Source organism: Sceloporus occidentalis, unplaced genomic scaffold (assembly GCF_023333645.1).
Source record: "Sceloporus occidentalis isolate IW3139 unplaced genomic scaffold, rSceOcc1.0.p SCAF_2, whole genome shotgun sequence".
In the NCBI taxonomy this organism is placed as follows: Eukaryota; Metazoa; Chordata; class Lepidosauria; order Squamata; family Phrynosomatidae; genus Sceloporus; species Sceloporus occidentalis.
Window position 1 is genome coordinate 155,739,220 of NW_028316982.1, and position 72,089 is coordinate 155,811,308.

Consider the following 72,089-nt stretch of genomic DNA (forward strand, 5'->3'; position numbering starts at 1 on the left):
GGTCTCCACTTGCTTCCATCAAATTATATGGGGCCTAAATGTTCTGAAGGCACCAGATCCTGTCTGGTGCCTTCAGAGCTGGTTAGTACTTAGATGGGAGACTGCCAATACCAGGTGCTGTAGGCTTTATTTCAGAAGAAGGAACTGGATAAACCACCTCTGAGCATTCCTTGCCTAAGAAAACCCTGTGAAATTTATGGAGAAGCTATAAATCAACAGGTGACTTGAAGGCATGTGCACACACACAGAGTCCCCAATAGAAGCTAGGGCACCTCACAGCTTTAGCATTTATTTTAGTTGTTTCTGTGTGGATTCAAGTCATCTCCAATTTACAGTGATCCTAAGGCATCTTATCTTGGGGTTTTCTTGGCAAGATTTGTCCAGAAGAAGTTTGTCTTTGCCTTTCTCTGAGGCTGAGAGAGTGTTCACATGTCTTTGAAGCAATGCTCAGTGTAGAATGGAAAGCTGAGCATGTTCTGGATTCTGATGCATGAATTCCAATGGCTTCTAATGGATTATTTCAATAGAAACCACCTCTGTTCATTTTTTCTTGTGCAAATGGTGTTCTGCTACTTTGCTATACTGAGGGCAGTGTACTTCTGGCACAGCAACATTATTTCACAAAGACTATCCATACCAATGTATCATTTTGCTTTACGGGCTCAGTAGGATTTAGTAGTGACCCTACCACCATCTTGCAGTAATAACTAGAAGGTAGAATTCCTCTGTTACTGTTTCCCATTTAATTGTTATTGGGGGGAAATTGTATTAATGAGAGAAATTTAAACAAGTGACATTCAATTAATTAAAAGGAACAAATCAGCAGATAATAAACTGGAAACACACCAATGAAAAACTATTTATCAACTTCTAAAAAAGATTAACAAATGCTAAAATACACGTCCATACAAACTGAGCACCTAAATGCTATACGTTCAAGAATTGAAAGGGTTATGAGGTCTTCCAGTTGTTGAGAAATAGAAGGCAAGTGTTTGTCTTTCCAACTCTACTACACTGGTGCCTCGGGATACGAAATGATCGGGTTACGAAATTTCCGGGATACGAAAAAGTTGGATTGGCAAAAACTGTTTCGGGTTACGAAATATTTTTCGGGTTACGAAATTCATTTCGGCGCGAAATTCAAATGCTGCAAAGTGCAGCTATAGGCTTTCCAGTGCTAACGGATTATTTTTCGGGTTACGAAATTTTCGGGTTACGAAAGGAATGGCGGAACGAATTAATTTCGTAACCCGAGGCACCAGTGTACTTGCATTTTAGACAGTGGATGCAAGGGATTCATTTGTATTAATTAATTTTTATCAATTTTCAAAATATGAGCAAACAACTCAAAAGCTTATATGAGACTGCAGAATTCCAAATTTCAGTAAAACAAAACTGGTTTGACTGATAACCTTTCCTCAAAAGAAAATGACCACTGGAAATAATTGCCTAAATTTCTAGAGTAGATCCAGTCAGAAGGTTTTAGCTATGTGTTCTCTCACCAGTCAATAATTAAATGGGTCTACTTGACTTGGGACTAACCAATAGGTTGCCAGCTAATATGCTTGAATGAATGGATGAATGAAATATTTATTTATATCCTGCCTCTTCCATTTTGGGGATCCAGACGCCGGGTAACAACATGATTTATACACAGTAATAAAAACAGCAAGAAAACCACGAGACCCCAATCCTAACCCTCCCTCCCAACTATAAAAAATTTAAAATAATAAAAACATAATTAAAATAGATGACAATACATCAAAAATTATTACGCAATCAACGAATAAGGAGGGGATGTGGTGAGATGGGCGGATTTGGTCAGTTCTGGGCATAATCAATTAGGGAAGGCTTGCCGGAAGAGGATCGTTTTTATCGCCTTTTTGAAAACCTCCAGAGAGGGTAATTGGCGAATCTCTTCCGGCAGAACATTCCAAATTTTTGGAGCAGTGGCAGAAAAAGCCCTCCGGGAAGTCGGCACCAATCTGGTCTTCCTTGGTTGTAGAAAATTCTTCCTGGAGGAACGGAGTGTATGGGAAGGATTATATGAGAGGAGGCATTCCTTCAGGTAGACTGGACCCAGGCCACTTAAAACGTATATGAGAAAAAATATAGTACCAACAGCTAGTAAACACATTCAAATCTTTCCTAAATAAGCATTGTAAGCACAAAGCAAGTTTTTGCCATTTTGTCAGATTTTTAAATTCATGGATATAGCAGGTGTGGAAGCCAGAGGTGTGATCCCACTGACTGGCCAAACCACTCTTACTAAGGGGTTGTACAGACTGCCTGCAGCCCCTCTAAGGGGGTTGGACTGGATGACCCTAGTGGTCTCTTCCAACTCTATGATTCTATGCACCGGATCAGGGCCACGGCAACTGCATGCTGTGGCCCTGATTTTGTCTTTCTGCAGTGAAAAAAGGAGCCACAAAAATCAGCTACTTTTTGTAACCTGGAAGGGATGCCATTGCCACCAGCAGACAGCTTTTCCATGCTCCTTTGGCACTGTGTCATGTAGATTCTGCACCAGAGGTGTGCCATGACACCATGTGCTGTTGTGCGTGGCATCATGCCAGCATGGGGGCAGAGTCAGGGCATACATCATGTGGTTGCGCCACCCCAACTCTGCCCCCAGGCCAGCCTTAATTGCCAGCCTGTACAATCCCTTAGTTTAATCATTCATATTCTACTTTCCTAAATTGTTGTGTAAAGCAAGTTCCATAAAATAGTACAGAAACATTATGAGCTAGTGGTGTCAGTGTCAACTTTGAATTTAAAAAACAATACACTGAACAATACACTGGTGGCAGCAAGTATAGTGGTTGGATTGGGCCTCTGAGAGACCAGTATCTGAATCCCTTCCATGTCCTTCTAACCCCCTGGGCCACCCTAGGCAAATCACAACTTTTAAGTCTAAGAGGAAGGTGATAGCAGTCCACCGCCAAATAAATCTTGCCAAGAAAACCCTAGGATAGGGTTGCCATAAGGTGGAATTGACATCAGGGCACATAGCAACAACAACACTGAAGACCAATTGCAGACGTTCTTGAAAAATCTGTTGCAGTCTGATCCTTTGGTTACATTGATTAACCAGACAGGTAAGTATTTTTTTTTCTAACTTCAAAGACCAAAACAAAGGAAATCTATAATATTTATATAAACAGACTATGGGGCTAAACAGACAGGCAAAAAGAGGTGCTTTCAGGCTTACTTGAAGGTGTGACATTTAGAAGCCAAGAGGAAAGTGCCTTCTAGGCGCCTTATGCAGAGAAAAGCCGTTTCAAAATGAAGCAACTTTTTCCTGCTTCTCTCTGGCTTGAAGCCATATCATATAGTCATGACATGAGCACTCCAGCTGCCTTGGGAGCCAGTGGTGCAGTTGGTAGGGTTTCAATGTAGCTTCAGAAAAGGCAGCTTCAAGCCACTTTTTCCTGCCCATCTGTTTCGCCCCTAAATTTTGTGAGTTGGATCATCTTTAATTAGAATAGATCCACTGAAATCAATAGGATTTGAGAAACTTAAGGTCCATTGTCTTAAATCAAAGTGGAGTTTGCATAGTCCTCCAGGTGTTGTTGAACTGCAGCTCACATCAGCCCTAGCCAGCATAGCTAGTGGTGAGGAATGCTAAAAGGTGCATTTTGACAACATCTAGGAATCTACATAATCCTTTCCCGTCTAAATCCAGTTACGAATATCAAGTACAGTCGAAAGGGACTCAAGCATACGCGGAATTTCTTTTACGAGGGGGGGATCTGGAACGGATCCCCCAAGTAAAAGAAGGGACCACTATACAGCAGACCATTGAATCATGTTTGATTCAATAGGTCTACTGATTACAAAAAATATACTCCCGTTACATTCAATGCACGCTTTATAAACACAGCAATGAATAATATTTATAATATTTATAAAAACTCAATGGGGTGTGTGGAATAAGTTAGACCTAATTGCCCTTGTGCCTGCTTTCATTACTGTACAGAAGTGGGTGATATATTTTCAGCCACATTTCATAGTCTAAGATTTGGGGTTTGGGTTTGAAAAGGGGATTGTTTGCATACAATGTAAGTATGCCATTGGATAATAATGTTTAAAGTGTTTTCTTTACAACTGACACCTTTAAATCACTTTATGAATCTGTCCAGTCGGTAAGATGTGGCTTATTAATAAGGCAAAATGTATCTCCTGTTACATCCCTCACACATTTCAGTGAAAAGGCATATATTAGATGTGAATAATGAAAACAGATTTCTAATCTAGTCACAACCTTGGTCTCGTTCCTTTTCCTGGTGTGAATGCAGTGTCTTTCAATAACATCAACCTTGGTTTAGACAGTGAGATAAAAATCAAACCCACAAAAAATATAATTATAAATATGTCATAATACAAAAACAACACAGTTAATGTTGCTAGTTCTGGTAATGCAAAAGGCACATGCACATACATACACAGAAACAAAACAAAACAACAACTGTACCGCCACCAGCTTGCCTCTGAAGGATCAGCTTGCGTGCCTTTTATTTTATTTTTTTATCAATTAGCTCTATCTTTGATTTGAATTCGACACCCACCCGCCAACTCCTGGCATCAAGAGAATGCCTTTTCTTTCTTTAAACAAAGGATGATTCTTCCTCAAAGGGGTTTGTCTCGTTCTTTTATGGTTTTATGTCACACAGGGGAAAAATGCTTTTGAGGCATTACCTCTGAATTTAGCAGGGACGAGAGTTTACTGCTATATAATCATTAGTCAATGCACTAGCTGAAACCTTAAACAAAAGAAAACAAACTACAAACAGGAAAGCATCCCCTAAAGGCACATCAGTACAACAGAAAGGGGAGGCATGGATTTCAAACGCGCCTGTCCTACCATGTGCTTAAATATTGCTCCTCCTGACTTTAAACAGTACTCCAAGGAATACAGTATCACCACCTCCTCTTTGAAATGATATTGGAGAGCTAGGGGAGGGGTGGGGGAACGTAGAGAATAGAAAGGGGTTTTAGCAAACACACTCCTTTTCTAGTCCTCTCTAGTTTGTGGGACTTCATGAACATTATACGCTTTAGCTTAATCAAATCCTTCAGCACAAAGGAGACCTGCCAGAAAAGTATTGCTTAAACCTTTAGTGTCTTCTTTCAAGACTCACAGTAAAGGCCTGAAGAGCATTTTCCATTGATTGCAGTTGCTCCCCAGGAGAGAAAATGGAAAAGGAATCACAGCAAGACCTGGCAGGGCGACCAACAAACAAAATTGCATGTCAGTGGAGTGGCACTTTTCTTGTCTCTTGTGTGGCCCTGTGGCCTCTTTTGAGAGGTCAGTCCTCTATGAGGACAATCCTCTTTTTGTAGGTGCCCTCTCTTTGAAGGGCCTTCCGGTCTGATTTGAAAATAAAGGATGTCATTAAGGCAGGAGAACAGGAATCTTGCAGTCTGACCATCTATTCTGAGCACTCATCAGCCATACAAGTCTCTACTTGGGAGAAATCAATTATAATGCTATTCATATATAAATAAAAATACTGTTGTTGTTCTGTGCCCTCAAGTCACTTCCAACTTATGGTGACCCTAAGACAAACCTATCATGGGGTTTTCTTTGCAAGATTTGTTCAGAGGAGGTTTGTCATTCCCTTCCCAGAGGCTGAGAGTGTGTGACTTGCCCAAGGTCATCCAATGAGTTTCATGGCAAAGCAAGGAATCGAACCCTGGTCTGCAGAGTGGTAGTCCATTACTCAAACCACTACAACACATTGGCTCATATATTTAAAAAATACGACTTTTAGTTTTGCATCTGTATCTATAAATTTGCATGTGTTGTTTTCTGCTAGTTGCTCCCCTCTTTTGCTCTCTCTCTCTCTCTCTCTCTCTCATTTTTTTGGGGGGGAGGGGGAAGTGTAAATAGAAACCTCATATCTTTCAACATTTCACAGTTAAAAACCTAGACTCTTGTGCCCAAGTGATAGCAAAGCTTGGTCAGGATGGTAAAAGTTATTAATTAGAAAACTAGAAAAGACTACAGCAACTTGCTTTTGCCTGAGCCTACTGGGAAGGGCAAATTCTGCCCCCTCTTTCTCTTCTTTACCCTGCAGAATTAATTGACCACTTTGACATTTTGCACTCAATTTGGACCAGCTGAAGCAAGCAGAGGGCAAAAAAAGGGGGGGAGAAGAAGAGAGAAACGGGGATGTTTTAAAAGCCACTGAAAAAGTGGAATGTCAGATTAATTAGGATTGTCCCTGCCAAATTGGGTCAGTTCAAGATATGCCATCCTACATGACCCCCTGGTTTGAATAGCTAGCCTTGTTTACAATGATCTAATAAGGATAATGTGTGGCACATTTGAACAGCGCCAGTCCTACCATTAGGCAGGAAAAAAACAAAAAACAAAAAACCTGGATTTAGGAATCTTAAAAAAACAAACACTTTTTTGTTCACTTTTTAAAAAATATTTGCATTTTTAATTGCAAGGAGAAGGAGAGTGGGCTGTGGGATTTTTATTTATTCAGAGATAATGGGGCTCTGCAGACCTCCCCAAAGGGGCAGGCTGGAGACACCCAGTTTTTCTCCAGAGGGACACTGCAGCCACTAAACTGCATGGCATCCCTCCGGACCAAGAAGCCAAAACCCCCGGATTCTTCTTGGTGTGCGCGGATGTCGTCATCAGTGCACCACTGGCGCACTGAGACGCGTCCATGACAGAAGCACGCTGCCAGGAAGTGCGGACACAGTGCTGTGCTTGCATTATGCACACGTGCCCCATATGGACGGCGCCACATAAAGATGGCACTGTCCATACGTGCTAGGGTTCCGGAGCGTGCGGATGCTGCGCACTCCAGAACCCTAGAGTTGGCCCCAGGCCAACGCAAACCAGCGGTCTGTACTGGGCCAATATCTCCTGACTTGGGTGAAGTTCTGTGATCTAAACTGAATTTGTAGTCTCAACTAGAGTAGACCCATTAAATCAAAGGTGAGGAAATGGTGGATCACCAGCCACATGAGGACTTGCAAGGCCATTATTTCTTTTTAGGTCCTCAGGGAGGCCCAAGTACTTTAATTTGTAGAGGCAAAGGGCATAGAACAACAGAATCATAGAACTGGAAGAAATCTCAAGGGCCATCAAATTCAACCCCCTGCCAAGCAGGAATACACAATCAAAGCACTCCTGATGGATGGCCATTTAGCCTCTGTTTAAAAACTTCCAAAGAAGGAGACACCACCACACTCTTGAGTCAGCGTATTCTTCTGTTAAATAGCTCTTACTATCAGGAAGTTCTTCCTCGTGTTGAGGTTTTCCTGTAGTTTCAATCCGTTACTCCAGGTCTGCTCCCTGGAACTGCAGAAAACAAACACGTCCCATCTTCAGTATGACATCTTTTTAAAGTAAATATCTTGGGCTGTCATACTCCCTCTTAACCTACTCTTCTCCAGACTGAACATACCCAGCTCCCTAAGCCTCTCCTCATAGGGCATGGTTTCCAGACCTTTCACTATTGTAGTCGCACATCTGGAGTGGACATGCTTCAGCTTGTCAAAATCCCTTTGAATTGTGGTGCCTCTTGCAGCTAAGATATATGTGTAGCTACACATATAGGCGGCAATCCAGCATCTCCTGAGTATAGCATTAATACCCCTCTGTGGAGATGTGCTACGCCAGTGCTATGCAACTCCCATGCAGAATAGCAACACTGCAGAACACATGTCAATGGCTGGTATGCACAATTCTATTTTCAACACTGTCAGCAGAATGTGTCCATGGTGAATAATTCAGCCTACATGTGTACTATTACTTACACATGCAAATGTTACTAACAGGGTGCCAGCCATTATGGCATCTTATACACCAAGAAATTCACCATGGCATGAATTGCAATCTGTTCCGGCTCCTAGCCTTAGAGGGCATGCAGAGACACACTTGATACAAACTTACAGAATAACTGTGAAGGGAAAATGCAAGACTTCTACTGGTGAACACTGGCGCTGGTCATCACTTTTGCTATTAAAGAGAGACTTTAGTTGACATCCAGGACCAGGCCCAATCACTATTTTATCAATGCAAATGCAGCCAACCCAGGTTCAGGGTAGTCAATGTAAACAAAGACTAAAAGTCACAGAAAAGTCTCACAAAAACTATTTGAACATCCAGAGATCTCTTACACCAAGTTGCAATGGGCTCTGTGTATATCATAAATGTTTTTCAGTGCATGTATACAAATGTGCCATATTTTTTTATTTCCATCTATAGAGTCTTGCTTATAGAGTCTGTGAGCACCTCCATCCTCCAATACAGAGTGATGTTGTCAGAGAGACAAAATGCATGGGTCTGAATTGGATCTAAAAACAAACTTGGTGCAGTAAAAACTAGTGTGTCAAAAGGAAGGTGAGATGTACATTGTAATATGTGCAAGGAATATTTATTTGAGATATGAAACAACATTCAAAAAATTTGAACTGCCCCCATTTGATTCTTCCATGCACATTCATAAGGTGTTGCTGATAACAGACATTGACAATGTCTGCATGGTGTTTAATCATGCAAGCAGACAGATCTTAGTGCATTGTTTTTTCAATACAGAACTCTGTTTTATTTTGGAGGTTTTTTGCAGGATAAAGTCCCTTATTCTAGATATCAAGATGGATAGAGCATCCCTTATTTTTTGTACTACCACAGTATCTAAGTAGAGAAAAATGCTTCCAGACTGTTTTTTGTTGACCAGTACCCATGCTGACTGGAAAATCAAGCACTCAGTTAAGTACTGGGGGATTCTGGGTATATTGGTCCCAAACAGTACATTTTCCGGTTCTGTTTAGACGTATTTCGGCTACCGATTCAGCAAATATCAGGTGGCAGAAGGGGAAAATTTTGTCCAATAAAGCTACCAACCTTGGCTTTTTTTTCCATATGTGGAGATTCTTGTTTATCGCATGTTGTGCTCCAGATTCCCTGCCATGCTGCCAGATACTAAATAAAATTACCTGAAAAAAGGAGGAACAAAACTCCCTACTCAGCTGGGCCAAAGCAGAAAAAAAATGAATGAGTTTTTTATTGTCTGATCATATTGAGAGAGAAATATTTCACCTTTCATAAGTTACTTGACAGTGATGAATTTAATTCCTACTGAATTGTACATTTATATTCAAAATGTGATTTAAAAATTCATAAAAGATTAAAGAGCCCATCATTTTAATTATAATATGACTAAAGCTAGGGTAGAACTTATTTGCAAAGAATAATGTACCAGTCAATAAATTTGGTCACTACTCATGGCAATGGTATAAATAATTTTTTCTTTTTAAACAGAGCTACCTGTGGATGACAACTGAGCTGTATGCTCCCTTGAATACTTATGATCAACAATGAATGAAGCTTTAATATAATCAAAATGTCATCTGTGTCTTCTTTCTATGGACCCATATTATTTATAGAAAAATTGCAGTTGCCTTCTACGTGATTAGTCCTCAAGCTTTAACTTCTAGCACAGAGGTAGAACATATTTCTGAAATGTTAAAAAAGAAGATACTATTCCTCTTAAGGTGAAATACATATTTGATATCTGTGAAATTTAAAGCATCTAATAATTCCATAGAAGAGCTAATAAGGAAAGGAAGAATTCCCAGTATTCGATTTATACACTGGGATGAAAATATCTGTCAGCTGCTCTTTCTTCCACATTCAATGTGTTTAAATCTCATGTCCCTTGCATCACAGACATGATTTTTTTTTACAAATGTTAGTAAATTATTATCAAAACTGAATATAAAAGAAGGATTCACCTATCTCCGTTGGCCAGTTTCAGCAGATACAGCTATTCCCAGCAAGGAGAGGGCTACATTGTGCCTACATAATGACCAAAAGGTAAGGAACCTTTCACCAAAAAAGGTGGTGATAACCATAATTGAGCACCAATGTATCAAACAATAGGGAGTTCAAAGTCCTACTTTCAAGAATTAAGTACTCAAACCTATGGGCCTGAATGAGCAAATATGTCAGCTTTGGTTTCTCCTACATTTTATTTTTTTTTTAAAATGTCAGGCCTTTCCAAACAGAAGATATTTGTGACTTCTGGTAAATCCTCATGGGAAAAAATTAAATTCTCACTCATCCCACTCATAAATTCCAAATTTTATATGCTCAGATGCTGGTAGAATATGGATAAGAAAGCAATGTTTGGAAGCTATCCAGATAGATCAGTTATTCTCAGCTGAAGCCACCAACAATGTGATCATATGTCTGAATTGGTTTGCAGAGAGTCCACCCATGTTACACTCATTGTGCCAAACATGTGAACTGGTACCAAACATGTGAAAATCAATCTACACATGCCTGGAAGTCTTGGTCAGAGAGTGGCTAATGCATACACATCAGGGGCAATCTCCAGTCCAAAACGCACTGCAGTTTTGTGAGACATTTAGCCTTCTCTGTCAACTTCAGGTTCAAAGTCTAAGACCAAAGGAGTAGCCCTTGTGATGTCAAAAGGGCACTCCCTTGAATTGTCATAAAGGCAGGGTTTTATTTTGGCCCAGAGGTGGGGCAAGCAAGGCTTGGCAGGTGGGCCAGAATTGCATCTGGACCAAATGATGATGGAAATGAGCATGAAGGCAACCTGAGTAAATGGGTCCAGATTTTCAATAAAACCCATTTAACCCAGCAATATGGCAAAAGGAGGGAGGGCATTTTTTAGTGGCAGGCAACTAATGCATTCAGTATCTTCAGCGGTAGGTGCTGTTCCCACTATGGGTCACATCCTGTGTGACTTTACCTATAGCATGCATGATTATGGAGTTTTTCCAGACACAACAGTTCTATTGAGGTTTAGGGAAGGCTCACTGCCAGTATTTGGGGAGTTTCCCCTCTCCATGCCCTGCACCACTACTGTAAGGCTTTTAAAAAGGGATACAACAAGTCATGATGCTAGTGCTTCACTCCCTTCTTTGCTTCAAACGGTACAATATGTCCAAGTATATGTATCCACCAACTCTCACCCCACCCGCTTCTCCTTGCTTCATCATTTTTGATGCACCAACATTGCACAAATGCAACACGTGTAGAAATGCCTTTTCACTTGAGAGAGCAAGCACTCCTCCTCAAGTGCTTCTTGCTTTGAGATTTGTCTCTACACCTGGAGACTCAGGCTGCATCCACACTAAAGAAACAATGCAGTTTACCAGTGCTTTCATTGCCATGGCTCCAGGCAGTTGAGAATAAGAAGACCTCAAGATGAGCAAAGCCTTGGCCTGTGGGCCTGCCTCACTACTAGTCAGAGGAGTCAGGTGTGCAGCATGTTAAGGTTTGGCTAACATTATTGTGTTTTGAAACTGATACTTCAGGTTTTGTGCCTGGAGGACCAGTTGTCTTCCCTCTTTAAAATAAAACCTTGTTCTTCAGTACTCTGCCTCTTCTTAATTCCTTTTAATGACCTTAGCTCAGCTAATGTCTGTCTGATTGTAAGTTACCAGAAGAAGGCCCCAGCAATGTCCCAATGTATCACTGGGGTGTGACAGGTTAATCATTGGGTGGTAGCAGCAAATTGTTGTTGAGATAAGGGTGGTCACTCATAAGGTCTTAATTATATGGACAGACAGACCTCTTGTATATGGGGCAAAATGTCATCACAGGGGTAACTTACCATACTATTTTACTTTGAGGCACATGTTGCTTTACTTATCCACCTATTAAGGTAGCCAGTTACAGCTTCAGAAAACACCCTAGCTATAAATGCTTTCTCTGACAACTTTTCCTTTCTTAAATGGGGATGGTTTCAGAAAAATGAAAAAAAGAAAAAGAAAAAGATGTACTGCCTTTAGAAGTGAAACAAATATATTTTGCTGCAGTAAAGTGGCCTGTGTATACCACTCTACCAGGTGAAGGAAATCCTGGACAGGTTGAACTTTCAAGGTACTAGATCTCAATGAGGAGGGTTTTACTTCTTTGTCCATCTACCTTATACAGTAGTGTTGATAATAGTCCTGTACTTCCAAGCTGGCACCACCAGAGGGATTCTGAGGATCTACTCACTGAATGCCTCAACCAAAACATTCCTAATACTACTTTCTTCAGTACCCCAATATACATCATGCAGACAGTACTTATCCTCCAATTGTACTGTAGGGAAACAAAAGGATAGAAAAAAATAACAACTTCCTTTATTGTCATTCATTCATATTCTCATTGCTTTTCTCACATAGCCATAAAACCCAAGCAATCATAAGATGAGGAATAACCACATATCAAGCAGATTTTGATTCCTTAAGGAGAGTAAAATTTACTTACTCAAAAGTAACATTAAAACTCAGATTTCTAAGTGTTCAGCAGTCAGCAGATCATGAGCAAAGACCAAAAAAAAAGGTAATACAACTGCTTTTCTCTCCCAAACCTCTAAATTATTTTCTGTGATGATAAACAGAGTGTCAAAATTACCTGGATCTACACGGTTCTCTTCTCTTTTATATTACATTCATGAATTTTGTGGTTGGGGGACTTCCTTCCTTCCAGACTAATCTCCCTGCAAGCTAGAATCTATCTTCCCCAGTAGTTTCATATATTTAATCATAGTGAAACTGAAAACCCTACACTTTTTTCTGAGCTCATTCACTGCACATGTGACCATTTCTGGCAGGTATATCCACCGGAATAACACAAAGTTAGAGACATGTATATGCATACCCTCCAACGGTGGGGACAGCCCCAATGAATAATAATAATAATAATAATAATAATAATAATTTGTTTTATTTATATACCGCTATTCCAAAGATCATAGCAGTGAACAGCAAGTAAGCTAATTAGCCCCCAACAGTCTGGGTACTCATTTTAGCGACCTCGGAAGGATGCAAGCCTGAGTCGAGCTTGGGCCCTTTTGCTGGTCTTGAACTTGCAACCTTGTGGTTTCGAGTGAATGGCTGCAGTACAGGCATCCTCTGTCGACTCACTTTTCAGCTGCTTTTAAAATGTTCCAGTTTCTCTGTTTCTTCCTCTCACTTTCCCTCAGTTGCTGCAAACTGAATTCAAAGTGCAAAATTGCTTTGCTCTCCATTAACTAAGCAGATGGAAGAGGAGAGGAGTGGTTGAGGTCTTGTCCTTCCTGACAGGCTCAAGTAAAAGCAAACTGCTGCAGGCTATCCCAGAGTGTGTTCTTACTCATTGGCCGGTTACAAACCGGCACTTGGGACGTCCGCAGGACGTCCCATTTTAAAAAAGGGGCGTCTCTTCTAGACGCCCCTGGGTCTAATACGGACTCTGTCCGTACAATATGGCGCCGGCCGTTCCACACGGCCGGCGCCATCTTTACGTATCAGACGCTGTGCGTCCGAACGTGTCGCGGCGCCTGTGATGTCGTGAATGCGCCCCTGGCGCCTCGCGACGTCACAGAGGCGCCGCAGAAAGAAGCTCCATTTTGGAGCTTCTTTTTTGCTCCGTAAGGGAGCCGCGCGGTGTGGCTGCGACGGCTCCCTTACGGAGCAAATGCCGGCGGCAGCAGACCGCCTCAAAGCGGCGGTCTATAACCCGCCATTAATAACTTTTGGCATCCTGTTCCCATTCTGATGCTGCTTGGCCACACATGTCCCAGTGTTCATCTTGGAAATGCTGGACAGTATATATCTAATGACTTCCTTTCTGGTCTCTGTGGATGATATCACCTAAATAAACCCAACATAGGTTTCACACCATTTTAACTGATATGGGTTCCTCCCATGTCATAGGATCGGTAGTCCAATGAGAATTCCCTTCTAGAAGGCTCTTGTCCACTCACAATAATTCTAGAGTACTTAAATGAAGAATTCTAAGGACCTCACCAAACTATAAATCCCGGGATTCCACTGGATGGTGCCATGGCATTTAAAGTAGAAGCAAAACTCCTTTCACTGTGTGGTATAGATACATTCACAGCCCCAGAACAACACACACGTCCCACCCTAGGTTTTGAAGGGACATGATTCAGACAAACAGTCTTTTGCAATTCACTGAAGTAAAAACAGAGCTGCTGTTGTAATTTGTTCCCGCTTAAAGCCTCCGCCGATGTGTTTTCAGCAGTATATTGCGGGTTGGGGGTAATGGCAGTCTATTTTGGCTGAATTCCTTCAAGCTGGGTACTCATGTGCTTGAAGCCTACCAAAAGCCTTATAAACTGTATGAGCCCTATCACCTTTTTATTATTATTTTTTAAAAATGAGAAAGGGATGCCCAGTGGAAACAATGACAGACCATTAACTACAGGCCTGCTGCTGGGTGCCAGTCTAATGAATGGAAACTTTCGATCTCTCTGGGTTAATAAGACACCTGCCTCGAAACTAACAGCCCTCTTGGTTTTCTGAAGGCTGCCACAATGCTTAAACTCTTGATGAAGTTCTTGCTGTGCCAAAGGAACTGACTAACAAAGCCACTGAGTCAATTTAACCTGGTGAAACTGTACCCTGTAGGCTGGGTTATCAGAGTTTTGTGTTGAGACAATTACCGCACTAAAGAGAGCATATGGGCTGTCAGCCTTGGCACATGGCCTGCACCAGCTGTTACCTGGGTGCTTTGGAAAAATCGAATGAACAGCATTTTGGATGCAGAACAGCTCTGTGTAAGTTTTCCAAGCTCTCTGCTGGGAGTTCTTCATAATAAATTTATTTCCTGTCGAGGAAGCAGCTTAACACCCGGTGTAATACCTAGGAATTTGGTTACCTCACCTTTTGCAAGCAACGAAGGAAAAAAAGCTCCCACAGTCGCTTGATTCAAACATAAAACTGTGATCAGGTGAAGTGGGAGCCTAGAGGAAAACATATCTGACAAGGTCACAAATGTGAATTCTCTAGTTCTCTGGCAGTTATTTATTCAAAAACAGCCTCAGCTAACTGTTTCCTCCTTTGAATGCCTGGTGGAGATAATGAGTTGGATGAGGAAAATCAAACTAAAGTTAAATCCAGACAAGATGGAGGTGCTCACTCTCAAGAGTCCTAATCCAGTTTTGGAGATGTGTTAACCAGTCCTGGATAGGGTTACACTCCCTCTGAAAGACTCTGTTAACAGCCTGGAAGTGCTTCTGTCACTCCAAATGACAGCTCAGATAGATGTGACAGCCTACTATTAGCTTTGGCTATGATGCCAGATGCTTCCCTTCCTAGAGCTGGAGGATCTAAAGATGATAGTGCATGTGCTGGTAACCTTAAGGCTGGACTTTTCCAATGAACTTTACACTGGGATACCTCTGTACCAAGTTTGGAAACTTTAATTAATTCACAACCTGGCAGCCAGGTTGGTTTCTTGTATATTTAGGAGTGATCATATTACATTGGGGCAAATTAACTTACAGTTGTAAACCGCTTAGACACTGCTTAGGTGGTATGAAGCGGTATATGAAATGAATGAATGAATTAATATTAAAATCACTCACTTCACTGGATTCCAGTTAGTTTACAGGCAACATACAAAGTGTTAGTTGTTACCTTTAAAGCTCTACATGGTTTGGGTCCAGGTTACTGGTGGGATCGCCTCCAATATAATCCATCCTGTGCACTCATGTCCTCTGAAGGACATTTACTCCAATCAGCCAGGAGTAGGTTGTCAACTGTCACCCAGAGGACTTTTTCTTCAGTCACCCCTAAACTGTGGAATTACCTGCCAAAAGAGCTTCTCCAGCTAAATATGCTGTCTGAATTTAAAACAGCAATAAAAACCAATGTCTTCCAACAGGACTCTTTAGATGATTTTTAAAATATAAATTTTAAAGAATGGAGATTTTTCAAAGATGTCTTGGTCTTCTATGATCTCTTAAACTGATGTCATTTGTTCAAAGATATAGCCATGTTAGTCTGTAGAATGAGTATGTAGAGAGAGGAAGTAGACTAAAGTCTATGAAAGCTCATGCTGCCAATTTCTTTCTTTCAGTTAGTCTCAAAGGTGCTACAAGATCTCTCTATGTACTGATGTTATGTTTTGTATTTTATTCATCTCAATGTGAGGCAGTTCTCATCCCAATTTGAGTTCTGGGTATGGAGTATGTATAATTTTGATTGAAATTGCAATAGGGACAAAGTCTGAAATACCTTCTTCCATCATGCCACTGTCCCCAGTAGCTCTCCCTCATACACAGATACCATCACCTTCTACAATGGGCCTTTGGTATCTGCTTGAGTTTGGTTCCAGGAACCACAATAGATACCAAAATCCATGGATGCTCAAGTCCCATTGCATAGAATGACATAATAAAATGGTATCCCTTGTATAAAATTGCAAAACCAAGGTATGCCTTTTTTGGAATTTTTAAAAATATATTTTCAAACTATGGATAGTTGCATCCATCAATGAAGAACTGGTGGATATGGAGGGGTGTGTGTGTGTGTGTGTGTGTGTGTGTGTGTGTGTGTGTATTTCAAAAGCAAGCTCACCACATCTAAAGGCTATAAATATTGTTGGACTGCAGCTTCCATGAGCCCTATCAAGTACATCCAATGGCAAGAAATGCTGGACTTTACAACCCAACAACAGCTGGAAGGCTACACTTTGCCTTCCTCCCACTATAAAGGGTGACAACATCCAACCCTCAAACATAACACTAGGGAAGAGTTCTGTCATGCAATGTACCCACATCCCAAACTTGCACTTAGTCCCTAAATAGCTATTAAACTACTCACTCTGTACCACATCAGAGTAGGGTAGAGATGCAGGAGGAACAACAAGGGATTACTGTTTCTGGAGCCCAGTTACTCTACCTGAATCAGTTGCCCCACTCTCCCTCATGGTAAAGCTGGAAAAGGGCAGGAAACTCAATGGTGTCTGTGTGTTGTTCCAGGACTCCTAGGGGCCAGCTTAACTAGATAATCAGGTAATTTAATGTTCCTTGTAGACTGAGCAGTGTTCTTCAAAGATACCAACTAGGTGAAAATTTTATCTCTGTCATCTGACAGCACGCTACCAAATATCTGTTCTCCTTGATCAGCTCCATCAAGGCTTATAAAAATCCAGCCTCAACTTGCCCATTGCTAACAGTCCAGTGGATGTGGTCATGTTAGGCTGACAACACCTAACCAACTTCTTAAACAGCTCCTTTTGAACAAGAAAGCCTGTCTGACTTTGTTTCTGTGTGCCTTCAAGTTGTTCACAACTTATGGTGACCCTAAGATGAAACACAGGGCTTTCTTGGCAAGATTTGTTCAGAGGAGGCTTGTTATTGCTTTCCTCTGAGGCTGAGAGAATGTAACTTGTCCAAAGTCACTCAGTGTGTTTCCATGACTGAGTGAGGATTCAAACCCTGGTCTCCAGAGTCGTAGTCCAACACTCAAACCATGACACCATGCTGGCTCTTTCCCTTTATTTGGCCTTTCTCAATGTTAATTGTTTCTTTTGCTATTTGAACTCCTGATAATATCACTCATTTCTGGCCTTTCTGACTATTTGTTCCTTTTTGAGGGAAATAACATCCACTTGTCCTGAACCATGTGACACATCACTCAGTACATTTGGACTTATAGCCATCTGCTCAAAACTGGGGTGATGAGTATTCAGACTCAGGTCTGTCCCCCTCCTCATTGCCATCATAGAGCCTGGCAGCAAAATGCCCAATGATAGCTTTAGTTGGTAGACCTGGGAAAGGCCAGCATCCATGCTGCCGGCAGTATTCTAAGAACAAGTAACTTTTGCAAGCTCAGCTGATTGATGGAAGCCAATTTTAATCTGTGATGGCAAAACAATTGAAGAGGCTGCAAGTGAAAGGCATATGTGGTTATTTCTTTGAAGTTATTATTAGTTATGGCATATTGTTGGTTATATGTATTATTATTATTATTATTATTATTGAAATAGCCACTACTACAAATGGTGTTTCTTTCTAACTGCGTGTGTAATAGGTGGTTTTTGTTTTGTATTCGTTTGGTTTGGCTTGGCTTCGTTTTTCTTTAAGTTGTGAGCTATTCTGTACTTTCTTCAGGGTTTGCATTTTCATCTAAAATTTTGTAATATACAAATTCATATTCCATCCAGTGAACTAACTGATCAATAGTTTAAATGGTAGATGATTAATCAACAGTTAATCAATCAAAAGGTGATAGGCACAATCATCTTAGCTAAGCTCCAGTTTCAGATCTTTTGAAAATAAATATTTATATTTTATGATGTTTCATTGATTATTTTATGTTACGATATCAACCCCATTCTGACTGCCTTTGTGCCATTTCTTTACCAAAGAATGTGTAGGTAATATATCTTGCAAGTTATTGTATTTCCTATTTTTTTAAAGATTCCTATGTAAAGGGGGGAAATCCTGTATCAGAAGCAAACTAAGATATTTATAGCATTTGTTCCACCTGTTCTCATTTTATTTTAAGCCCGTTTTAATGTATCTTTGAATGTTTAATTATAGAGAAACACCTGTGATATACTTGTCATAAACAATATTTTTCTTATTTTTCTTTTCCCCCAAAACAGGGTTTACTCTGATTTCAGTATTTATAAAAAAGCTCCTTGTTAATTGAAGTAGACTTTAGGAGCAGTGATTAGGTCTTTATTTTTTAAAAACCATCATATACCTTCCAAAACATTCTGGACATTGATTAAAACCACTTGGATTTCCTGTATATCCAGGACTATGTTCTGCAAGCTTTAGCAAATAAGACAAAATCCCCCAGAAGAATCTTAATTCTTATCTATGGAAAACATTAAACTGCTAAGCACTAACAACTGGAATTAGCCCTTAAATCTCTAATGAGAATAATAAAACAAGAGTGCAGTTTGTGCTGCAACTTGATAAGGCCTGAATTTACTTGCTGTTAGAAAAAGTTCCTGATCTAGCAGTATGGCTTTCTACTCCCTGCGGTACAGGAAACAATATCTGTCCTTTAGGAGCATCCTTCGTGGTAAGCACTTCTTATCGGTGCTATCAAAGGACTGAGATAGCAGTGTAATATCTAGTAACAGCAGCTTTATGAGAAGATCCATTACTGATTTAAATCAATCTAAAGCACAGGGCTCTCTTTAACCCATTCAGAACAGAACTCAACATCTCGCAGCACAGTCAGCTTTTACCAGGAAAATATACTCAGAGCATTTTCTCACTGTTAGTTTGGCCTGTAAACTCCCATAGAGACAGAGAAAAACTGCATTTCTCCCTGTTTCTCTATGTTTTGGCAAGCTCCTAGAGGCAGAGGCCTTTTCTTGTTCAGCAGGCTGCAGGTGGTGCATGCTGCATGAGAAGGCATCATGCTCCTGGGTAAAATAATAAAGCAATAAGGGGAATGATTTTTTTTTTAATGGAAGAGTAGTTGTTTCAGCATGAAAAGGTGTAGTGTATGTCTTTTGTAAGCAAAACCAAAAATGCAGAGCGAAAGAGAGAATACCTTATCTCTTAAATTAAAATATTGTAAAACCAGTAGCATAAAAGTGAGATCCATGGCACTGATGCATTCAAGATGGAGCACTCTTAGCAGCCCAAACAATATAGACACGCTGGTATGAGTGCCTACAGTGTATAATTACAATAAGGAAATACCTTATTTTCTGGTACAACAGGTTGTAAGATGAGGTATGTGCCTACAGAACACATTAGTCCAGTACCAGAGTGACTGCATGTTGTTACAAATTGTGGTCTTTTTTTTTGGTGCTACAAATGTTGTTGTTGTTGTTGTTTTCTATTACCCTGTTTCTTAAAACCCAGTCAAAGCTATTAAGACATTAAACTATAATTGTATAATTTCATTTTTTAAAACTGCATTTTTGTTTACTTGAATGCAAACATTAAATTTTGCTCCAGTTCTTTGTTTCATGAATTAGATCAGCATAATCTTTAGGGTCATAGAGAATAAAAACATTCAGTCACAACTAGAGCCACCTTGACATCTATGGATGAAATTACTGCAGCTGATTTTTTTTTCTTTCCTTTGGACAATGCTTGAATTAATTGGAGGAGCGGAATCAACAACAAGTGTGCTGTTTTTAAAGTAAAGCATTTTCCTTTAATCCTATGAACATTTATCTGAAAGTTAGCCCTGCTGAACTCAGTAGGCCTTCCTTCTGCATGTACTGAAATGTGCTACTAATCAAAAGCATATGTCTTATATTTATTCACACAAATATAGACATTCCAATATTTTCATATCCATTTTGCTTCTGCATTATGATCTAATAGCGATCAGAACTTTTCAACTGAAGTTATATCTTTGTTATTTTGCAATACCCGAAAATACAGGAAAAAACACTTTGTTTATATGTTTTCTCTTATATTCAATATGCTTCTTGTGTTTTGCTTTTTCTATTTTTTCATCTTCTAGTGTTTGTGGACACTAGTCTCACCACAACCAAAATTTCACTAGCTCCTAAAATTTGAATGTGTTAATCATATGTGATGCTATAAGCAAAATGGAAAATCTGTCACCTTCCAGAAGTGAGAATCCTAAATTCTGAAATGTTTCTTAAGACTTAGTGATGACTGCCAAATCCCCAGTACCTTTTCAAAGAAGAAAGAACAAACAGGCCTTTATTTAGCTTAAGAAGGACTTCAGAAAGAAGAATGCAGGGATGAATGACTAATTGCACCACAGTGAGGAAATGATTCCCAAATCCCAATGGATATGCCCATTAAAAGCTATGAGTGGATAGAAGATATCCAGAATATTATATATATATTCCAGACTATGGCATATAGCACAGGATCTAGCAGGTGATGTGCTTGCAAAAGCCTTCTTCCAGTTAGTGATCACTGTTGCTGGAAAAGGAACCTAACCAAGCCAATAATAATAATAATAATAATAATAATAAATTTATTTGTATCCCACCTCTCCCTTTTTGAGGATCCTTTTTGAAAACTGTGCAGCCTCTGCATATGCTATTTGTCCTTATAAGTATCATGTCAAATATCAGTTCCACCTCTCCTGCCCCCCCCACCCCCAAAAGGGTATGTTCTCTTTTTTTCATAGTTTGATCATTGGCATCTACTAAAATGTTGACTTAGCAAAGTCAGATTAGTTCAAAAGAAAGAAAATGCCAGGCTATCATGCTCCACTAATATACAAACATCCTATCACCCGAAACTTAAGATCCCCCCCCCCCCGCCAAATGAGCCAATGGCTTGTATCATAAAAAATAGTTTCCTTGCAATTCTCTAAACACTGCATTCGTTTCATTCTTGTGATTCCTGCTGCCAAATTTAAAGCCTGATCTTAAGTACTGTATGTAAATGAAAAAGCCAGCCCCTCAGATCAAAATGTCCCTGAGTTAGTTTGCATATGCCTACAACCTCTGTCAGATGCATATTCTTCCTCATTGTCATTTGGCTAGGAATTTGTGATCTTGGAGAAGAAGTATGCCTGATCATGACAAAAAGTCACTTGTGTTTGTGTGTGTTTCTACATGTGTGTTTGTCCCATCAGTTCATTACTATAAAAAAATTGTTACAGATAAGCATAATCCTTTATTTATCTGAAGTACCTGCAGTTGACCACTACTATGAATTATATTTCTAAGCCCTTGTAAATCCATACTCTCATTTAAATGTACATCTACTATTAGCCATTATAGTTGAACTTCCTATTATTATTAAAAAGTAGCATCAGAACAGTTTGAGCAAGTGAACTTGCAGAGATGAATGCAACTACATTTCTAAAAGTTCAGAAGCATCCTGTCTGGGGAGAGCCACCTGTATTTCTCAGCTCAGTACAGAAACTAAGCCCCATTCACTGACAACAGCAATTCAATATTTACTCAATTGATGTAGCACACATATTATGTTAGCTTTCCTCACTGTTTTCCCACAGTAAAAAACATCTTACAGTTTATAAGTGCAACTCCATACTACTAATATAATAAACTTAACTTTTCTTCAGGGGATTATCCAATTGCTATTTCTTTAAAAAGAGTATGCTGAAAATTAACCTTTTGCACTATGATGAACACATTTAGAGAGCTGCATTTCTTTCTTTTTTTTTTTTTAATATTCTTTATTGATTATATACACAATTAAAAAGAAGGATAACCAATTTACGCTTATACATATTTTTCTCATATGCTAGCCCTTCTACACCCTCCCCTATACCCTCCCCCTTCCCCACATAAACTTATATGTCTGTTGCTTATCTTAGCTATTTTATCGTTTTTCCCCAATAAGTTTGCATTCCTCTCCTTTGTCTCTCCTGCATTTCAAAGTATATCTTTTTGGGTTGGGTTGAAATGTATATCATCTTTGCTTTTATTAAAAAAAAACATCTAGGGGTAGCCATGTTGGCCATATAGCAAATCCAATAATATCCAAACAATGATACCCTTATTGGACCAACCAAAATGCACAATTACAAGTTGCAAGCTTTCGAAGTCACACATCTTTGGTTTTGTAGTTTTTCAAAAATGCTTTTTCCACATTATAAGTGTAATATTATTTTTCAGATAAAGGGAACATTTGCATGACTAAAAGGAATATTTCTGTGATTAGCATCAACACAAAAGATTCAGGCCTATAAATCTAAGAGAGCCTAACAGTATTTCTAAGACTTTTGCTGATCAACATCTGAAACAGCCAGAAGCAAGCTAAAGAAATTGTACCTGTGAATTCAGTATTTCCCTGTCACTTTTAAAATATCAGTCATACATAATTTTTCTGAGTGGACTGGAGACAGCAGGCTACTTGCTTGCAAGTTTCTGAAAATAACGTGACACTACCATTGCCAGTATTAAGGCATTTGCATTGTGCCACTTATATTTTAAAAGTCTGGTTAACCGAAGGAGATACTAACGTTTGAACTGAGAATTATTCTTTTCATTGAGTACCATCTGTGCAAATTAACTGAGAGATCTAATTTCTCTCTGACCGCCGCCTTCTCTTGCCTTGTTTCAACTATAGCAGAGTAGTTAAGCTATCTATCCAACTCAACATGGAAAATAATTGCAGTCAGTCATTTTCATTTATCCCGTGAAGCACTTGCTAAATAAACCAAAGTATGGTCTTAAACTTCCTTGTTCCAAAATACCAGGCTCTATCAAGATCCCACTAACATACATTTCCCTATTTCTTCCTTCTTTGCAAGCCAGAAGTGTTTTTTAAAATTAAAGCCTGCAATTAAACTCTGAGTCACAGCGAACAAAGCATTCACAAACCACTCTGTGTGATTTAAACCTCATATTGCCACTGTTTACACAGATTCTATTACAATCAAGTCACAATAACTGAAGCTAGGTAATTATCCTATTTTATTTCCTACATGACATCAGACAATCATTTCAGGCCAAACTATGCAACAAGAACAACAGCACCAGCAACAACCAAGTCACAGGGGCCTTGTAAAACGCAAGGAAAAGAAGGTGTTCTGTTCAAATGTTGCTTTGAAACTCTTTTAGCAAAATCAGGACAGTGGCAGATGTGACTGATACAGCTAAACAGAAGGGGGAAAATTCATAACCCAATTACTACTTCTGGATCGCAGTTATGAATTTATTCCAGCTTTGTATTACAGTGTGCTGCAGCTGCTCAATTTTCAGTGTTCAGTTTATGGAAATGTGGAGAGTCTGAAGTTTGTTTGTTTCTTTGTTCTTCAAAAAAACTTTAAAGGATTCATTCTCCTCCAAAGAAGATACAGACTGGGACTTAAATCAAGTTCAGACAGCGTAATAATGATGTCATTAAAACTTCCAAGCTGAATAGAAGTGAAGATGCCCTGGAACAGACATAAATCTAGAAGAACTTTTTTTTTTTGGGGGGGGGGGGGGGAACTACACAACTTCAGACTTACCTTGAAAAGATCTTGAAGAGCTCCTCCAGCAATGTACACTGACACAAGTTGCCTTCCCAAGGAGGTGAATAGGATCAGAGAGACCTCATTGTATAGGCCCCATGGACGCCTCTTCTCGGACATAGGAAAGCTGTAGCATTCAACGGAGGACTATGTGTGGAGAGGTCTCGTTTCAAGAAGGAGCACACACCAAGAAAACAAATAAACCTTAGTGCTGCTATCACAAATAAAAAGGAAAGAGAGAGAGAAAGAGGCGAGGCAATTGTAGGGCTGCTCAAAGCTTCTTTGCCGTGCTGAATGAAAGCAATCCCTAAGACTGAATGGGTAATGAGATCCTGGCTCCTGAGATTTTAGCTTTCTTAATCATGTTCATAATTAATTCAAGAACATTGATAATTTCATTACATTCTTTTTGTCTTATCAATAAATGATGTGCCTGCACTTTTGGTCCTGTGTACAGGGAGAGAGGAGATGCTTTGGGTAATATTGCACCAGGAAGGAGAAGAGAAAGAAGAAGATAGCATGTGCATATTGGTGGAATGTATTTATTAATAGAGATAATTCCCAAATATCGAAGTGCTAATAATGGTCACTGAGTAAGCTTCAGCCCTCAAAGTAGGATGACATGCAGCTGCAAATTATTAATAAGCACTGGATACAGAGACCAGGGAGGGGGAATTTTCCCCAAAATGATGGAAATGGTCTGTCTGGCTGAGTGAAAAGAAGTTGGGGCCAACCTGTGCTATTGAAACCAAGGGTTTATTACAGCAGGACCTTGAAATATCCAAATGTTGCTTCTCTAAAACATCTCAAGAATATATTTAAAGACAGAATCTCTTGTTGGTCTCCTGTTCATTCTCCTGAAGGGCTTTTAGGGAAAGGTTGATTCAACAATGGGGAAGTCTCTTGATAGATGGATGAATGGAGAGAGAAAGGGGGAGGAGAGGAAGAGAGAGAATTTATACACATACATGCACACATACACCAAAAACAACACCTGCTAATGTCTACAAGTGCCAGGGTAGTCACTCATACCAGATTCCAACGGTTTGTTTTTACTCATGGGACACCACTTTTGCTTCTTTTTTTGCATCTGTGTGGTTCTCTCCGTGCAATTTGAAGTATGAATTACTATTATCTTGCAATATTTTTACCTGAAATCCCCCAACATCACTCCTGACCATTGCCCTGGGTGGCCAGGGAGCATGGGAATAGCAGTCCAATACCATTGGGGATCTAGGTGGGGAAAAGCTGTCTTAAGCATATTCATTAGGAAGTATGTCTTCTAGCATGCAGTAGCACTTTAGCTTCCAAGGAAGAATGGAGGGAATCTAAAATTAGCCATAGTTTGAAAAGACCTTGAATCTATGGAATTGCAGAGAACTGTGTTGAGCTAAGGATTTTATCACACAACCCAAACCTCAGCTCAATCTTGCCTCAGTCACATTATTTAATGAGAACAGAAACATACAAGCTTTGGATCTTTTATTCAATAGTGTGACAGGGGTGTTTGGTGCCATTGATGGTTACTATGCTCTCTCTTCCTCATTAACCCAGTTGCCCTGCCTTATACCCTACCCAGCATGCCTTCCTTCCTTCCTTCCTTCCTTCCTTCCTTCCTTCCTTCCTTCCTTTCTTTTTTTAAAAAAAATTGTAATGCAATTTCAGAGTTTGGGAACACAATTTAGTAAAAAAGAAGTGGGAAAAGGGGGGGGGGGGAGAGAGTGAGGAAAAACCAAAAGAAAACAGGCTGCCTGAGAATAGCGAGGGGAAGGAGGAGGAGTGGTTAAGGAGACTAACACCATGTGACTGCTCAATACTGGTACTGCCACAGACTGCCATGTGTCACAGCAGTGGAGTAATGGGGTAGCAGCACATTTGGCTTCTTATTGATGGGTTTCCCTGTCAATGGACTGTATCACACGGGGACATCCCGAAAGGATGTCCTCTAACAACACTTCAGCAGTACAGCAGCAATGGACTGGAGGCAACATTGTGAATAGGTACTGCCAAAGATGCTATTCTCTTGCTACAACTGCATTTTAAACCCACATGTGATCAATTTCTTAGTGACTGCCTTGTTCGTTCTCATATTAGGCCCCTAGTTTTCTGCTAATCCTGGTGGACAGCTCCTCTGCATGGCCCAGAAAGCCAAGACTGGACATCAAAATATTCAGGGAACAGACAGTATTTGACCAAGGGTTGTGGGCTGCACTGTTGGCCAGTCTTACTCAGCGTGACTCTATTCAGATATGTGATATATCTATGCTATAGACCTAAACTGATTGAATGACAATGTTATATCTGTCAATAGCTCTGGGAACATTTGTCCTTAGCAAATCCTTGAGGTAGGTTGAGATTTTTTTTATTTTTAAAAGAGGTTTCCTCAGCATCCCTGATAAACTATAGCTCCTAAAATCCTTTAAGGGAGCCATGACAAACTGGGGTAAAATTGATGCACATCTACAATTTGGATATGCCCAGAACTTTGAGGTTTTGCATTTGCACATGTTTTTCCTTGGGGAAAAGCATCTGAGGGCTGCATCCAAAGGGCCACAGGAAAGCCAGTGCCAAAATGGGTGAGGATATCCCTTCTCTTTTTTTCTCTCTCTGTTTCACAAACAGACCATCTCTTGAAGATGCCCACAAACTGATGACTTCCGTCATCATTTGTCCCTAGCACCTTTTATTCAGATATATATTGCCTATACACACAATGGTATATTGTCTCTGAATTTGCCTAGTCCTCCTTATGTGAAGACACATCATGTTTTGTATGTCCTGAATCAACTGCCAATTAAAGTTTGTGTACACACTTCTGACTATTTAACTGACAGTATTTACATTTGTTTGTAGGATGTGTCATGTATAAGACAAAGTAGTTCCGAAATCTCCCACTACAGAATCACTTAGCAAAGCAAGCTGTTGCCTGTGACATTGATGTATGGGTCGTAGATGATGTATATACTGGGCAGATTTATCAGTAAATCATTGACTCCATTTACTTCCCTAAGGAACTGGACCTGTCCAGGAAAGAGGACTCTTCATCAGGACCATTGTTAGAGGATTAATATTGGCAAAACATTCAATTTTGATTTCTTCCTGTGAATGTTTCATAAAATGTAATTTAATAAGTCCCAAAAAAGGATGGATTTCACCTTCAGATATGTATGTTATGGACCTGAAAAAAGAAGAATGTTTAACAGTTTCACTTCCTTCATTGGTCCTAATCAAAGTTGTTTCCTGATGAGATCCTGACTATCTGCAAAGTGCTTCTTCACAAATTGAGTATTTTCCTGAAATTCCCCCATGAAAATTTGATAAGAACTTCATCTGATCTGAGCAACAGAAATTAACCGGACTATCCAAAGCTTCCTGGCCATTATGCCAAGTCAATAGACTAGTCAGAAGAAAACAGATTCAGTGAAGGAAGTATAATGAGTTAGTATGAGCAAGGAGAGAGTCACCATGGTGTATTTATTTATTTCATTCATTTAGTGTTGATGTAGGTCACTAAGAGATCAGGATTCAAATCCTCGCTCAGCCATGGAAATCTACTGAGTGACGTTAGGCAAGTCACTCTCTCTCATCCTGAGAGGAAGGCAAGGGCAAACTCCCTCATTTTACAGAAAAAAATTATAGGTTTGTGTCAGGGCAATGTAGTTTAACTTATGCCTTGGGTTCTATATTGGGAGAAAAACAGAATATAAAATAAGTAAAATCGTACATAAATGTGAAAAACTCTCCTGGTATATAGATCAACAATCTGTGAATACACTTACATAAATGACACTTATGTTGGATATAATATGTGAAGACTTCTAATACTGACACATGAATATAGCTGCCTTGGGTCCTCTATGGGGAAAAGGGGAGTACAAATGAAATAAATAAATGGTGGTGTGTAGTGTTCAGTATACTGAAAGGTTTACAAATCAGGGGTGGAGAACACATGGCACATATGTTGCTGAATTTCTAAGTTAGTCAAGGGGAATAATATTAGCCATCTCCTTCAGATTGCAACTCTAAACCCTAGCCAGTATAGCCAATAGTGTGGGATGATGGAGGTCCAGCAATGTCCAGAAGGCCCATGTTTTCCACCTCTGCTGTAAGCAGACTAATAGAAGATATGGAGCTTATATTGCCAATGGGGAATTGGGAGGGAAGTGAAGTTATACAGTATGCCACAGGGAGTTGGTCCTGGCTTCATTTTCCTCCAAAAATGTTGTCAAAGAATCTAGAATCTTATGTAGTCAATTGGTCTGCATGTGAGTGAGTTCCTAATTTAAGGCCTAATTTTAATTCATTTAAATGTAGATATATTTTAGAAAACTAAACTAAACTTCAGGGAACAAACTGTATACAGTACAGTACCATGTGTAACCTCAGTATGATCTATGAATCAGCTTCACACATTAGGCTGAAATATGTACACAGCATGGTGGTGATGGTGTTCTTGTCTTGTTCCCATTCATATTATTTTCAAAAATAATTTTAAATTTTACTTGATTGAATCAAATCATACCAAAGTTTAAAATGCATTGGTTGCATTTCCTCTCTGAGTTTCAATGGGCTGATTTAACTAATATTAAAGTAATTATAATCACACACAAAAATTAAATTGATAGATATAGCTGCTTTTGTTATACTCACAATGACCTACACAAATGACATTTGCTTGAAGTATTTTTAACACCAATGACAATCAATAATGTTGACGTCACGGCAGCCAAACACCACAAGAAGCAAAACTCAATATGTTAAGGCAAAGCTTTCTGCTAAAAATCCTGTCTTTTCTTTTTGTTAAGGATTAAAGCAACGGTGGCTGGTGCCTTCTGTGCTAGTGAATTCGCCCTGGGTTTTAGTTTAAACTTTAAAGAAGTTGTGCAAGGTGGTTAACATATTCAGGAGATAGATTTCACCACCTTTGATAGTTCATATCAGTTGGGGCAAAGAGTTGGAGCACATTCACTACCCTACTGACACAGAAACCATCAACTACCAAAGGAGTAAATACAGACATGTATATAGCAATACCCTACACAATTTGCATGCGAAAATTTGGCAGTATTTTTTAATATGTCAGTTGATAGGGTCATGATAGTCTGATGCATGTCTTTATATATCATTACACATTGGAAATAAAGTGTTGGGAATAAGCACTTAGAGAATATGTTGTATCAAGTGGTATGCAAGTACCATAAAGTAACTGCTGATTACACTTCAACTCTGTGCTTAGTAAGCCCCAGTAAAGGCTGTAGCCACTATTTTTCATGTTAACATATTTAACATTTTAAGACCATCTCTTAGGGCAACATACAAGACTTCTTAAAACAAAACAAAACAATACAGGCTCTCTCATCTGAAATGTTTGGGAGCAGAAGAATGTGGGATTTGGGGGGATTTGGGGGGGATTTTGAGATATTTCCATATAAATCATAAATTATCTTGGAGATGAGGCCCAAATATGAAATTCATTTATGTTTCATATAAACCTTATACACATAGCCTGATGATAATTTCACATACAATATTTTTAATAATTTAGAGCATGAAACTCAGGTGCGGTACAGAGCGCCAAAAAGAGGCGCCAGGGAGGCACCTCTCCTTGCTCTGCAGTAGCGCTGTAGTAACCATATTGTGCGGCGCTGCTGCACCACACCAAACCACCAACAACAGCGCAATGATGTGCCAGCGGCACAGCGCCATTTGGACGCTGTGCTGCTGTCATGTCATCGCTGCGCACACCATCTGAATGGTGCCGTGCAGCTGCAGCGCACCCATGATGTGCTAGGGTTGTGGAGTATGTGCATGCCCCGCCCCCAAGCAACCCTAGCACGTCATGGGCGCGATGCAAAGGGCCTGTCTGTACCAGGCCTCTGTTTGTGTACATTGAACCATCAGAAAGTAAAGATGTCACTATCTCAGCCACCCATGTGAACAATTTTAGAGTATTTTGGATTTCAGAATTCCAGACCAGGGAGGCTCAACCTGTACTTCTGAATAAAAAAAGACATGTGTAGGATCAGGCAGTGATAGTTTAGTTCCACTGTTTGTGCCTGTATGTAGCCCAGTTAAATAAGCAGGAATTATAGAAATAAGATATTTGGAGAGGAGAGAGATGTGTGTGTATGTGTGTGTATCTGCACTGCAGAATTAACACACTTTGACACCACTTTAACTGCCATGACTATCCTACACAATCCTGGAATTTGCGGTATAAATTTCTCCTTCCTGACCAGCACTATAACAATTTTTACAACAGAGAATTACAAAATACAGATCCTTATCAAGGAAAATTCTGTGTAAAGAACTTCAATGGACATGCTGTTCCACGTGCAGATGGGGATACACACACACTTTCAAGGCCACTTTTCCTTGAGGGAAAGTGAAGACGATGCCTCTTGTTGAGTAGGAGTTGTGGCAACAAGTTGTTGGAGGACAGAGCTATGAGGCACCAGCAGCCCTGAAGCAAGTCTCCTTTCGTCAGGTGCAGTGGAGAACACTGCCCCATTGTCAGTGCTGAAGTCACTGTCAGCTACCAGTATGCTTGGCTAGATTTAGGTGGATGGGGCCTTTTTTGGAGCAATTCCAAAAAAACCCAGATCCCCTTCAATGTGTACGTGTGTATGTGACGGGTGGTACATAAGTTAAGGAAATAAATATTATTGGGGTTTCTTCTTATTGTTGCTATCCTTCTGGAGCCTATCATCTGTAATGGGTCCTTTACTGAAATAACAGAATGCTTATCCAGCTCTGCAGCTAATTAGCGAATGCTTCCCTGGTTTAAGTTTTTAACCATACTCATCTTTACATTTCTTGCCATGATACATTCCAAACCCATAAAACTATTGCTCCTGTCTCTGTCCCTTGGGTGCCAGCAGGAGTTGATTTGCACTTCCCTACAAAGACCGGAATCTAGACATTTATTCCAGATTGTACTTCATTTCTGATAGCTGGCAGAGGAACTGCTACCATCATGTATATTAGCACAAATGTTGTAAATCCTTTCTCTGTGCCAACAGCTAAGCATGCCTCTGATAATTTGCCCCGAAGGACAGATAGGGAAGCAGGATTGGGCGGTGGGGTTGGGGGGAATCATGCTTCAGGTAAAGGAATGAGAATGAGTGCTGAGTTAATAATTGGGTCTAAAGAATACAGGATGCAACACATTATAAAATAACAGCTTGGCAAATGTTCTTCCTCATTCCCTCAAATCACTGCCTGTGGCACCTTGGTTCCTTCAGGCTGATGCTGGATCTGTGCATGTGGTAGAATGAGATGAGAACACAAGTTACTTTGGGGGCTACCACTCCCCATAGAGTGGCTGGAGGATTCTGGGAGTTGTAATCCAAAAAGTAACATCTCCTGACTTTGACAATAACATGGAAGACTCATGAGATACTGAAATAGAAGTTTATTATTACCGCTAAATTCTAGTACACCATCAGTAACTAATGAGCATAAATCAAAATAAAGCCACAGGCTCTGCCCTCCAGCTTACAAATGGAGGATGGAAGGGCACTTGCTGGCAAAGGTAAAGCTGCCTCTGAAAATAATAGCCCTGAATTGTCTCTTCCTCCCTCTCCTTTTCTTCCTTCCTCCACTATTATGGCAGCCAGTGGAATGGAGTAGAAGCTGGAAACGCAGCACACCATGATCTCACATCATGGAGTGGTCAAACAGCTTCTCCTGACAAGTTAAAGGCATCTAGTATCTTCATGTTTTCAGCACATAGGAGTAAAGGCCCTGTCCAGTGCATACACAGAGCTCCAGTGCATGAGAGATTGGTCTGCAGACAATCATGTATGATTGCTTACACATAGATGAATAAGGGTGGTCCTCTACACTGAAGTGCTCTGCACATGCACATTAACATCCCAATCGCACCATGTATGTGCAGCAAACATGTGTCTGTTGTCAGGAGAGGGAATGGGAGCCAAGCACACAGGTGGCAGGGACAGTGCTCCCAGCTCTTCCCTCTACACCTACACTTGTATTCTGAAATTTGAAAACAGCCCTGCTCAACATTCTGGATAAGAAAAGATACAGAAAAGTTAATGTGTGTATGTATGGCGATTACCACACTACCCTCTTCTAGTGCTGCTATTCCACTTTATGTGCTCTGGCTGCCTCCTGTGGCATTCTGGGATTTGCAGTTTAGGGAGGGGTATTACAATTCTCAGCTAGAGAGCTCTTAGGCCTCACTGAACTACCAGGCTCAGAACGCAACAGGGGGCAGACAGAGCAGTAAAAGTGGAACAGCAGCACTATAAGAGGGTAGTGTGGTAATCTACTATGGGGTTCTTCACACTACTTTATAAACCAGTTTGCAAACCGATTTAAAAGGGGGTCATTCAGACTTGCATTGGGTTTACCCAACCCTAATCCAGGGGGAGGGGGGGGACTAATTCGGAGAGGAGTGCAAATCCCCCTTAAGCCAGTTCTTTTTGAAATTGGGATTTCAGTGTGTCTTTTAAAAAGAACGGGGGGGGGGGGGGTTACCCGCCACAAATGGCAATTTGCTGTCTATTCAATTTGGAGCACAGGAAAGGAAGGGAAGGGAATACAGGAAGTGCAGGGGGTAGACTATGAACTTTATCTCATGGGGTTTAAAACGTTCCCCAATGTGTTCTAACGGGGGCGAGCGAGGGCGCGCGTGGAACGCGATGAGCACCGGATGGGGCCCAGAATGCAACTTTACCGCACAGGGGAACGCCGCCGCGCGTTCCCATCACGTTACAATTCGGTTCCAGAGGGCGCCATTTCTGGGGACGCTTTACAGTTCCCAGAAATGGCGCCCTCTGGAACCGAACTGGAACGCGATGGGAATGCGCGGAGGCGGCGGCGTTCCCCCGTGTGGTAAAGTCGCGTTCTAGGCCCCATCCGGTGCTCATCGCGTTCCGTGCGCGCCCCCGCTCACCCCCGTTAGAACGCACTGGGGAACGTTTTAAACCCCATGCAATAAAGTTTTATGTCAACTCCTTTGCTCTCTCCTTGCCAGCCAAAGCCAAAGCCAGGGAGGGGGTTCCCCTGGGAAGATCCTGTTAGATGGTGTACCTTTTTAAAAAATAAAATTTGACAGCTTATGCACATCTTTGCTATTGCATGGCCACAGTAGACAGCACTGAGCGGATCACTGATTGGATCAAATTAGAAGATAAAAGAATGCTTCTGTAAATTTGGAGGGCTATGATAAATTATTCGGGTGGCATGGCTACCTTTTCTATAATAAAGTGAAAGATAATTATGACTTCAATGACCATTATATAAGAAAGTCTTTATTGTGAGCCTGGTCAAAGTTGAAACAAACATTATGTAACTGTATACCTAAATGGGTGTCTATAAACGAGGCCTTTTTCAACAGAACATCTCTAGATAAAAATAAATGGATCACCTACAACAATTTATTAGAAAAGAATCCTAATGAACTGAAACTGAAATCTCAAAACCAATTACTGAATGAAGGATACAATTGTTCATAGTTTACTTACCATCAAATTAGACAATGTTTCCTACTAGATCTGAATTTTAAATAATATTAAAGAGACAGACACAAATTTAGAAAAAAATTCTGAAGTCCTCCCAATATCATTGAATTAGGAAATTTTATAATCTATTATTAAGCTATGATATGGAAGAAGAGGTTGTTAAACTGCAAATGGTTAAATGGGCCCAAGATTTTAAATGAAATATACATCTTAATCAATGGGAAAAACATGGAATATGAGACTAAAATATACAGTAACTTATAACATTAGAGAAAATTATTAGAAAATGCTGTATCGTTGGTACATTGCCCTTTTCAAATTAGCAAATTTGCAAGTTTTCTTGGCAAGATTTGTTCAGAAGAGGTTTGCCACTGCCTTCCCCTGAGGCTGAGAGCATGTGACTTGCCCACAGTCACCCAGTGATTTTATGGCCAAGTTGGGAATCAAACCCTGGTCTCCAGAGTCATTGTCCAACCACTACACCATGCTGCTACATTTTATTTATTTCTTAAAATATTCATATCTTGTTCTGTATTACTATAGGGGTGTAAAATTTTGGCCTTCTGGATGTTTTAGACTGAACACCCAGAAGCAGCCCTGGTCAGTGTAGCCAATGGTCAATTATTCTGAGAATTCTTGTTCAAAACCTCCAGCCCTCCTCTATCACATCCTTTGACAAGGCCCCCAGCCCTTCACCCAAAAAGCCTGCAGACGTAGGAGCTAAATGGACCAATGTTTAATGCTGCTCTGATGCTGGTGTCATGATGTACACCCGACCGCACAGCGGGGGACGTCATGGTGTTCCTTTGATGCAGTGTTCAAACACACTGCACCAAAGGAGCACTGAAAAGCCACTATCACAGTGGCAAGGGCACCTTTTTTGCCAGCGCTAAAAGGAGTTGCATTTTGCCATTTTTTTTAGTGCCAACAAACTGCCAGCTCGAGGCTGCAGCATGTAGTTGCTGTGGTCCCGATCCGTTGAGGAAAGGGACAGTGGGACACCGCTCCAAGGGGGTGGTCTGCTTAGCCCCTTAATCTCCTTCCTTGCAACAACAAAGGGAAAAATAGACAAGGTGCATAACAAGCAAGATCACATTGTTGAACAAGAAGGAATGATACCAACTGCGCAACTGTTAGGTACATATTGTTGCTTACACAGATAACACAAAATGTGGCCCTCTTGGTTTAGATTTCTATTTAAGCTGGTTAGCAAGCTTTACCTAGATCCCTGTTGCCTAGGCTAGGGTTGTGAGATCTCAGGTACTGGCCCTGAGACTCCAGTTTTCATGGGTCAGAAAAGAAACAAGGGTGCAAATTGTTTAGTTTTGGTAGACTTGGCTCTGGGCAAAAAAGAAAGGGCTATGTGCAAATCTTCAGCTTAGCTGGAGCAGCAGCTTGCTAAATTTGCAAGGCTTGATTGATTTCTTTGGTGCAATGTATAAATACACACTAGGAATGTGTGTATTTACATAGTTAGCCTCCTCCTTCCCTCCTAAGCATTGTAACACCAAGGTTCACCCTCCACTCTACTGTGCATTCACCTTATGGCTAGAGGTAAGTAGGCTAGATTAAATATATCCTCATCCTGCTTACCTAAGTCAGTGAGAAGAAAGAGTCTACTCATTTCACCTAGCCCCTTTCTCTACAATTTGACTTAATTTCCAAATAGGAGAATATATAGTGTGTGTGTGTGTTTGAATGACAAACTGTGAGCATATGTGGTTGATAATGCATAATGCTTAATGATATCACTAAGTGATTTTTAGGCCTAAGGCTTTGATCTGGAAACCCTATTCCTCACCTATGTGCTGTCACAAAAGCCACATAGGTTTTGGGCTTAAATGTTCAGTGAACACAGTTGACATGGCAATCCCATAGGCTGAGGGATGCATTTTAAAGTCCTCCTCTGCATTAAGAACTGCCGGCAAATAGAAAACAAGCACTTCAGGGAAAATGTTATTGCTTCTGAAGGAGAGGGGGTGCACTTCCATAGAGACAAACTGCTGGGTGGCTCCTCTCCTCACAAAACTGACACCCTCTCCATGTATGGTTGCCATAAGTCAGGACCTCCAAATCGGGACAAATGTAGGACAAATGTAGGACAACATTTTCAAATGCATTCTTCCTGGATAGAAATTTGGGATGTAGCTTTGTGTGGAGGACTAGGATTCTGGAGACCAGGGTTCGATTCTCTGCCTATTGGGTGACCTCAAGCTCAAGCAAGTCACACTCTCTCAGCCTCCTCAACAGAAAGCCATGGCAAAACTCCTTTGAACAAACCTTGCCAAGCAAACCCCAGGATAGGTTTGCTTTAAGGTATCCATAAGATGGAAAACAACTTGAAGGTACACAACAATAAATAACAACTGAGTATTGTACCTTTAAGTGCAGAGGGTCCAGCAGCATGGTGTAGTGGCCTAGGACAATGGGAGACCAGGGTTCAATCCCAGCTCAGCCATGGAAACCCACTGGGTGACTTTGGGCAGCAAGTCACACTCTCTCAGCCTGTCTGGGGAAACTAAAGGCAACCCCCCTCCCCCGGAAGAAACTTGCCAAGGTCGCCATAAGTTGTAAAGGAGTTGAAGGCACATAACAACAACAACATAGGAGGAAGAAGGGGGAGAAGAAAAATGAAGGAGAAAAAAGAAAAGGAGGAGAAAGAAGAAAAATAGGAAAAAGAAGATAAAAATAGGAGGAGGAGGAGAAAGAGGGGAAGAAGAAGAGGAGGAAGAGGGGGGAAAGAGGAGGAAGAGAGGAAGAGGAAAAGAAGGAGGAAAAGAAGAGGAGGAAGAAGTAGAAGAGGAAGAAGAAGACAAGAGGGGAAGAAGAAGAAGAGGAGGAAGAGGGGAAGAAGACGAGGAAGAGACAAAGAAGAAGAGGAGGAAGAGAGGAAGGGGAAGAGGGAAAGGAGGAAGAAGAAGAAGGAGAAAGAAGAGCAGGAAGACAAGAGGGGAAGACGAGGAGGAAGAGAGGAAGAAGAAGAAGAGGAAGAGGGAAAGGAGGAGGAAGAAGAAGAGGAGGAAGTGAGGAGGAGGAAGAAGAAGAGAGGAACAGGCCCCAATCCCCCCCAGCCAGGCCTCTATCCTTCCTAACGCCCCCCCCCTCCAGCAGCCGGAGCCCAAGAAGCTCCATCCAGGGGCCGGGCCACCCTTAGAGCCCAAGAAGGTAGGGAAGCCTTGGCATGGGAAGGCTTCCTTCCCCTCTTGGGCTCCATCCAGGGGCTGCCCGGAGCCCAAGAAGGGAGGGGAGCCTCGCCATGGGAAGGCTCCCTTCCCCTCTTGGGCTCCATCCAGGGGCCGCCCGGCCCCCGGAGCCCAAGAAGGGAGGGGAGCCTCGCCATAGGAAGGCTCCCTTCCCCTCTTGGGCTTTTTCCCAGGACCAGGCAGCCACCCATCTTCCTTACCTCCTTGCTGCCTCACGCGCGCTCCAACCTCATTGGAGGAGCAGAGGCTCAAACTCCTCCTCTTCTTCAGGCTGGCCAATTGGAGGAGCTTGAGCCTCTGCTCCTTCAATGAATATTGTTGGGGAGAGCGCGCGCCAGGCACTCAAGGCAGCAAGGAGATGAGGCAGGGCCAGGCAAAACTTGGGAGCCTGGAGCCCCGCCCACCTGGGACAAAGAGGGAAGCGGGACGTGACCGTGCCGCTCCCTCAGAAACCATGAATGTCACGGTTGTTCCCGGGTTATGGCAACCCTGTCTCCATGGTTTTTCCACCTCATCATTGTAATAGCTATGGAACTCTGATTATATTAGAACTGGCATTTGAATTGCATTATTTGCTGTTCTCTGACACCATCTTGGTTCGTGTCTGTTAGATGATGTGCCATTTTAAAAAAAACTCCAAATTACTTAGATATATTGAAAGAGGGTATATAAATAAGGTTGTTTTTTTCACTAATCTGCTAGGTTTCTGTTTTTATTTTTACTTATGTGAGTGGGTCCCAGCCATATTTTACCATATCTTGTATTTTAACAATTCTCCATTTTTCACTGACAGTAAACTTTGGTATCCAGTAAGGTTTGGTTCCAGGACCCCCTGGGGATACCAAAATCTGTGGATGCACAAGTCCCATTAAATACAATGGCACTGTAAAATGATGATCCTTATATAAAATAACAAAATCAAGGCTTGCTTTTTGCAATTTTTTAAAAAATATCTTCAAGCAGTGCATGGTTGAATCCATGGATTGAAAATCGATGGAGATAAAGGGCTGACTGTAATATAAAGCAGCAATGTCCTAGGCATGATCCTCTTTAATAGGAGTATGCGCAGTTTAAAGTTACTATAATGTAGTCTTCAATTCATGTTCAAAAGCAAAGTACTGCACCTTAGACATCTGAACATATCCCTGAATTAAGTATAAGCAGATGTAGAAAATGTTGCAGCTCAGTTCTGCACTCAATTATTTTCATATCCCTTATCCCAATTGAGACATCTGACACGAACCATTGTTGTACATTTATTTTTAATAGCTTTATTCCTTTAGTCTGTGTTCTCTTAAAAGGTTTCACCATGTATAACATTGGTTGCATGCTGATATATTTATCAAGTATGTAATTTAGCTGGGGTCATACCCTAAAACGTAAGCTTGTTTCCTATACATTTTGATGCTGTGGTTGTTGTTTTATTAGAATACTGTTTATAACGTAGGCCTCTATGGCAAAATTGCTGCTTCTGCAGCACACATAGTCCTCTATAGCACAATCAAGAGGGTAGCTAAAATCCCAATGACCTTTTAGGATCAGAACTGTATAGTTGTATCTGAACTGTATCACAACTGTATCTCTACTATTAACTAATTTTATACTGTATCATAGAAGCCCACCTTATACCAGGTTAGACTGGTGTATGAGAACCAGTGTGTTGTATTGGTTACACGTGTTGGTTCAGGAGCTGGGAGTCCAGGTTCAAGTCCCTACGCAATCATGAAATTTACTGGATGACCTTGGCATTGTCTCTGTTTCTCTCTCTCAGCCTAATCTACTTCAAAGGTTTGTTATCAGGAAACAATAGAGAAGAGCAATGGGAGGAAAAGTTGTGTGATTTTGCTGTTTTCACCACACCTTTAAATACAGAGCAAGATATGAATATTTTAAGAAATAAATAAAATGTACCAGCATGGTGTAGTGGCTGAACAATGACTCTGGAGACCAGGGTTTGATTCCCAACTTGGCCATAAAATCACTGGGTGACCGTGGGCACGTCACATGCTCTCAGCCTCAGGGGAAGGCAGTGGCAAATCTCTTCTGAACAAATCTTGCCAATTAAACTTGCAAATTTGCTAATTTTGCTGTGTCGTGTAAATCTGGTTTGCTACCCTGTAATTTTCCCCACAGAACAACCACTCTATTCTGCTATGGTCAAAACGCACCAAGAAAACTGTGTCTAGTTCTGGGCACCGTAATTCAAGGATGCTTGAGAGGAGGGCAACCAGAGGAGTGCAACCAAAATGGTGAAATGTCTGGAACTATGAGGAGCAACTTAGAGAACTGGGTATACTTAAGGCTAGAGAAGAAAAGGTTAAGGGGTAACATGACAGCCATGTTTAAATATTGGAGGGGATGTCATACTGCGGATGGAGCAAGCTTGTTTTCTGCTGCTCTAGAGAGTAGGAGATGGAGCAATGGATTCAAACTACAAGAAAAGAGATTTTACTTCTTTCTTGACAGTAAGAGCTGTTTGTCAGTGGAATATGCTTGGAATGTAGTGGAGTCTCCTCCTTTGGAGGTTTTTAAATAGAGGCTGGACGGCCATCTGTCGGAGGTGCTTTGATTGTGCATTCCTACATGGCAGGGGTTTGGACTGGATGGCCCTTGTGATCTCTTCCAACTCTATGATTCTTTGACCTCTGGAGAGCTTGGAAAAATTACTTGTTTGGACTGCAACTCCTGTTGCTATAGGATTCTCAGAACTTCAGTCTCAAAACATAACAGATGAGTTCAAGACTTTTGCGAAGTCCCAGATAAAGTTCTTTATTGCCAGATGTACACCATGATCTCTGATATCACAATAGCACAAAAATCTATCCATGAATTCTGTGCTATCATTTCTGACGGGGGTGGCCAATAAATATTTATTGCCAAGCAGGAGGACTCACATAAGCTTTGAGTCATTATTGTTCATTTGTTATGAAAAGGGATAAATATGTATCAACATGGAATGCAAAATCAGTGTAAAATATATGTCTCTTAAAAATTGTGAAAAAATCAGACATGTTATTGTCTCCTTGATAGCTTTGTTAATAAAAGGGTGCAGATTTCCATCCGTTAGGAAACAGCTGGACCATGACGGGATCCCATTAGCACTAATTAAAATTATATTTTTGGGTGCAGGGATTTGTTTTGTTTTGGGTTCTTTTTTGGCTAATCCTGCTTCACTGGACTCAAAAGGATTTTGGAAAATCAGTAGAAAACAACTATTGTGCCATCCGAGCCTGATTTCCTTGCAGTGGGAGACCATGAAATCTGCCTATAACAGTATTTTCTTAAAACTTGGATCCAATAAAATCAGTATTGAGGTTTTATTTCTAACAACTCTAGCATATCCTCTCCCCGATATATGATCTTCATTTAATTAAAAAAAATTAAAGCTTTATTTTTTTTCCCCTTTTCTGCTTGATGAAGAAAGGAAAATATAATATTAAATGAAATGCAATGTTTCTCTTCCAGCTCAGTTTACTGGGTCCCTGTTGTTCCCAGTGTATAATTTGCAAAACATATTGCTTCAATACTTACAATCAGAGAGGCGGCCCAGCTGTGGGAGGGAGAGGACAGCAGTCTCCAATATTACCATAATAGTCTGTGGAAGGTCCCTGGAGCACTCGGGTATATACAATTCTCTATACTGCAGACCCCAGCTGGAGAACATTCTCTTGACATGTATGCCAACCTTTGCCTGCAGGCAAAAAGAAAGGGGGGAGATGGGGAAAGGCGGGGACACAGAGAAGTAATCATGAAAATAAAAAATCTTGTCAAGTGTAGCAGGATGCCATTTCTGTGCATGTCTCTTTCCCTCCTGACTCCAATAAGCAGGCCTTGTGCTAAACAATATGACAAGACACAATTTTAAAAGGGAAGGGGAGCCTGCAGCTGGTACGTGTTTAACAGGGAGAAGCAAAACATGGGTGGGCCGTATTAATTCTGCAATCCAGACACAAGCAGTGGTACTGTTGCTACTGTCAGTGGGCGTGACAGCTTTATCTACCTTCTCTTCCACAGGCTGCTCATTATAGGCCTTGGCTATAAATGGAAACTTGATAAATCAGTGGTTCAGGAGTCCTCCAACTGGTCTGGGAACATGTGCAGCAGTCACAGGTGTGACAACAACTCCCATCATTCACACTTGAACAGACCATGTCCTTCTGGAAAGCAGCAGGGCAAGGACTCAGTTCAGAGGCAAGGGAGCAGGAAAGAGTTTGTAACCAAAGGAAAACTTGCTATGGACAGATTTCTTAAGGCACTTAATGCTTTCTGCTTGCCTGATTTCATGTACCACCTGTCTCTTCCAGACACACAACTTATTTCTTCCAGTGGGACTCGAAATACACCTTTGTGAGAATAAATATCAATCTGAAACATCAGAGTGGAGAAATCACCTTGAGGTTTAATTTGGAGGAGAGAAGGAGTTAATGTAGAAAATAGAGAGCAAGCCCTGGACTGCTTCTCCATCCAATACTAACCCTTCCCCAAGTTGCTTTTTAAAATAAATGGCTTCATTGCTTTTTTGTCCTGGAAGTATTGTCATTTCTTGTCCATCTAACCACACAGTGGACATAGAATTGTCTGTGGTAACAGTAGTTTTCTCTGAAGAGCTTGGGAAAATGTATCCCTGCCCCTCCCCACCGTTGATAATTACACACTCTTTACTCGTGATTTACTAAGATGTCTCCAATGATGTTGCTACTATACATTTACTTACAATATGTGCAAAGGCTTACAAATGCTGCACATTTACTTACATAATCAGTTTTACCAGCATTGGGGTATGATGTTAGAGCTTGGAAAAGTTGCTTTGTTAGGCCTGTAGTCCAGTAAGAAAATTTTTCTAAGCTGTGATTTAAGGTTAACTCAAACTGGAAAATCCACTTGGATTTTGCAGAAAATACTCATCAGTCATTACCTTGGAGCTCCTAGGCTGATCTTTAAAGGTTGCATGATTTCATTCATGATGAAGCACCATTTTATGTTTCCCCTAAGGAATACAGGAAGCTATTTTCCACAGCATCAGACTATTTGTCCATTTATCCCAGTATTGTCTCCTCTGACAGGCAATGGCTCTCCAGGGTTTCAGGCATGGGTCTTTCCCATCACCTGATGCCTGATTCTTTGAACTGACAATGTATGGGATGTTCAACATGCAAAGTGTGTGTTCTTCCACTGAGCTGTGGTCCCTCCTGTGGACCCCTCTCCTAATGGAGGAGGAGAGAAAATCAGACCAAGATTGCCCTTCAGCCTGGTTTAGAAAATGCTCAGAACTAAATAGCATAATTTCTTCTTGTGTAAATAGGAAAGGAGGAGGTATTGAAAATACAGCCATACGCGGCTTTCAGCTTATGCTGAAAGCCATGCTCCAGTAGTGGCAATGGCATGTGCACCCATGGCGTGTGTGCCATGCCACATGCATGAGCCCCATTGTTTTAAATGGCTCAAGCATTTGCTGCATTTCCCTTACATGTGAACGGACCCTTCAATTGAAACCAATGGGTATACACCATTGATTCATAAATTTCACCAGACATGTTCATGTATACAGCAGACATGTGGAAATCTCACAGAAATCTATTTAAGTGATTCATTATGATCTTACACCCTTTTGAATGTAACCAGTCTACTGTTAACATTCCCAAGTCTGGAGCTAACAACTCATAGTGTATTTCTATAGGATAGAAGATTGTTTTATGAATTGGCTAGCTTTTCGTGGACTACAGTACTTCATTTTTACATGCTATGGCATCCTCATGGGAAAGAAGCTATTTGAAAGGCTTCCGAATAAAAACTTGGGGCCTAAAAATACAGGCCAAAATAAAGTTGCTTTTTGTCACTTTGGAGGTATGCTGTTTAAATGATGCATGCATCCTAAGAGGCTGGAAGGACTGGAGCACAGCTTTGGCGAAGCTTCTGGCCTCTTAAGATGTGTGTGTCATTTAAACAGATACATCCAAAGTGACCCGAAGCAGCTTTATTTTGGCTGCTCTGTTCAGGCCCTTACTTTCTCTATTGTTGCTGTTGTTTGTTGTGTGCCTTTAAGCCATTTCTGACTTATGGAAACCCTAAGGTGAACTTTTCACAGTGTTTTCTTGGCAAGTTTCTTCAGAGGGAGTTTGGCATTGCTATCTGAGGCTGAGAGTGTGATTTGCCCAAAGTCACCCAGTGGTTTTCATGGCCAAGTGGGGATTTGAATCCTGTTCTCCAGAGTCATAGTCCAATAGTCAAACCACCGCACTGGCTCCCACAACTTCTCTATTACTATAGTTTTCATTTTAATTAGTCTTCTATGGTGACCCACAAGTCCTTTCAGCTTATGGGGCTTGACTTTATGTCCACTGTGCTTACCACCAGAATCTTACCAGTGATACTTCAGAGATCCCTCTCATTTGCAAAAGCTATCAAACAAATCTTAATAGCAATGCCACATAAAACCCTCTCCTATTTTCTAGCCCCCTCTTTAAAACAAATCCATACAACTCATGGAAAGTCCCAGTTTTTTGCTTCTAAGAAGTCTTCCATTTGGAATGTCAACTTGAAATTGGCCATTGCAACTTCAGCAACAACCAGAAATCCGCTGCCAAATTTTGAGGCATCTACCGCACTATGCTAATGTGCTATTGACAGTTCCCTGTTTTTCACTTCTAGGAAGCCATTTTCTTTCAAAATTTGGCTTGAAACTAGTTACTGGAATTTGGATGGCCAATTGAAAACTCAAACACTATTTCTTCATAGGTTATCACAACCCCAGTTTTTCCCCCTTTTGGGAAATCCCCCATTTTGAATGCAGGTTGCACTAGACACTTTCAACTTCAGACAACATCCAAATTACTTTGTCAGATTTTGAATTGTCTATCATGATTTCCTGGTGAGTTATGGCTGACCATCCTTTTTTACTTTTTACTTTCCTTTTCTCTCCCTTTCTTTCTTTCTTTCTTTCTTTCTTTCTTTCTTTCTTTCTTTCTTTTTGCTTTTAGCTTCCAGCAAGTACATTTAGAATGTCAGCCTGAAACTAAGCACTGCAACTTGGATGGCAAGCAAAACACTCTGTCAAATTTTAAGATGACTAGTTCAATACCCTGAAGCAGGGGTAGGCAACCCTTTTGAGCCAGGGGCCGGGTTGCTGTCCCTCAGACAACTGGGGGGCCGAAGCCAAAAAATAAATAATTTAATAATTTTAAAAAATTAAATAAATAAATAAACCGGGACAAATGTAGGGAAAAATTTTCCAATGGAGGGCACTTTTTAAATAAAAAATGGAGGACACGCGAAAAAATTTGCTGATTTTTTAAAAAATGTTAAGATAAATGCATGTTTCTGAGGCTTCTATAGACAATTGCCCCCCTTGCCCCTGCGTGCGAGAGGCCAAAGGCCCCGGCGGCAATCGGCGGTAGGACCGGGCTGGGGCCGGTCCCAAGGCCTTGCTGGGCCGCATCCGGCCTGCGGGCCGCAGGTTGCCTACCCCTGCCCTGAAGAGTTATGGCTGCCACAGACACACAGATAATGTCTTTTCCTGTTAAAAATCTATGACCTGTTTTTCATTTAGGACAGTCAAGGTTCCAAGGAGGTCTCTTATCTAGGCATGTGCCAAACTGAAAATGGCCTGGCTTCAGAAATATTGCTTCATGATAGGAGTAGGGCATAAAATCTGCTATGTCATTGGATGGAGCTCTTTTTAGATAAATTATGCTGCCTAAACTACACAACCACCATTGCTTTTTAAAAGGCTACTTTGCATAACATTGTACCCTTCATATATATTGCTACAAGCCAAGTAAAACAAAAACAGTGCCCAGTCATGCAATGGACCACGACTTTGCATAAAACCAACTTCAACACATTACAATATAGTTTAGGACTAGGTTTACAAGTAGGGTTGCCATACCTGAGGACCTCCAAACCGGGACAAATGTAGGACAAGGTTTGAAAATGTAGGACTTTTTTTTAAAATTTCCTGGCCAGGAAATTAAAAAAAAAGGTCCTACATTTTTAAACCTTGTCCTCCTCCTCCTCCTCCCAGCTTGGGAGGAAGTCTAGGCCTGCTCCCAGGCTGGGAAAAGGCACGGGGGCCGCTTGGCATCGTGGCGATCGCCACGGTGCCAAGCGGCCTCCTCCTCCTCCCAGCTTGGGAGGAAGCCTAGGCCTGCTCCCAGGCCGGGAAAGGGCGCAGGGGCCGCTTGGCATCGCGGCAATCGCCGCGGTGCCAAGCAGCCTCCTCCTCCTCCCGGCTTGGGAGGAATCCTAGGCCTGCTCCCAGGCCGGGAAGGGGTGCGGGAGCCGCTTGGCATCGCGGTGATCGCCGTGGTGCCAAGCGGCCTCCTCCTCCTCCCCGGCCTCGCGGAGGCCTTGGAGGACCCCGCGATTGCGGAGCCGCCTCCAAGGCCTCATTGTGGCCTGGGAGGGAGCGTCTCCGCGGCCAGAGCTCCGACTGCGGAGAGCGCTCACAGGCCTCAGCGAGGCCTTGGAGGACCCCGCGGCGCACGCGGGGGGCGGAGGTGGCCGCGGGTGGTGCCGTCCCGGTCTTGGCTCCAAACCGGACCGGGACTGGGACGGCACCGCCCAAAGCGGGATTGCCCCGCCTACAGGCGGGATATGGCATTCCTATTTACAAGGGTGCTATCATGCTGGATTTTGTGATATTAAATAGCAACAAATTGGATTTGTTGATGAGAGTGTAGTTGGCTTGGCTTTTCCTATTTCCTGAATCAACATATTTTCTTAATCATTTGTTTGTTGACACTTGATCCTCCCCAGACTTTCGCAAATTACGTTAACAGTATAGCAGCTTTCATGTTAGGTCAGCTCACTAGATTCTTGCATGAGCAATTAAAGAATTGCAAGGTGGGGAGAGTAGAACCATGATTTTTTTTGTAGATAATTTTGGCTGGCATCTGGTGGGAATTTACCAAGCAACTTGCAATTGCGTAGTTTGAACAGTGGTGTTGCACAATGGACATATTCCTGAGTGGGGAGCCTTGTCATAGTTGGTCATCAGCTAGTAGCATGTAACTTTGTGTGGCAGGCTGCCCTTTTTGAAGGACAATGCAAAGAGAAGGGAGGCACTGACAATCCAGAACAGAGTGGAATGGACAGTCATAGATGGGCTGTGCCCTGCTGGAAAAATGTCCCCACATTTTGCTGCACCCTGTTGTGTATTGGGAGCCCTGTTGCACAATGGGATATCTTACATTTTGCATCATCACAGTTCTCCAAAATGACTATCAGTGACATAGCTCTGTCATTGTTAAGTTACACATCACAGCCCATGATTCAGGATCTCAGCCTTGTATCTTGTAAATTAAGATGGTCTGGATCTTAAGCAGTGACATTTTGCTAGCAGCATAGTTGGTTTCATCACTAACTTCTTCATTCCCACAACAGCTCCCCATGTTCCCTCAAGTTCAGCTCTGGAGGCATAGAAAACTTTCTGGCGCTGGGTTTCAAGCCACCTGAACTAAAGCAGTGAGAGCAGGGGGAGAAAAGGTTCAATTTTCTGCCAGTAGCCTTCTAGTTATTCCTTATCAAAAAAGAGTAAAATTTGCAATTTGCATAACGCCTCAGCAGACCTCTGTACAAAGTGCTCCTAGCCTTCTCCCTTCTTCTTACCAAACCTGACTGCGAAGATGGTAGGACCTATATAAGAGGTTCCTCTAAAGTTCTTAGAGCCAGGCAGTCATTGTGCTTTAAACATACAGACCTGAGCCATATGCAGCTTTGTATGTCATAAACAGCACAAACAGACCACCAGTCCCCGTGAATGGTTGCAACGGGGCAGCTGTATTATAGTGAATCCCTTAAATTAAGTATGCATGCTATGGAATGACATATTCTTTTGTCCTTTCAGAACTTTCTGGTGATCTATATCATCCCAAGTTCTAGCATTTTAAGGGGAAGAATCTGTCCACTCCCCATACATCCAGATTTGTATATACTTCTTATAAACCTTAATGCTTTAGCCTTTCATCATAGGGAAGGTATTGCAGCCCCTGATCATGTTAGAAAGTCTACTCTGTGACATTACTCATTTGTATGATATGCATTGTGAGACAAGGTTATCAGAACGGCATACACAAATCCAAACTGAACTATGTCATTGATTTACATAAATCCATAACAGTATGGAAAGTTTTAATTTCAGACCCTATTCTAAAAATTTTCAACACTGGGATTCATTGTGTCTCCATGTGGAACTGACATATTCAGAAACCCATAAGTAACATAAAATTTAGGTTCTATCATGATAATTTTGTTAATCATTTTATTCAAAATATTGATAAACTATCCTTTGTGGTATTAGATTTTCTATAGAAAATGAGGATGTTTTGTCCCTAAAATAACTCTGTGCTCTCCTGCTTTGGATCTATTCTATTTTTACAGTGCTTTGTGGTTGTTGTCAACTACTGCACTTTGATATTTTTGTAAGCTGCCTTGAATGCCATTTTTGGCAGGGAGTGGGTGGATTATGCAACCTTGCTCTACATGCATAGTTACATGCATACAGATATCTTGCTTGCCCTTTGATTGCTTACTGTCCCATTTTGCAAGGAACTATTTGGGAAGATCCATCACAATCTGCTTTGGATCCCTTCATCCTGAATGTCATCCACGACTTTGGCCACATCATAGCTATTCACTTCAGATTATTCATAAAGGTTAAATAGTACCTGTTCCAAGACAGATCTTTCAGAGGTCTCACTGAATTTATTTCCAAATCCCATTTTGAGAGGGGAAAAGGGTATAAATTCAGTAAATAAAATAAAATATAATAAATACTTTTTGTTTCCTGTTCCTTAAGCAGATACTGATTAATACACTGAGGTTTATTAAATATATCCAGCAATTCTTCAAACGTTTTGGTAGTTCAAGTGTATAATGACTCATGTCATTTATCCTATGAGTGACATTCTAAGTGATATAACTTCTAATGCGGTGTCCAGCTCTGGGTACCACAGTTCAAGAAGGAGGGTCAACAAGATGCTAATCCAGAGAAGGGTGACCAAGATGATCAAAGACCTAGAAACCAAGACTTTAGAAGAATGAATTAGAGATTAAGGTATGTTTAGCTGAGAGAAGTACCTTGGAGAAACAGAGCCTGGTTGGGAATCTTTCAGGAGTGCTTTAATTATGCATTCCTGCAAAGCAAGGGGCTGCACTAAATGGCCCTTGGAGTTCCTTTCAATTGTAAGATTCTATTATTCTGTCTATTGCTTATCCATATGCTTCATGCACTTTCAAAGGATTTTAAGTAAGAACAGCAAAATTATCATTTGCGCACAGAAAAGACTCATTCTTCTGATTGGTTAAAAATAAAACAAAAACATGCACCTAACTACTGTAAATTCACAGAATTAATTGCTGCATTGTAATGCAACACATTCCAGGACCTCATATTTTGTTGTTCCCAATGGTAGCAAGTGGTGCATGCAACCACACTGGTGCAGCTGCATGCACACACCTCCACTGGGATGAATGAGGGGGCATCTGCAGATGCTTGAATCCATAGATGGCAAACCAGTGAATGGCAAGTACCGACTATAATTTCATAGATTGAATTGTCTGTACCAGGCAGTACTAGCAACTGGACCTATGCCACTGGCATTAACAACTTCTTTCAATTGTTTTCAATTTGTCTGAGACAGCAATTAGACCTTGGAAAGGCCTTTAACTTCCTGGATCCCTACTAGATCTCATTTTTAAAATCAAGGGTTTAATTGGGTTCCTTCCAAACCTCTAGTAAGGAAATTAGTTTTAATGGTCTTGTATGTCTTTTTAAAAGCTGCCACTTTCATAGCTGTGTTTGTTGCATATATCCTCCAATGAATGCCACTGAGGCTAGGTAACTTGCTAATTTGTGAATTCACCCTAATTATAATATATTGATGAATTCTAATAAAGGTAGATGCATGTCACCTTTGCAACATACAAGTTTTCTCCCACCTACTCTTTACCCCATTCCCATCTTATAAATTTCCCTTTTCTCCGTACCAGCCCTTTCCAGCCTTATAACAAAAACAATCATCATTCATGTGCTTATCTCCGCAAGGTGACTTGTCTGTGTTATTATCACACTGTAGGCTGTACACAGCACCTGTACTGACAGTAACCACCTGCAGGCAGATACAGAAATCTGTTTCAGTCCAGATGGCATTCCGTCACTGCCAGCAGCTTCCTCTGTTTTATAGTATAACACTTCAGCTCCACAAATCAATCAAAGAGAAACAAGGAAGGAGTGCCCTTTTTTATTTTTTGAGATAATGTCCAGATTAGGAAAGGATTAAATCTGACCTCATCCACTTTGCTTTGGCCTTGTCCACTGCTGGATTGTGGCCTCTCTGAGATTTGTTTTTGTTGTTAGCTGTCCTTCAGTTGATTCCAACTCATGGCGACCCTCTGGATAAGACATCGCCAAGTATCCCTATCTTCCACTGCTTTGCTCAGGTCCTGCAAGCTCATGCACATAACCCTCCTGACTGAGTCCTTCCATCTAGTCTTTGGTCTTCCCCTCCTTCTTCTACTGCTACCTTTCCTAGCATTATTGGTTTTTTTTCTAGTGATCCATGCCTTCTAATTATGTGGCCAAAGTATGATAACCTCAACTTGATTATCTTAGCTTCCAAGAAGAGTTCTGGACTGATCTCTTCAAGGACCCATTTGTTTGACTTTTTGGCTGTCCACAGCATCCTAAGCACTCTTCTCCAGTACCACATCTCGAATGAGTTGATTTTCTTTCTGTCTACTTCCTTCACTGTCCAGCTCTCACATCAGTACATGGTGACTGGGAATATAATGACCTGGACTTTCTAACTTTTGTGTTCAGTTGTATGTCTTTGCTGTTCAAGATCTTTCCTAGTTCTTTCATAGCTGCCTTTCCCATTCCTTCTTATTTCTTGACTGCAATCACTATTCTGAACAATGTTTGATCCTAGGTATGGGAATTCTTTAACTATTTCAATTTCCACGTTGTCTAGATGGAATTTATGTAATTCTTCTGTCGTTTTTCTGTGGTATTTTTGTTTTCTTTATGTTCAGCATTAAACTTGCCTTTGCACTCTCATCTTTATCCTTCCACATTAACTGTTCTAAGTCTGTGTTGTTTTCCACCAATATTATGGTGTCATCCAGATATCTTAGGTTGTTGGTGATTCTTCCACTTGTCTTCACTCTTCCTTCTTCTCATTCTAACTCTGCTTTTCTTATGACATTTTCTGTATATAAATTGAACAAATAGCATGATAGAAGGCAGCCTTTCCTGCCCCCCTTTGCCTATTGGTAACTATTCTGTTTATCCAAATTCTGTTGTGACATCCGAGATACTTCTGTTTTAATATCATTTTGTCTTTTAGTGGTATTTTATCTTTTTAAGTATAGTTTTAAATCATTTTAATATTGTCAATAATATAATCCCATTTTAAAGTTCATTGTTGGTATGTCTTCTGCTTTATTGAGTTTGTAAATTGTATACTATCTTGAATCCCAATTTTGGGAGAAAGGTGGGATAACTACAACAACATCAACAATTCTCAAATTGAAATGTGGCCCCCCCAGGCTGAAAATCATTCTTCACACCTGCCTGTGATGGGATGCTTTGATTTAGATCTCTTGCATGGCAGGGGGTTGGACTGGATGGCCCTTGTGGTCTCTTCCAACTCTATGATTCTATAGCCATGTTAGTCTGGAATAGTAGTCTCTTGTAGCACCTTTGAGATTAATTTAGAGGAAGAAGTTGGAAACATTAGTTTGCTAGACTTAAATCTGCTTCATCAAACGCAACATCTGATGCATCAGATTTAAGATTATGAAAGCTCATGTTACCAACTTCTTTCTCATAGGTGCAAAACACATTGCAGAAATAATCCTGTTTCAGACCGCTTTAACTGCCCTGGCTCAATGCTAGAGAATTCTGGGAACTGTAGTTTTGTGAGACATTTAGCCTTCTCTGCCAGAGAGCTCTGGTACCACAATAAACTACAGTTCTCAGGATTCCCTAGCACTGAGCCAGGGCAGTTAAACCGGTCTCAAACTGGATTATTTCTGCAGTGTGTTTTGGACCTCAGTTAGTCTCAAAGTTGCTACAAGATCCTTTTGTACACGTCCTGATACTGATGATATTTTTTTAATTGTTAAAGTTATAATGGTTGAACAGGATGGTATGAACAACAACAAAGAGATGTATATTATCAATCAACACTCTAAGTACACATGTGATGTAAATTGCAGATTATCCCTTGAAAGCTCACAGAAGATAATATTGTATATACTCATGTATAAGCCTAGAAATTTAGGTTAAAAAGTTGACCAAACAACAACAACACAGAGTCGATTTATCCATGGGTCAATGTAACTATGTATTTTAAGACATATAAGACAAGAGTTTAATCTGCTCTGGAAGCACTGACTCCTGCTACTCTCTCAGCCATCCAGCTTTTAGTATGTGCACAAATATTCTGTTGGAATTTTGTAAGTTCTTTGGCATTGTTTTCCTTTACTTCATCCTTTACATCATTCATTACGTGCACCTACATTTTACCCTGAACTTATCCATGAGTCATATCAAAATCCAGAATTCTGGCCCCAAAGCATGCCCTTGATTTATATATGAGGCCAACTTATAGTTGAGTATTTACGGTAATTCATATACAGTAGTTTTGAAGGTTAGATAAAATGGCTTTTGAAGATCAAATAATAGATCTCATCCTGATGATTTAATCTGAGGCCCAGGAACAAGTTGATGAGGAAACTAGACACTATTTTAAATGCTGTAATGTATATTAGATTTATGGCGGGATGGAATGAAATTCTTCCAAGAGTTTGAACAAGTTACTTTCTAGATTACATCTCCCAGAGTCCTCAAGCCAGCATGGCCTGTGGTCATCTCATTTGGGGATTCTGGGAGATTTAATTCCCACCCACCCCCCAAACTTTCCCAAGCTCTTACTCATTCTCTGTTCTACTACATTATTCTGGAATGGGAATGAATAATTTCTGCTGATTATAGTATAAGAATTCTGGTCATAACATATAAGTAAAGGGAAACTAGCATCACTGTCACTGGACTAGATGGGCCTTGGGGTTCCTTTCAACTCTATGATTCTATAATATTTTTGATAGATTTTAACCATCACTTGCCTTATTCAGTGGCCCTCTTCAGTTACAGAAGCTGCACTGGGCACATGAAATGTTCCCAGCAAAACATAAAGTTTCCCAGCAGCAGATGTGGAATTGTTATCTCCACTGATGTAAACAGAGAGGCTGTTTGTATAAAATAGCTCAAGGTGATCTACAACACTACAACCCCCTTTATTTCACCATAAATCCTTTCAGGTTAGTTGGACAGAGAACAGGGAGATAGAGGAGATTATCACACTAGGGCCAACTCAATAACAATCTTATAACAAACAATGCTATTGGATGATAATGAGAGCATGCGTCTATAGTGATCTATAGTTCTGCACAGCTGGGCAATTGCACTATTATAATGAAAAAATGAAACAACAACACAGTCACATTCTGCATACAAAAGCCCATCACATTGCTGTATCATTACTATATCATTATTAGACGTTTTGTGCATGCGTCCTTATCATGCTTCTGTGCATGTTGAAAAATGTGGTTCCATCCAATCACAACAAAATAAAATTTCTATATTTAAGAGCATGATATACATCCAGTTCAAATAAACTAGTGCCCTATACCTCAAAATAAGAAAGAAATCTACTCCGAAAACAATCTTAGCAATGACAGCTAATTGCCTGTGCCACAGTGCAGTCTAGGAAAAGCTCCCCGATAGTGCTCCCTGATAGCGCAAATGCTTTGTTATTGGCTTCCACACTTTCGCAATAGCACAAATGAAGCACTATTGGCCAACCATTCATGATTTAATAAAAAGTTACAGGACAATTCTAGGTTATTAATGGGAGAAGTACTGGATGAACGCAGTGTCATGTGAAAATCTTCATGGGATCACACTATAAGGACAGGAAGCATTCAGTTTTTCTCCCTTTTTATAACGCCGTGTGATAATCTCCAGGGACTATACAGCATTTAATTGACCAAGGCAGTTAGGGTTGCAGGTTAGAGTGGTGCAAGAAAGTGTGAGTGTGGAAAAGCAAACAGGAAAGGATAGCAAACATCTAAATTAGCAGTTAGTGAATATAAACATAAAAAGTTTGCTAACCCTAATACTGTATTTCTTATGTTACTGAGAAAGTGTTGCCTTAAGAAGTACAGTGGTCCTTGGTATCCGCTGAAGTTTGGTTCCAGGACCCCCCGTGGATACCAAAATCTGTGGATGATCAAGTCACATTAGATACAGTGGCAGAGTATATGAAATGGCCTTATATAAAATGGCAAAATCAAGGTTTGCCTATCGGAATTTATATATATTTAAAGTATTTTCAAGCCATGGCTGCTTGAATCCATGGATAAGAAATCCATGGATAAGGTGGGCTGACTGTAGCTTAAAAACACTTTGTGCAAATAAAACACAATGTAGCCAAGATTGTTTGTTATAAGAAGTACTGGCATGCAAAGCCATGGATTTCAAATGACTCACTGGGCTATGAGTGTCAATGGGAAGAAAATGTCTATATTATATCAGTAATTTGAAATACAGACTGTGAAACCTCATTTTTTTCATGGGAATCATTTTTAGCCTCAATGGACTATCAAGGTAGTAGTGTTAAGCTTAGTTTTTTACATTTTCATTAGCATTATATTCAACTTACATAGATGTGTGTCTTCCTGATTAATTGCAACCTAGGTGCCTTTTTATTGAAAGAAATATTAGTTTCCAACCCACCTAATTTGTTAGTAGGTGATAGTATGAATGTATGGCTAGAAGTTTTAAAGTTAAACAATTCAGGCGTTTGTTACAAGGGTAAAATGGTGATCTGGGAGACAGACAAAGAGAGGGAGACAGCTAGTGTGGTGTAGTGGTTACCTAAGTATCTTTGTAAGATGTGGTCTGCCATCTTGAATTTGACTAATGTTCAACAAGAGTTTGGGAAATCTAAGTTCTAGCTTGGACTCAGCCACATGGTGACCTTGGGCCAGTTTCAGCCTGGCCTATCTCACAGGGGAGTTTATCAAACGGGAGGAATTTATCTTAAATTCGAATGAAAAGAAAGTGGGGCCAAAACGCATTCACTTAAAGTAGCTAGTTTCGTGCAGTTACGTGAATACGCATTGCATTCGAACTGGCTCCCCATTGCCCGAAAATAGCATGCCATTGCCCAAATTTGCGTGTGGCAGTCTATCACACAATAACGTGAAACCATATGATTGCATTCAGACTGACTTCCCATTGCCCAAATTTGTGTGTAGTGGGTTATCACGCAATAACGTTAAACCCCATGATTGTGCTCAGATTGCCATTGGATTATACTTCCAATTTTCCTTGTCTGATAAACTCCAGGGTTGTTGACTTGACCTAACTGAAGGAATGTTAGGCTAGAAATATTATTAACCAATAAATGAATGTATATTCAGCAGCACATCATGATTCTTATGAAGATGTATAGAACCTAGACTTGGCCTTGGGTCTTTGATATCATCTGCTCAAAACTTCGCACGTTGTGATGCTGAAAGGGAGATGCCATGGACGTGAAGTAGATATAAGGTGGAGATGAACTAGAGTGGGATCAAGTAGATACTTGGAGGGCCTTTTTCAGGTCTTCCTGATCTCATTGGGAGTACATGACTGCCATTCACTTCAGTCATTTTTAGGTGATTTTTCTGCTGAATATAACCACACTATCAGCCAGAGTTATTTTTCAATGGAAAACTGTGAGTTTTTAGCCAACTTTTTTTAAAAAAAAAAAAGAGGTTGAAATTTAGGAGAGTTCTGTGGGGCTGAGGGGTGTCTACAGATGAATTCAACCTCAAAGTCTGCATGCAGCTTGTTGGCCACACAATTTTCACCCCTGGAGTAGAAACTCTCAGGTTGAAATCCCAAACTATGATAATAACTTAGTGACACTGGCACTTAGTGACACTCTTAACTCTCCATCTACTTTAAAGGAACCTTTTGAAGTGAACAGGGGACAAATATATTCAGGTATGTTGTCCTCCATTCTCCTCAGAGGGGTTTAGAGACCGTCACCATTACAAAAGGATTTGGATAAGTCTCGGAGCAACATCCTGAATTAGCTGTACATATATTAGTGTAAACATATAGAAATCCATGGTGAAGATTTATTGTTCAAAATGACAGCACCTATGACCAAATCTAGGATAGCAATGTTTCCCAAATACAGTGGACCCTTGTTATACGCTGAGGTATGGTTCCAAGATCCCCCGTGGATAACAAAAATCCATGGATGCTCAAGTCCCATTAAATATAATGACATAGCAAAATGGTGTCCCTTATAAAAAATGGAAAATCAAGGTTTTATATTTGAAATGTATATATATATTAAACATTTTCAAACTGTGTATGCTTGAATCCATGTATAAAAAATCCATGTATAAGAAGGTCCGACTGTATATAACTTCCAGCATTTCACAGATGAAAACTGAGACACAATTTGAAGAAGAAGAAAAAGCATGGCAAGATCTAAATCCCTACTAAAGCATACCCTCCAACACTTCATAGATGAAAACAGGGAAACACGACAAAGCAACATCAGAGTGTGATCGAGATGGCAAAAGTTATTTAAAAAGAATAACACATAACAGAAGCCATCACAGTTTGCTTTTGTCTGAGCCTATTGGGAAGGGCAGGATTCCCTCTCTCCTCTTCTTTCCTTCCATGTAAACTATAAACCAAGGGGGGATATATACTGGTGGCTCCATGCCACTTGTCTTTACTCCTTGTCAGTGCCGTACCAACCACTGCACAGCACTGACACGCTCCCTAAAAAGAAACCACTTAGAGCAGCTTCTTTTTAGTAGTGCCATAATGGTGCTCACGTGCCATGACACTGCTGCTTCCAGTGAGCGCCATTTGGACACGTGGGCGCCAATGCATCATTACCATGAGCCCCATGTGGGGGGCACAACAAGATGGCGCATGGGTGCCACTAGTAGGGCTGGGTGTGTATGAATGCTCAGCATTCCGGAGCCCTAATTTCGGCCCCAGGCCACCACAAAGTGGCAGTCTGTACCAGGCCTACGTTTGCCAAAATATAAGTAAGCTGAGGATAAAGGGGGAGAGTGGGAGAAGGAAAGAGAAACAGGAATGTTTCAAAAACAGCTGAAAAGTGAATAAAAGATCTGTCTGTCTGTCCCTGCCAAATTAGGACAGCTGGAGGGTATGCAAAGGCAAGGCAACAATATTGAATTCAATTTCTTGCAAATGCTGTTCAGTTTTATGGTATATTGGGGCTCTATTGAGAACTTGATCTTATCATGCTGCAAAATTTCATTGCTGTACTAAACCAGAAGAGCAAACAAATCTTTCAGGTTCCCATGCACAAACTCAATCCACTTTTCATTTTGCAAAGCCCCATCCTCCCCCCAAAAAACATGGATTAAGAGGAATGAAGAGAAAGTTGGAAAAAAAATAGAATCAGATGTCATTCAAAGAAATTACTGCTCTTTGGAGGATAGTTTGGGGCTGAAGCATCATGTTACCATGCTGTGCCTTTCAAAGTTGCCGACAGTTCCTGTCATTAATAATCAGTAAATAAGATCTGCAGGTGGGCATTGAAGGCACCCGGTCCTGAGCCAAGAAACAGTAGCTGGAGCGTCTGTCTCTAAGATGGGTGGCCAGACTCATTTGCACAACCCTGCTTATGTTTCCACACAAAAGGGCAACCCTACTTAGCATAGCTTCAGGGAAGCTGCCACAGTACAGGGAATGCTAATTACTGTTACCAACTGGCAATGATGCATCCAAAATTAAATGGCCTGCGACTGAACAGATGAACAATTTTTATAGCCCTAAGATTGGGGAACATGATTTTTTTTTTTTTTGCCCAATTAGCACCATCCATTGGTTTAAATGGTTTAGTAGAAACATCTCCTTGATTAAGGCATATTTGTGTGTTTCATGCATCATTGCTTTTGTGGGTTTACCCTGGTATACAAAACCCTTGTTTTAAAAGCCAAATATTCCTTTACTGTTCCTAAATTTATATTTTAAAATCGTATACGGCACCTTTCCAGCAACTTACTGTTCTTTTTTCTTTAAAGGACCAATCAATCAGAAAATGAAAGCTTAATGAATCAGTCATAAGAATCAAATCAGTCAAAGGCAAGAACTAAAATATCTAAAAGCTGGGGAAGCAACACAGCAATAAAATGTGAAACTCTAAAGGATAATAAAAAGCTCAGAGCTCATAAAACACTTGGTGAAAGCGATGAGCTTTCACTAATTACATGTAAATAACAATTGTGTCTGTCAGACCTCCCTTGCATAATATTTCATGAGCAAGCCAGTGGGAGATCCAGGTTCAAGTCCCCACTCAGCCATGACACTCATTAGGTGTTAGTCACTCCAGCTTATTTCACAGCATTGTTATATAGCTAAAAGGAAGAGAACCATGCATGTGTCTCTTTGACCTCTTTGAAGTAAAGGCAAGGGATAGAAATGTAACAAACAAACAAACAAGGCAGGAGTTCATAGGGTTGAAGAGACTCCATTCTTAGTAAAACATGCCTCAATTTGGACAGTGAACGTAACTGAAAGTGCATAACCAACCACCATTATTCTCCGGATGATTTTTATCAATGGGTAGGTATTGCCATAGATATTCCAGAAGCCAGAAAATTAATGGTGGCAAAAACAACTTGAACTTAGCTGTGAAGCAAGTAAGTAACCAATGCAGCTCAAAACCAATATGTGTTCTATGTAACCTGCATAACCAAAGAGTGCCACATTTCTACCACCTGAAATTATGATGACAGTGGATTAGAGCTTTAGTTTTCCCAATGGGGCATTTTTGTTGAACCCGTCAAAGCTGGTGGGGCAGCATTCATATCTGACTTAAGGGATTTATCTGCATGTCTAAAAAGCAATGCATATCCAGATATCTTCCCAAGCTGCAAGCCTCGGAGTTCAGTTCTATTAAAAGTAGGCATACATCTCTTCTCAACATTAGTCACTGCCCCTACCATTAGCATTTCCATCTTGTATGAATTAAAATTCTATTTATTCATCCTCATCTAGTCTGTTCATAATTCCAGGCAGTCATGGATGATGGAGGACCCTGTCGGATTTGAAGAAGGGAGAAAGGAAGAATATAACTGAGTGTCATCATCTAAAAGCAGCAGGCTACAAAATTCCAAATGATTTCACCCTCTGTATTCAAAAATATTGTACCTAAGATCACCTCCACAGAATTCTGCAAGACAGTTTCCATGAGAAAAAGGAATAACATTGAACATCATCTTTTGCAATTGCCTCTAAGGCAGGAGAAGAAGCACTGCAAAGTAGTACGTCCGGCTCAACCACCCCAGGCAGGTAGGGCAAAAATACACCAAGGCAAAAAGTTGCCTAAAAATCCAATGTAAATCATCTACTAGGGTGACCAAAACAGCAGCCTTTTCAAATCCTAACCAGAAATTACATTGAAATGAATCCAAATAATCCATTATATTTAAGAATCCAGCTAACTGAAATGTCAAATGTCATTTGATAACTTTGGATAGGGCTGATGGCAAACTTCAGGCAGTCCTAGGGCACGGGGCTGCCCAAGGCTATGCCTTCTCCCATCTACTGCCATCCTACCACCAAATTCTTCCCCTACTCCTTGGCCACTGCTTCTGTTACCAGTAAAGGATCTGCTCTTTTGTGGATTTTGGGGTGGTAATTGTATTTTGCTGCATGCCCCACATACCCCCAATATGCTTATGTTGTCTCCTTTTCCTTCTTCTCTTTACTTGCTCACTAGGGCTGCTGCCTCATCCTGCCTTTTTCCAGTCCTTTGCCCCCTCCACTTCCCTCTGAACCCTCTGATTACAATAAGACCTGGGTTGGCACTGCTTTCTACTTTGCAACCCACCATCTAAGATTTTTCAAAATACAATGCCAACATTAGTACTTGAAGATATGAGGAAGAACATCAACAATCTAATATACATGGATGACACCATACTACCAGCGGAAAACATCACAGACTGGAACGTTTACTAAGGAAGGACAAAGAAGAGAGTGTAAAGGCAGGCTTACTGCTGAACTTAAATAAAACAAAAATAATGACCATGGAAGATCTACATAAATTCAACCTAGATATGAGGAAATTGAAAAGTGGAATATAATCCATGAAATTTCATGCTAAAATAAACCTGCCAGTTGTAAAGGTGCCACAAGGAGTAAGGGGTGTTGGTTGTTACTTACTATGTCATTAAGGACAGCTAGCACTTCTCCTTGTCAAAATAAATTGAATAGTCAGGGTGGAATTTAAAGTCTTCCTCAACATGATTTCTCTAGCCAGGAGAAACAAGGGTGGAATGGACATGTAGGAGAGTGGCAACATAATGAACTGACATGGAGGAAGACACAAATCAAAAGGTATTCAGGAAGCAAAGTTTGATTTCATCTTTGCCACTCTTCACAACAGGACATTTAGTTCTTGGTCGTCTTTGGCTCTTGTTTGTCTGTCTCCTCCATGCTGTTTCCATCACATTCTTGGATGCTTGTACTCCCTGTCTGTCCCACCCCTCACATACCTCTGGAATACTGTCATTGTCTTTGACCCTGAGTTGCAAGCATACGTTTCCTCTCATGCTTCCATCAAAGAAGCACCTGAGGCTGGAATCATATTTCACCTATACACCTGATTATATGCCTATCAACTTACTGAAGTTTTCTGTTTATGATCAAATGCTCTTTACCTAATCAATAAATTTATCAACAACATTTTGATATAAAGTAAATGCATTTTTGAGATTCTGAAGACAGTGTACAGGTTGGTTTGGACCTGATAAATTTATTTTAATAGTAATTAATTTCATTTAACGTTTCAACACAAAAATAGATAGCTACTGCTTTAAAATTCTTTAAAAGTGATTCTCCCCCATTTCTTGAAAGCAGATAAAACAGTTACCTTTTAAATTGCTTTTTTAAAATATCTAAATTCTACAAACTGCTGGCCTATGCTACCAAATACAATCTCTTAGGGGTCTACACAGTAGTGCACAAAGCAGAAGCAGGACACAAAGGCCAACATTGAAGCATGTGATATTCTTTCTCTTCTGAGGAGGAAAACCACAAACCTGCCACTTTAAAAGTAACTTAAAATCAAGAACAACATAAGTGTTCTTAAGGTGGGAGGGGGTGAGGTAGAGTGGTTGCCCAACATAGGCAGCCAGTTTATTATGTGGCAACCCTGTGGATGAGATATCACCATGCTCCTCTGCATAATCCTGCAAATTAAGGCCCGTGATCTCCTTGATTAAGTCTATGCATCTGGTGTGTCATCTTCTTCTCTTTCTACTACCCTCTGCATTTCTGAGCATTATTGTATTTTCCAGTGACTCATGCCTTCTCATGATGTGGCCAAAGTACAACAGCCTCAGTTTGATCATCTTGGCTTCCAAGGAGATTTCAGGCTTGATCTGTTCAAGGACCCATTTGTTTGTCTTTTTGGCTTCCACAGTATCCTCGGCACTCTTCTCCAGCACCACATCTCAAATGAGTTGATATTCTTTTTATTGGTTTTCTTCACTGTCCAGCTTATGCGTTCATACACGGTGATACATGGAATACAAATTTCTGGTTCAAATTTAATTTGTATCTGGTATATATCTTGTATTATTTTATAGATTTCTTGCCAGTATCTTTTTGTTTTGGGGCAGGTCCACCACATATGGAAAAAAGAACCTTTTTGTCCTTGACATTTCCAATCGATTCCTCCAATATTCCTGTAAATTTTAGCTAGTCTAGATGGTATTAAATGCCATCTGTACATTATTTTTGTGAAATTTTCTTTTATATCCACACACAAAGTAAATTTCAAATCACATCCCCATGTTTTTCCCCCATTTTCCAGTTGTATGCTATGGCCTATATTTATTGCCCACTCAATCATACATGATTTTATCGTTTCTAATTCTAACTCTAATTTTAAACATAATTTATAAGCTCTTGAAATTGTTCTTTTTGTTTTCTATTATTATTTCTTCTCATTCTTTTTTCTTTTCTTTTGTAATTTCATATAATTTAATATCCATTTTAAATCGTTCTATAAGTTGTCGATGGGGGAACCATTGTAGACTTATTCTTTCTATTTTTAATTCTTCCTGATTTTTCAATATTGGTTTCTCATTCTTCCATTTCAGGATATCTTTATACTTCAACCAACTGTTTTCTGGAGGTTTTTCTCCCCTTAAAAGGCTTCATGGGGTGAAATCTAATCCAGAATTTGTTGATAGTTTTTTCTAAAATACTTTTTCCAGGTCCTCAATAGTGATCTTCTTATTATGTGGCCATTAAATTTTTTAATTTGTTCTAATTTTTCATACCACAGATAGGCATGCCAGCCATATCTGGCACTGAATCCTTCTAAATTTAATAATTTTTCTTCTTTTAATTGTATCCAGTTTTTAACCAGTCCAAGCAGCATGTGTGGTAATCATATTTTTAAGCCTGGCAATGTCAGTCCCCCTCTTTCTCTAGTATTTATTAAAGATTTCCATCCCTAATCTGCCTTGAAGCCACCCTAAACCATCCAGAAACTGGCTTCATGACACGCCAGCAGCATGCAGTGTGTCATCAAGCCTCCCCTGTTTAAATGGCCAGGAAGCTTCTGGGTGGCTTGGGAACATGTGGCGTGTAAATGCCGTGCTCCCAAGCCGCCCAGAAGGCAGTGCAAACGGCTGATCTGTTTAGCCTCTAGGTCTGCTCTGCATATGATATTTCTGAATGCAGACTAATTAAATATGGTGATAGAATGCAGCCTTGCCTGACCCTTTACTGATAGGGAACCATAATGTTTTTCCATATTCAGTTCTGATGGCAGCCTTTTGTCCTGAGTAAAGGTCATCAGGACAATCAAATGTAGTGGTAGTCCATTTCCTTGAAAGCATATGACAGCTTTCCATTATCTATGCAGTCAAAGGCTTTCTTGTAGTCAATCAAGCACAAGCAGATTTTCTTTTGGAATTCTTTGACACACTCCATTATCCATCATATGTTTGCAATGCTTCCCTAGTGCCTCTTCCTTTCCTGAAACCAGTTTGTACCACTAGAATTTTTCTCTCCATATATGGTAGGAGTCTTTGCCACAGAATTTTGAGCATGAATTTGCCTGCATGGAAATTGGTGCAATGGTCCTGAAGTGACTGCAATCTTTTGTGTCAGCTTTTTTGTGTATAGGAATGCATATCAATCACTTCCAGTCTGTGGACCACTGCTTTGTTTCCTATGTTTGTTGGCAGATTTTAATTAGAACTGACCTTGATTCTACTTCTGTGGCTTGTAGTAGTTCTGCTGGTATGCCATCTGTTCCTGGTGATTTATTCCCCCAATTGCTTTGTGTGTGGCTTTCACTTTGCTTTCAAAAATTTGGGGTTCATAAGTTCCTTTTCCTCATGTACTATTCATCCCTTCACATTTTTAATACAGCTCTTCTGTGTATTGTTTCCATCTTATTTTTATTTCATCGGGATCATGTATTGTGTTCCTCTTCTGATCATATAGCATCCACATCCTTGGTTTAAGTTTTATATCTGAGCATTTATTATCACTCTGTCTTGCATATGAAGAAGTCAGCTTATATCCATGAAAGCTCATGGGGAAATTAAAACCAGCTAGTCTTAAAGGTGCCACCACTCCCCTCCTTCTCTTCCCTCTTCCTTTTTATGTTACTAGTAGTATGTTGTAGAAATTTTATAATGAGCACATTATAAATCTACAGTGCTATATAAATAAAGTATCATAATAATCATAATCATATAGTATCCAGCCATAAATGATCCTCTAGTTGCTACCCTATTTCAATATAATGCTAATCTGAGATATAGCAAACATGAAATTTTATGCTGGAAATTTATGAAAAGGGAAAAAAGTAGGAGGGCCCATGGAACAAAAATAAGAACATTTTTTATGTGATAATTTTTTATGTTTCATTGCATGCATGCATTCACATGCATGTACACACACACACAAGTCAGGAGATCTTGCTGTCATATCGAATGAGTATACAATACCTTCATGATATTTCCAATATGAAATGTTTTAACCAATCAAAAGGCTCCATTAATCCAAACAGATTTATTATGAAAAGACAACCTTAATTGAATTTCCTCATTAAGAACACCATCAACTAGATACGGAACACCTTCCACCACCTTGTGTAAATTAGATTCATTTTTCTGATTAATTATTTAAGAGAAAGTTTAAAAATCATAAAATCTTAAGTGCTATTAAAAATTGATTGACTTCACTTTTTCTTTGACCTGTTTAGTGTGTGTGTGCGTGTGTGTGTGTGTGTGTGTGTGTGTGTATGACTCAGAGATAATCAATTTAAGTAGATGTTTCAGACCTGGCTTTGTAATCATTTTCTCATCTGTCACCTAATCATGAATTCATAAATATTGATTTCAGATCCAATTTTATGTTTTATTTCTTGACAGATAGCATGTTTTCAATTTTTATACCTCTATGTTTTCATTCTAACTCCAAATCAGTTTTTCTTCCTCCCCTCCCCACACCAATAATATCTGTATAAAAATATCTGCGTGTGGATAGTCAATGCATTGGGAGATGTAGAATACCTTTTACTCTGTAGGTTAAAATCAGTCCAGTGGCATGGAAGTATATTTGGACATAAACACTTGGGTTCAATGAGACCTCTTCCCATGTCAGTATGTGTAAAGTCTGCAGTGTTGTGCCTAGCCTCACACCTTTGTTAGCTCTTACACAGTGACCTGTGACAATGCTCAGGGTATCCAAAAGGTTCAATTCCTACTGAGCTTGGTGCGGAGGCACTGATCCTATTAACTGACAATTCCCCAGTGAGCTGTCCTTAAGGATGCTATGATTTGGACAATCACTGCAGTTGGGAGGAAAGCTACATCCCTCTTGCTAATCATGGTGGTCACAGGTACAAGTCCTATAGAAGTACCAGTTCATATTGAACACTTCATATGATTTCTGTGGCATCACAAGGCTGGTGGAGCCTGTACATCTTCCTCCTGGCCATTGCTTAGAAGCCTCAGATCAATGAATTCAGCTGAAAAGCACCCCTACCATCATTTCATGTGGGATTTTTTGTGGATCACAGACCGGATTTGTGCATTTATTTATTTAACTGCAAAAGCAGAACATGTCATGTCAGTAAGGCTCCATGTAACCTATGAATATAATTCAAGTATATGCACCAACCACAGGTGCAGAACAGGAAGAAATTGAAAGATTATATGAAGGAGTACAGGAAGAAATTGACAGCACACCAACACAGGATATCAAATTGATCATAGGTGATTGGGATGCAAAAGTAGGAAGCAGAGAAGAATCAAAAACAGTAGGCAGATTTGGATTAGGCAAAAGAAATGAAGCAGGTGAGTGTCTGATAGATTTTTCTGAAGTCTCCAGGAACAGGTAATATTCTAACTGAACTGCTGCAATCCACATTGACAGAATCAGTTCTAGTGCTAAGCAACATTTGTCAACAGATATGGAAAACAAAACAATGGCCAACAGATTGGAAGCGGTAAATATACATCCCCATCCACAAAAAAGGAGATACAAAAGACTGCAGCAATTTTCCAATCTCTGGTTTGCCCCTCTGTAAAAATGCATAAGCAATTATGATGAAAACTGGAGCAGAGCAGCATCAGTCAAACCTATATCCAAGCCAGCCACTACCCTGCTATCAAATGAGTTGAGATGGCTGTATGTATGTGAGAATATAAAAAACTTCCTGGATCACACCAAGATTTGCTCTCTAACCTGGAATCCTGTTCCCACCAATATTGGCTAACTAACTTCTTATAATGTGAATACTCTCTTCCTGAAATGCTACCTATTACATACTATTGAGATTATTACTCCCAAGGCTGTGTGCATGAGACTGCAACCTCAAACATTTGCAGGGAGGGCTGGAGAGAGTTATTTGTTTGTTGTTTGACTGTAAGTTGTTTAGGTAGCGATGACGACTCAGATACACAGATGGGAATCAATACTGCTGAGATCACAGATATTACCCAGGCCAATTTTGTAACTACAGGTGTATATACCATAACCATTTATAACCACAGGTCTTCACAACAAAACACACTCATGATTTGCCATAGCAAAACTGAGCAGGCTATGTAGAGGGAATATTTCCTAACAGATCAAATATTGAGTCTGAAATGCTAGAAAATCTTGTAACTGAATTTCTGTGTTCTTTCTAGAAGACAAGTAGGCTGTGCACTTATAGGACAAACAGATCTAAATTAATAAAACTGACTAAACTATATTCATAAAACTGCATGCATAAAGCTGACCACCATATATTTTTTTAAAAACCCAAAGATCACAAGCTTGTCAGGGGGCTATCTGAATGACAAACACAAAAATTTTCAACTGCAGATAAGGAAATCATAGTCAAGAATCATAATCAGCTGTGTCCAAGTCCATTTAAAAGAATGGATTTTGCTGTGTCTACATAAAGAATTGTAAAGTTTCTGGAAATTCTGAAGGCAAGGGGAAAAAAATATTTCACACCATTTGTCAGGGAGAGTGGACATAATTTTTTTAAAAATGCAATCCTAAACCCCCTTTACAAATTGCAAGTTATTTTGTTATTTTGGGAACATAAAATCCATTATAATTATATAATTTAGGAATAAAATTATGTCTGACATATTAAAAATACAGTTTATTCAGAATATAATTACAAATTGACCTTTTTTTTCTTTTATATTTTATTTTTTGCTACAAATGAAGCTACGAAGTCCTAAATTGTAAGGAGGCATGAAACTGTAAGAAACTTTGGGTTTTCACCAATGTGAGGATCAGATAAAAATAAAAACAAAAACAGAGCATCAACATTAGTAAAACAGTATCAAAAGACATATAATAGTGAGAAAAGGAAACCAAGACCAAGAAGTACAATAATTTGCTACTGTACATCACTTTTCTTGAACGACTTTAATAATGATTTTAGTGAATGTGTGAATACTTGTCTCAAATATTTTATTCTAAAAGAAAATATTTCCAAACTGATCCTCCCATTTTTATGGGGGAGATTCTTTGGGTAAAAATTGGGGGGGGGGGGGCTGGTTTTGTTTTTCTGAATTTTTCTGGAATTCCCCCCCCCCCCCCGGCCTTCACTTCTTTACCTGCATATGAGGCTTTTTTGTTTTTATTTTTTAGAGGTGGTGGAGGACCTTAGGGATCTCTGAAAATCCATAAACATCATGACTTTCATTGATTCTGCTGTTTGAAATTTAGTGATACAGTGGTATGAAAGTGCAATTTCCTTCTAAATGAAGCATAGACTTGCAACTCATCTCACTTACTATTAGATCCACCCTCCTGAAAGCATGGCTTTACTCATCAGCAAAGTACATGGGAAATCTGTAGCTTGTTAAAATTCAAGATGGCGTTTTTTAAAAAAAGTAAAATTCTGATTTTTCATACCACCAAAGTGCCAAAGTTTGATGGGAAAATCAGTGATGCAGCAGTCCCAGTGGAGAAACAGCTCCCAGACTTTCAGAACCCTATTATAGATGGTGCTGTTTATTTGCAAATCTACCCATTGAAGCACAGGTAGGATCAGTGCTCCAAATGCAGCAATATGCACACACACAACTCTCCAAATTGCCATTGGCCAGTTGGCAATATCTTAATGTTCCCCCTCAATTTCTCTTTTGCTGCCAGGATTTGAACACCAACTGTTTTAATTCAGTTTAAGAAAAAAAGTGAGCAAGAGGGAAACAGTAAAAGTTGACCATCCCTTATCTAGAATTCTGAAATCCAAAATATTCCAAAATCAAAAATTGACCAGATGGATGGCTGAAATAGTGACACCTTTGCTTTCTGATAGTTCAGTGTACACAAACTTTTGGCTGCTGCCACACTGCACAAATAAAAATAAAACAGTTTGACATAAGTTTACGTTCCATAACTCAATGGTATGGGATTCTGGAATTTATAGTCTGGTGGGGCACAAGAGCTCACTGACCCAGAAAGCTAAATATCGCACAACAGTAAAATTCCAGCATTCCACAGCATTATCGCAGTTAAAGTGGTGTCAAACTGATTTATTTCTGTAGTGTGGATGAGACCTTTGCTTCATGCAAAAAACTGTTTCAATTATTGTGTATAAAATCACCTTCAGGCTGTGTGAGTAAGGTGTATATGAAACATAAATGAATGTGATGTTTAGCTTTGGTGACATCTCCAAGATATCTCATTATGCACATGCAAATATTCCAAAATCTTGTGGGGGGGGGGGGATCCAAAATCCCAAACACTTCTGGTACCAAGCATTTTGGATAAAGAAGACTGAACCTCAAATAATTTAAGATATGGAGAAAGCGAATAAACAGTGGGGAAACTGTGAAGTCAAAGGCTTTCATGGCCGGCATCCATGGTTTTTTGTGGGTTTTTCGGGCTATGTGGCCATGTTCTAGAAGATTTTCTTCCTGACGTTTCGCCAGCATTTGTGCCTGGCATCTTCAGAGAATGCTTGCCTGGAAAAAGTGGGTCTATATATACTGTGTGAGCCTGGGAATGCAGGAGTGATTTGCATGTGTATTGTTCTGTGCTGGTGGTAGGCCATTAGCCTCACAGCCTGCGGCCTGCCATCAGCATAGAACAATACAGTGCAATGATTTTGTGATTTTTCCCCCTTTTTGAAGATGGGGACAACGTTTGCCCTCCTCCATTCTGCTGGGACTTCTCCTGTTCTCCAGGAGTTCTCAAAGATTATTGCCAATGGCTCCGATATTACATTTGCCAGTTCTTTTAATATCACGTACCTGGATGGGAGACCCGCAGTGAATACTAGGTCGTATTTCAGAGAAGGAATTGATAAAACCACTTCTGAATATTCCTTGCCTTAAAAAAACCTATGAAATTCATAGGGTCACCATAAGTCAACAGGCGACTTGAAGGTATATATACAGATGCACAAAGCTAGAAAAAACAGACCAGTAAGATAGTTTTTGTGGGTTTTTCGGGCTATGTGGCCATGTTCTAGAAGAGTTTATTCCTGACGTTTCGCCAGCATCTATGGCTGGCATCTTCTGGCGAAACGTCAGGAACAAACTCTTCTAGAAAATGGCCACATAGCCCGAAAAACCCACAAAAAACTATGGATGCCGCCCATGAAGCCTTTGTCATGCCCAGCCTGGAAGATGGCTTGGAGGACTCAGAGGATGAGCTAGAGCCTCTGGGATCTGAACCTATAACGGAGGAGCCAGAGCCCCAGGGGCTTGAACCTGTAATGGAGGAGCCAGAGGCTGGCCCTAGTTCTGCTGGAGCAGAGTCTGTGGCCCCTCCAGAGGTTCAGCAGTCAAGTTTGCCTGGTGCCGAGGCTGTGGACATGGAGGAGGATCTGGGCAGTGTGCCTACCTTCAATGAGCGTCGAGCAGAAAGAGAGGGCCTTCGAAGATCTCGGAGGCTTTATCAGAAGCGTCTTCGCAATCAGGCACAGCTGAAGGCCAGCTCCTTGCCTTTATAAACACCTGGAGCATGTGTGGTTCTTTGCCAGTGGATATCTGACTCTTTTAGAGGAAAGACTCTGTCTCTGGCTCCTTGGCTTCTTGTCTTGAATACCCGGAAACCTTGACCTTGGACTGCTTCATCGACCTGCCTATCTGTTGCCCTGAACCTCGGACTGTCTGACAATTCTCTTGGTAATCCCTTTTGGTAAAGCTACTGCATCTCTCTAGGACTGACTTTGCTGTGCTGGGAGAGGGTTGTTTGTTTGGGAACTAGCTGCCTTATCAGCCTTTGGCTGCTTTCCCGGACAGCCTTTGACTTCAAACCAGTAAGATCATAATTCAGTTAGCCAGCAGAGGGAACTTTTGGACTCTCAGGAATTGCAATTTTAACTCTACTGATGTTGTTGTTTTAAAAATAATCATAATTAGAATTAACAGCTAGGGTAATTATTTGAGGGCAGGGCTGCTGTTAACTAAGCACTCTTTTTTAAAATGAAAAATCCCCATTCACTTTAACTCACATATATATTAATTCATTACGGCACACAGCCAGCACAACTTTAACTGATCAGAGCATGTACCCAGGAAAAGGAATTGATTGCATTGGAAACCTTTCCAACCTTTGCATTTTACACAATAGGAAAAGAAAAGGAAGAAGTTTTCTCAATTGATTTAGATGCCTATTTTACATCTGTTCAAGGCCTACCTGGGGGAAATGAAGTGTGTTTTATAGTTTTAAAAAACAACATTAGAAGATCAACATAAATTTTATTAGCTATCTTGAAGCAAAGAAATCTGTATCTTGATGTCATCTAGTATATGGCCCCATTTAATTATTTATATAATTAGCTACTCAGAAATAAAGATGACAAAGAATAAACTGCATGTGCTTTGAAAAACATGAGGACAAGATTGTTGTTAACCCCACCCCACCCTGTCAATAATACGTAAATGAGAAGGAATAAGAAACTTAGAACAGGTAAGGGTATTAAAACCACAGTAAAATATGTCACAATACAAACAATTCAACCTACCCATCTTCTTCATCTGTGGAAAACTGAGGGGAGGGGAAACTAGGTACAGCTTGCAAAGGGATCTCAATGGTGCTATAAGATCCCTTTGCATACTGATATTCCAGCATAACATACCGTAGCTATCTCTCTGAATTCTACCTACATTGGGACAGCTTATATCAGGAGAAGACAAATGAGGCCCTCCAGATATTTTAACCTTCAGCTTCCTATTTGTTGTTGTTAGCTGCCCTCAAGTCAATCTCAGTCTGTGCAACCCTGTGGATGAGACATCTCCAAGACTCCCTGTACTCCGCTGCTCTGCTTATTTCCTGTAAACTCATACCCATGACCTCCGTAATAGAGTCCATCCATCTAGCATGTAGCTTTCCTTTCTTTCTACTTCCCTCCAATTTTCCTAGCCTTACGGTTTTTTTCCAACGATTCATGCCTTCTCGTGATGTACGCCAGCCTACATTTTGTCATCTTGGCTTGATCTGCTCTTTTTGGGTGTCTATGGGATTCTCAGCACTCTTCTCCAGGACCACATCTCAAATGAATTGATTTTCTTCTTATCTTGTTTCTTAATTGTCCAGCTCTCACATCCACACATGGTAAATGAATGGTGTTTTATAGCGGTAATAGGGAATACAATGGCTTGTATGATTCTTTTTTTTTTATGATTCTAACTTTTGTGCTCAGTTGTATATCTTTGCATGTTAGGATCTTTTCTAGTTCTTTCATAGCCACTCTCCCCATTCTTAATCTTCTTCTGATTTCCTGGATGCAGCCCCTGTTCCTATGTTTGATCCCAGATAGAAGAACTCTTTACTATTTTGATTTCCTCATTGTCTAGTTTAAATGACTCTGTGGTCATTATTTTTGTTTTCTTTTGTTTTCAACAGTAAGCCTGCCTTTTAACTTTCTTCCTTCATCTTTCCTATTACTACCTCATTATTACTGTTAATTACCATCAACATGGCTTCAACATGTGGCGATCCTATGAATAAGAGACCTCAGAGATGCCCTGTCATGGCCCTACAGACTCAGGACCATAGCTTCCTTTACTGAGTCTGTCCATAGGGAATGTGGTCTTCCTCTTTTCCTACTGCCTTCCACCTTAACAAACATTATTGTCTTTTCTCATGAGTCATGTCCTCCCATGATATGTCCAAAGTACAATAGCCTCAGATTAGTCATTTTTGGCTTCTAGGGAGAGTTCAGGCTTGATTTGCTCTAGGACCCTTTTCGCGATCATTTTGGCACAGGGTGACCAGATTTTGTCGCCGCAAAGGAGGACAAGGCACTGCAAAATGTAGGGCATTCAATGAAAAAGCAGGACACTCTAAAATAAAAGCTAAAAACACTAATATAAATATAAATCGATACTTCTTAGCCATGCTCAAAATGGAGGACAATTTGAAATTTGATAGAGGGCTGAAATGTAGGACATGTCCTGGAAATGGAGGACATCTGGTCAAACTCTTTTGGCAGCCCATGGTACCTGTAGAACTTTCCTTGTTAAACCAGGATAAATTATGTAACCTGATATAAGATAGCTTTATATATATTTAAAAAGCTACTCTTGACCTATCATAATAATGCACATCCACAACATAACCATTGGTTTATATTATTTTTAACCTTTGTATGTTTTAAATTCTGTATGTTTATTTTTTTTTAACTTTTTACTGTTTAATTAATGGGTTTTTTTTAAAAAATGTTGTTTTAATGTGTTTTTGTATTGTAAGCCGCCTTGGCTCCCTTTTTGGGAGAAAAGCGGGATAAAAATTAAATAAATAAATTTGAACCAGTGGAGTAGATGTAAGGTGGACAAGCAACCAAGGTTGTCCTCCTTTTCCATGACCTGCCCTACATTTCAGCCTTCCGTCCAGGAGGAATTTCAAAAGGTTCTCCATTTGGAGCATGACTAAGAAGCATGGATTTACAGTCGCCCCTCCATTCTCGCGGACTTGAGGTCTGCAGTCTTGAATACAGTCAGCCCTTCTTATACATGGATTTTTTATACACGGATTCAAGCATCCACGGTTTGAAAATGTTCAAAAAAAGTATAAATTTCAAATATCAAACCTTGATTTTCCATTTTTCATAAGGGACGCCATTTTGCTATGCCATTATATTTAATGAAACTTGAGCATCCACGGATTTTGTTATCCACAGGGGATCTTGGAAGCAAGCCTCAGCGTATGACAAGGGTCCACTGTATTCACAGAGGGGCGACCCCCATTAAATTCAATGGGAATTGAATATCAATGAGTCTCCATTTTGGGTAGTAGTACAGAACAGATCCCCTGCGAAAATAGAGGGTTGACTGCATATGCCTACAAATGTTTTTAGCTTTTATTTGGGCACGGGCTACCTTTTTTCTTGAACGTCTTACATTTTGGGGTGAGGACACATCTGGGCAACTGTTGCCTCCGACTCCCATCAGTCCTATTGCCTGCACTGCCAACTGTGGGAGCTTATGGGAGCGGCACGTTTTAAGAAGCGGCATGATGTGATGGTTTCAGCATTGGACTAGGGCATTGGGAGACAAGGGTTCGAATCCCTGCTCAGCCACTGGGTGACCTTGGGCAAGAAGCCATACTCTCTCAGCCTTAAAGGATGGCAACGGCAAACCCCCTCTGAACAAAATTCTGCCGAGAAAAAAACAAAACACTGCGATAAATTGTGCCTCAGGATCACTGTTAAGTCAGAAATGACTTGAAGGAAGGATAAGATAAGAAGGCCTTTGTAAAATATCAAATAATCCAGCAGGATCAAGATAGAAGTAAGTTAAGCATGCCTGCTAAGAATGAAGAGCGGAAAGAAAGTATGGGTAGAAGCGTGTTAGGAAAACTGAAGGTGTAAGTAAGTCAAAGAAGGTGAGAGAATGTAGTATGGATATGAAAGTGATTTACTGTATATACTCAACTATAAGTCGAATTCATATATTAGTTGAGGGCAGGTTTGGGGGCCAAAATTACAGATTTTGATATGACCCGTGGATAGGTCGAGGGTAAAACCTAGGAGCATGTAACAAAGGATCTAAAGTGGATGAAGCAATGGAAAATAATGCCAGAGAAGTTACAAATTTCCTGCTGGCATAACTATTTGTGCTCATACTAAATTTAGGGCTGGATGGATGAGAGACTAGAAGGGGA